The sequence below is a fragment of the Vollenhovia emeryi genome, unplaced genomic scaffold, assembly GCF_000949405.1.
Source record: "Vollenhovia emeryi isolate VEMERY1.0 unplaced genomic scaffold, V.emery_V1.0 DF939122.1, whole genome shotgun sequence".
Lineage (NCBI taxonomy): Eukaryota > Metazoa > Arthropoda > Insecta > Hymenoptera > Formicidae > Vollenhovia > Vollenhovia emeryi.
The window spans coordinates 2,228,379-2,299,791 of NW_011967244.1; the positions used below are offsets into that span (position 1 = coordinate 2,228,379).

The 71,413-nt window shown below is 43.3% G+C and overlaps 5 protein-coding genes and 1 long non-coding RNA gene across 7 annotated transcripts in view; 1 reads left to right on the forward strand and 5 right to left on the reverse strand.

The window, feature by feature from the left end:
• The window catches only part of LOC105569945 (5'-nucleotidase domain-containing protein 3), a 7,100-nt gene extending 6,284 nt beyond the window's left edge, over positions 1-816 (reverse strand). The window contains exon 1 of one of the 2 annotated variants that reach the window (XM_012026821.1): positions 588-816. In XM_012026821.1, coding sequence (XP_011882211.1) covers positions 588-777 — 190 coding nt within the window. In that variant the 5' untranslated portion in view covers positions 778-816. The remainder of the gene's footprint in view (positions 1-587) is intronic. The other variant, XM_012026822.1, reaches the window with a different exon arrangement.
• A 2,346-nt stretch (positions 817-3,162) lies between these two features.
• On the reverse strand, positions 3,163-19,923 carry LOC105569946. The gene is made up of 2 exons (XM_012026823.1): positions 19,449-19,923; positions 3,163-3,596 (listed from the first exon to the last, which is right to left on the reverse strand). Exons 1-2 carry the CDS (start codon positions 19,644-19,646, stop codon positions 3,393-3,395), a joined length of 402 nt encoding a protein of 133 aa, XP_011882213.1. The 5' UTR covers positions 19,647-19,923; the 3' UTR covers positions 3,163-3,392.
• Positions 19,924-30,451: 10,528 nt separating this feature from the next.
• LOC105569947 lies at positions 30,452-53,814 on the forward strand. Its single transcript, XM_012026824.1, has 6 exons — positions 30,452-30,735; positions 38,916-38,997; positions 49,477-50,252; positions 50,341-50,661; positions 51,019-51,340; positions 51,699-53,814. The coding sequence occupies exons 2-6, from the start codon at positions 38,932-38,934 to the stop codon at positions 52,107-52,109; spliced, it is 1,896 nt and encodes a 631-aa protein (XP_011882214.1). The 5' UTR covers positions 30,452-30,735; positions 38,916-38,931; the 3' UTR covers positions 52,110-53,814.
• Positions 53,815-53,827: 13 nt separating this feature from the next.
• On the reverse strand, positions 53,828-55,683 carry LOC105570101. The gene is made up of 7 exons (XM_012027065.1): positions 55,484-55,683; positions 55,284-55,395; positions 54,878-54,939; positions 54,670-54,783; positions 54,247-54,390; positions 54,077-54,163; positions 53,828-54,012 (listed from the first exon to the last, which is right to left on the reverse strand). Exons 1-7 carry the CDS (start codon positions 55,603-55,605, stop codon positions 53,853-53,855), a joined length of 801 nt encoding a protein of 266 aa, XP_011882455.1. The 5' UTR covers positions 55,606-55,683; the 3' UTR covers positions 53,828-53,852.
• Positions 55,684-56,179: 496 nt separating this feature from the next.
• On the reverse strand, positions 56,180-58,357 carry LOC105570102 (glutamic acid-rich protein-like). Its single transcript, XM_012027066.1, has 3 exons — positions 57,442-58,357; positions 56,787-56,922; positions 56,180-56,318 (listed from the first exon to the last, which is right to left on the reverse strand). The coding sequence occupies exons 1-3, from the start codon at positions 58,355-58,357 to the stop codon at positions 56,180-56,182; spliced, it is 1,191 nt and encodes a 396-aa protein (XP_011882456.1).
• A 10,891-nt stretch (positions 58,358-69,248) lies between these two features.
• The window catches only part of LOC105569948, a 14,116-nt gene continuing 11,951 nt past the window's right edge, over positions 69,249-71,413 (reverse strand). The window contains exon 3 of the long non-coding RNA XR_001009557.1: positions 69,249-69,402. This is a non-coding gene — a long non-coding RNA (uncharacterized LOC105569948). The remainder of the gene's footprint in view (positions 69,403-71,413) is intronic.

Sequence of the window (71,413 nt, forward strand, 5' to 3'; positions counted from 1 at the left end):
CTCTTTGAACATTAATTCCTAGATAAAACGCGACAGCCATGTTTTCACTTCGTATCAATTTCCTAAACAAGAAAACCGGAATCGACACCCTTCAATGAACTCGAGAACAATGGGAAAGAACTAATCGCATCCGCAAAGAGCGACATGTCGGACACGTACGTCCGAGTGCCTGGCGATCGGCTAAGACTCGGCCGGTGGCGAGTTTCCCTGATCATCGCCGCACACGTAATCGCATGCGTCCCCCGTGAAAAATTGGCGCTCGAGAGGCTTAACCGGATCCCGCCCGCGGCCCTGCGGCGGAGGACGCGTAACGGTATCGCCGCCACCGCGCTCTCGCGGGGAGGGTGATCGATCCGCGTGCCAATAATTCGCTCGGCATGCGCGGCGCAGCCAAGGTCGCGTGCGCGCGCTCGCCCCATCGATATATCGAGAATGCGCGGGGCGCGCGCATGCGCGCGCGGCGGCTCGCAGCGCGTGCGAGCGAGACGAACGTATACACAACAAACGCGACCGACGCGAGGGCGACGCGCACGCGGCACTGACGTGACACTGGCATGGCCGCGGCCATGGGGACGTTGGCCACTCACACTTGCACTTTTCGAGCATCCTCAGATAATTCTCGCGCATGTACTCGCGCGATACCTGACCGCGGCTGAGGGCGCGGTCGCCCACCGTGCGCCTGAACGTGCCATGCGGCGCGGTGGCCTCGCGGAGCCGCGCGTACACTTGGGTCTCGACGGCGCGGCGCGACGTCGCGACGAGCCTCGCGTGCAACATCACGAACGATTGGCGGGCGTGCGACGCGAGCCACCGCGGCGCCGCGTGACGATTGGCCGCGTCGCGCGGGCGGTTGATTTGAATCGGGCCGCCGCCACTGGCCATGGGGCGCCGCCGTCGCCGGCCACGAACGCGGCGGTTCGCTAGACGCGACGCGGACCGAAGCTGGCGACGAGACGCGGGCGAGGTCGGGCGATTGGTTGCGCCGCTCGCTCGATTATTTCAATCTACGTAACGCGATTGGTCGTTGCCCCTGTGTCTGGGACGCTATTGGACGGCTGGACACTCCTCGGCGTCTTCGTCGCGCCTGTGTGACATGCCATTCGATCACTTGTCTCGTTCGTGTCGTCCGCGCCATTAGCGCGGCGTCGCGTACGCCTTACGAGATCGTGCGCGATATATAGCATCGAGAGATTTATATAATAGGAGGGTTATTTGAGCGAGTTAACTGCTATTTATACTCAATGAATTTAAACGAGACATACCGTGCGCGATGACGACGTTGTTTCGAAATCGTAGCGCCTCTTACGCGGACACGGAAGCGACAATTACGAAGGTAAATATGTTCTGTGTCGGTCCGATATTCTGGTGATATTTTTGAAATAAGACAAGAACATTTGACATTTTGATTTCTCAGTCTAAACGATGTGTTTTCCATTATTATTTACAACTTCTTTCCAGCGTTAATTTTCAATTTACCGGCGATAAAAATCTTTCCTCCGAGCTAAAGAATAAATCAAGCTCTCTCTTATACCGTATTTACCGGATTATTTACAGGATGACCCAATATAAGGGAAAGCCTTGAAATCTTGAAAGATTTTCTACCGGGCGCTAACTTTGACTACGGAAAATGCAGATATTTTGAGAAGATGTAGAAATTCTTCAAGAAATTTGTTCAACATTTTGCTTTGCATCGACTGATCTCTTTCTCAAAGTTGCCTCTCGATTTTACACAATTTTATCTTGCACTTGTAAAGTGCAAGATAAAAAGATAAACAACACGATTGACAACAGCACATATCGACTGATCTCTTTCGCAAGATCGTATCTCGAGTTAACACAATTTTCGGTTTTTCCGCTTAAACGCTCACCAGAATGAGCGTTTAAGCAGAAAAACTGGAAATTGTGTAAAATCGAGATACGATCTTGTGAAAGAGATCAGTCGATATGTGCTGTTGTCAATCGCGTTTTTATCTTTTTATCTTACACTCGTAATTAAAGTAATTCTCAAAGACTCGCATCAGCCCATCTGCAATTCGCAGATTCCAGTTTCAGTGTAGAGTCTAATTAATGAAATGTTATTTACGCCATGTAATTTATGTACATGTTTATTACTTTCTATATATTATTTTAATTAATTGTTAATATTAATAATTATTAGTATTAATTACTTTATGTTAATTAATTGTTGCTACTTATTAACATTGTTGTGTGCGTGCTCCGATTTTTTAATTATTTTTCTGACACGGTACGTTAATTATAAACGGAATTACATGTAGAATTCCGACACTAGTTATACATTTAAAGCGAGTTTAAGTAATGGATTTCTAAGGCGTTCATCGTAATTTTTATCATCCATGTTTTCATTACGACAAGATATCCTACCCTTGGGAAAAGATACCTCAAAAGACTTTAAAACTCTACTCTAAAAAAATGAGAAATATGAAAAGTAAATTTGGACACTTTAAACTTTTATTTAAGGTAAATTTAAAACTTACTTGAAGAATTTAAGAAAAAACTTTAAGAATTGAGAAAAGTGTGTGATATAATTTGTGCGGTTTACTTCTTACGAGAAAGTGCTATGCCGCGCGGCCCTCTAGCGGGAACTTCGACAGGCTTGGCTATCTAAAAATTACTTTAAGTGTCCAAAATTACTCTAAAATTTCCCACGTAAACTTGTAACTTTAAGTAAACTCTTAGATTTGAAAGATTAATTTAAAAAATTTCCATTTCATTTAAAGTAAATTTTCCCAAGGGCTATCAGTTGACAATTATATCATAATAATAATGCGACCCAGTGTGAAATGATTCGTCGATCGATGTCTAAACGATGTCGATTCGACAGTCATTTCTCGCTGGGGACGGTCTATCATTCTTTTCTATAGACCCTATACGCTGCGCGCATTTCTCCGCTCGACTTAAATACTTGTTCAAATACACGCGGGAACGCTTCTCCGCTTTATCTTGGAGTCACACGAGCGAAGTCGATTTCAAGCTGCTAAAATACTCCCGCGATCCGGCGCGATTACGTGACGATTAAACGACTCTAATTAGAGCCGAACGCTCGGAACGCCCGGGCGGCCTTTAGAAAGTCGACGTGCCCGCCCATGGGATCTATATTCCGAGGCGATTGTTTCCCTCCCTACCTCCCTCCCCGTTGCTTAATATTTACCTCGTGTTAGGCCCGATAAATGGGTTAATTGCCGCACACGAGCTCCCTACCGCGGCTGCGTGATTTGAATGCGGCCGTCGCGTCGGTTCCATGAGTTTCTCCGCGTAAAGAGGTAAATAACCGCGGCGCGGCTGCAGTAAGCGCTCCCCCAAGATGCTTCCGGGGACATTCCAGGATGCTCAACACACTTGGCACCCGATTCTAATCCCGAGAGTCGCGCGATTTACGTTCCCAACCGGCGCGAGGAGGAAACTTCCGCCTCCCCCTCTTCCCCCGCGCGATTCTGCACGCCTCTGTGTTTAATAGACGGCCACGACGAAGAACCCATGTCGATGGTATGATTAACGATCGCCCGTCGTCCCGTCCGTTTTCTGCATCCGCATGCTGCATCCCTGATATTATTGGCCTTACTCTGGCTAGAGGGAACCTAGAAAAGAGGCAGGTAATTGTCCAAGATTGTAGGATGTTATCGATACGACGGACGCGCAAAGTAATTGTGAAGGAACAAGTCGTGATTACCGACTGTTTTATGTGACGAGTTCTCAGATAATGTAAGTGGAAAAGATTGGGTCACAAGAGATTTGCTAAGGAAGTTACCATTCATCAAGCTTCATAAAGTGAGAAATTTTTTTAAAAAGAAGAATACATGACTAATAAAATTCATAAGGCTCTAATGTGAAAACACAAGTACGAAGTAATAAAGGAGTAAGAGCCAAGGCGGGATGGTGTCTAGATAACTCTAATTTTAATTGAAATAAAACTTCTTGTTGATCCAACTGGCAATATAATTAAGTGTCACAATTGGCACGACCAAATATCAGGTCCTTATCAAGAAATAGGTAATTTCTTACCATCTTCAAAAATTGTGGCATGTTGGTTTGCAGTTCGGTTACTTGATAAGGACCTGATATTTGGGTCGAAACGTCGTACCAATTGTAACACCTAATTAATTATATTAATTAATTATATTGCCAGTTGGGTCAACAAGAAGTTTTATTTCAACTTTTATTCATCACTGGTGACTTTAAGTATACTCCTCTACTTAATTTTAAGTCTATTACGAAAAATAATTCCTCAGCCAGGGCTTCAACCTGGACTTCCCTCTTGCTAGGCGTCTCACCAATTCGACCGCCTAGGCATGTGATAAGAATATGGTAAAAGAATTTCGTTCCAGTGTGAACACTAACGTTAAATCAACGTCGAATCGGCGTGTTCTCACTGGGATTTCACGAGTGTATTGAAGTGGTGGCAGTCTCGCCCCGGTTTGGCCGAGGTCTTACTTTCAACTCTATCTGACAAATACGAAAAATCCGATGCACCAACGCATTCGACACGCCAGATTTCCTCCTTACTTCTTGTCTCCGGCGCGATACTAATATCGGCGCAACGTCAGCGGTTCGCGCCGCGCCGATGCGATTATGAGGAGGAAACACCGCGTCACGGAGCCAATAATCTCTCGTCGAGCAGCAGCGTCTTGCGATATCCAAAAAATGATTATTCACTGCTCCCTGATTGATGGACGTTGAAAGCTACAATTTTCCAGCGTCTCCGCGTGCAACCATTAGGCCGCCACCGGTGGCACGCGACCTCGTTGCCTTAATCTAACGTGGTTTCCGATCCCCGGTCATTGTACTCCTCTGATAATGCGCCTGATCGTGCACGTCGCGATTTTCCTACCCCCTCCCCCTCCCCGAGCGTTATCTCGAGCGATCGATTGTCTTCCCGGCGCGATGTATCTATTATCTCGCGCTGTTGCATACCGTTTTCCCACCCCGTTTAATCTCGACGTGCGTGCGCCGCCCCGCGCGATAAATAAGCAACGCGGAGGTACACAGCGATACACAACGTCACACACGGACTCCCTCACTTGTGATTTGAACAAAAAAAAATTGCTATTTAAATAAATAATTTCACGTTATTATAAGCGCGCAAATTTTGCACGCGAACGTTTCCTCTTTTTACAGAGCGGCGGGGGCGCGGGGCAGGCCCTCGGTCAAAATGACGCAGATAAAATTACGAATTTTTGCGAGCGGCTTTTCAAACTACATCGGTCGTCGAATTTGTACTTCAAATATACAATTCCGCGGGACAATCGAATTTTACATTGTAACAAAGTATACACGCGCCCGCTCCGCGCGATGCTCTCTGTAAAATTTCCCACACGTATCCGGGGGTATCCCCGAGGCGTCAAACACACACACTCCCCCTCCCCCTCCCGACTGCCTGTATATTGACAGTTTCAACGACAGAGTCAACGTTGCGCTCGTTGTTGCCGCTGAAAGCTCGTCCGTGCGGCGGTCGCCGATTTCATATCCACGAATATTGTGTCATGTTGAAGATAGTAGCCTTGACTTTCCACTCCTTTACACGGAGGGCAAGTTTTACGCTCGCAACTTTCTACGCAATTCGGCGCCTCTCACCGGCGACTCCACCCTTCCGCCGTATCGTCATTATTTCCGATTAACGGCCTGCCGCTTCCGGCATTCCTGAACCTACATCCAGAAGAAAGATTGATTTAAATGAAATAAATGAGAGATACGTTGAAATCATGTTTCTATGATGAGTAACTAAATAGGCTCGTGTTTTTGTAAAATCATAAAGGAAAAAGCCAATAATAGAACGAGCTACTAAAAGGTTAAAACTGATAGTTATTGTATATTCAACTAGGCGACTCTAAAGAAACTTTCACGTTCCTTTGAATCTGACTAAATTTTTATTCCCTTGTACTAAAGCGTTTGCTAGATTTAAAGAAATAGATATGAATTCTCTTAGAGATTCCAGTTTTACCCATGGGAAAATATACCTTAGAAAACCTTAAAATTTTACTTTAGAAAAATAAGAAATATGAAAAGTACATTTGGACACTTTAAACTTTTATTTAAGGTAAACTTGAAACTTACTTTAAGAATTTAAAAGAACACTTTAAGAATTGTGAAATGTAATATAATTTATAATACCGCGTGCGGTTTTTTTTTACGGGCAAGTGCTGTGCCGCGCGGTCCTCTAGCGGGAACTTCGACAGGCTTGGCTATCTAAAAATTAGTTTAAGTGTTCAAAATTACTCTAAAATTTCCCAAGTAAACTTTTAACTTCTTTAAGTAAACTCTTAGATTTGAAAGGTTACTTTTAAAAACTTTCATTTCGTTTAAAGTAAATTTTCCTAAGGGATAATCGAATAAAATTTTGATTAAGGTAACGAAATCATTTCTTTGAAATTAAATAAAAGTCTAGTAAAGTCAACATTCAAAGAAGATTTGTTTGATTTCGAAGAAACTCTTTCTTCTGGGTGTGTTATCTCCGCCGGTTAATTCGAAGATAACTACTCCTCGAATGCACGACGTTAATTTATCGAAAACATAGACATAGTAAATATATAATAGACTGAGCGTCCCATTGAATAAGCTGAAGCTTGTGAAGAGAGAGGGAGAGAGAGAGAAAGAGAGAGAAGATACAAGAAGACTTTCTTTCTCTGTCTTACACCATCGTAGAAGAAAAGAGTCGTGTCTGCACAATATTACACAGGCATGATTCTCCCTTGTCACGATGGTGAGACAGAGAAAGAAAGTCTTCTTAAATCTTCTCTGTCTGTCTGTTCACAAGCTTCAGCTTATTCAACAGGACGCTCAGGCCGGTATTCATAGTCGATTCTTATTTCAAAATCATCTTAAGTGTTGTCTTAAAAGGCTAATACGGTTCTGTGGATCTTAAAATATAAGAACGGACTATGAATACCGGCCTCAGTCTATATTTACTATGTCTATGATCGGAAACTTCTTAAAAGAAAATTGTATTGTCTCGAGCACGAGGGGAGAGGGGAGGGATGCTCGAGAGCTCGAACAAGATTTCTCGAGTTCGTCTCGACTTACGGAACGCCGTTGCCGATAAGTCTTTTTTTTTCGAATCGCTTGCGCGCGACGCTTGTTATATCACAGCGACGATACTATCGCCTAGACGTAACGAGTTACGCGAGCGGGATATGTTAATTAGCTGATAATCGCGGTCGCAATTTTCAACCTGCGTTAATCTGTTAACTTAATGGTTCACACTAATTTTAGTTCGTGGCCATTAAGCCAATACACTTCTTCGCGGGTCGTCGAATTTGCGGCAGTGCTCGGCGCAACGCGTTCGTTAATTAGTCGGGAAATAAACGAGCGAGAGTCACGGATAAGATTCAGCCAACTGGTTTAAAGCTAGCTCCTGCCCGCCTTTTTCTGTCTGCAAAAACGGCAGTTCTAGTTATTTGCGGGGATGACTTTTCGCAGTCGTAAATTTTTATCGAGCTCGCGAGTAAAGTGTCTCCTCCTCGAGTTACGTAATGCGGGGTCCACAATGCGAGTCTCAGAGTCGCAGTCGTAAGAATAATGGATTGTATTTGGTCAATTCAGACGAACGCGTAAGAATTGACCTATCATAATCGATTATTCTTACGACTGCGACTCTCAAACCTGCATTGTAGACTCCGCATAAGGGGTCGGATTCCAGTCTTAATCAAATAAAATTTTGGTTAAGGTAAAGAAGTAATTTCTTTGAAATTAAATGACAATCAACTATAGTAAGGTCAACATTCAAAGATACTTTGCTTGATTTCAAAGAAACTCTTTTCTGGGTGTGTTATCCCCGTCGGATAATTCGAAGATGACTACTCTTTGAATGCACGACGTTAATCTATCGGAAATTTCTCAAAAGAAAATTGTATTGCCTGAGCAGAAAGCTTATCGTGACCGTTTACGATTCTGTAGTAAGTCGGTGTCGGAAGTCAACGCACAAAGAATTGTCGTAGACGTATGTCGCCTTGCCGTGCGATGAATGCGGTATACGTTTACGACAATTCTTTGTGCGTTGACTTCCGACATCGACTTGCACCTTACTGCGGAAACATAAACACTTGCGACAATCTTTCTGCTCAGGCCCTAAGGCTGGTTCGACAATAGACGCAGCAAGTCGCAAGAAATCGATCAATCACAGCCAAATATGAGAAAAATAATCGACTGTCATTGGCCGATTTCTTGCGGCTTGCTGCGTCTATTGTCGAACCAGCCTTAAGCCCGTATCAGACTACGGATTGAGATTGAGATTGGATTGAAATTTGACCAATTATAGTAAAAGTTACTAAACTGGAGATTGGTAAACTTTACTGTGATTGGTCAAATTTCTATCTAATCCCAATCGTCTATTGTAGAACCAGCCTAAGGCCGGTTGTACATTGGTTGTAGTGTCGCAAGGGTCGTAGACTGGTTCTAATTCAACGCTGATTGGTCGAATCTATGATTTACGACGCTTGCGATGCTACGATACGATCAATGTAGAACCGGCCTAAGACGGGGACGACGATGTGTCGCTGGAGATGTCGATATTCCCTTAAACATCTACGTTAGACTCCGAGCCTGCAATTTCAAGAGAAAGAAAAGAACGACGAAGGAACGCAACTGTTTCATTCACGCGCATAATGTAATTGGAACGTTCAGCAGGAAAACGATGTTTTTAAGATTTTCTCATGAATGCGCGAATCACGTGTGCGCTTCCTGCGTAAACCAAGCCGCGTTTCCCATCACACGGATGACTTCCTGGCTCGGTTTTTTTTTCCTTATCGCGCCCACCTCTCAGCGCCTCTTATAGTTTTCTAACAATCGCTCGTATTTGTCTTCCCGTGCACAAAGGTTAATTGCAATCAGAGGGACCGCGTTAACGATGTCTGGGGACTTGGTGTTCGCGAGAAGCGAGTTTCTCCGTTTGCGACAATGAAATGTAACCTGAGGCCGAGCTAATGGCGCAAAACGCGTTTAAGGCAGACAACTTTTTGATTCAACTAGCGATGATTGGAAGCAGAAACGTTTTAGCACGCGATACACATACTGTAGAGAGGGAGAGGGAGAGGGAGAGAGGGAGAGAGGGAGAGGGGGAGAGAGAGAGAGAGAGAGAGAGAGAGAGAGAGAGAGCTTTGAAAAAAAAAACATTAAAATAAAAAAGGGAAGAAATAAAAAATCCTCCATGAAAGATAAAAAGGATAAAATGCACGCTTTAAAGCACAAAATAAAATCGCGTTGCATGCGATAAAGTGTAAAGCCGTGCTCACTTCCCCGTGCTGCCCTATGACGAATATTTCAAAAATAAAAATTGTCGGTTTTTTCTCGCTTTCCGAAACTGCCTACGAAATGATCCGCAACGTCGGGCGAATTCTGTGTACAATCGTGCAACTTTTGCATGAAATTTTTAATGATCGCCCCGATGTATTCCGCAATTCTTTAACATACTGCTCCGAGTTGCGACGCTTGGGAAAATTTACTTTAAATGAAATTAAAGTTTTTAAAAGTAATCTTTCAAACCTAAGAGAGAGAGAGAGTTTACTCAAAGCAGTTAAAAGTTTACTTAAGAAATTTTAGAGTAATTTTGCACACTCAAAGTAACTTTTAGATAGCCAAGCCTGTCAAAGTTCCCGCTAGAGGGCCGCGCGGCATAACACTTTCTCGTAAGAAGAATGCCACACGCGGTTTTACAAACTATATCACATACTTTTCACAATTCTTGAAGTTTTCTTTTAAATTCTTCAAGTAAGTTTTATCTTAAATAAAAGTTTGAAGTGTCCAAATTTATAATACTTTTCATATTTTTTATTTTTCTAAAGCTTTTAAGGCTTTCTAAGGTATATTTTTCCAAGGGTCCAGCGACAGAATCTGTCTCGGCCCGGGATGGCGATCGTTCGAGCGATAGATCGTTTTTCGGTCCCGAGCTCGTCTCCGCAGAGCGGGGTGACGGGAATTGCTCTAGGGGGTTCAATTAATATCTCTCTTCTACGGTCTAACGCGAACGCGCCGTACTCGCTCGCGCTCGCGTGTGTGCGTGCGCGGCGAGCGTGCGCGCGCAAACGGCAAAGGTGGCGAAGAACGCAGATCGCTAAAGGCGCTGTTCCGGTGACCTACTCCGCGATTATCACTCACTACGGCCGATCGTCGATGCAAGTGCGTGAGCGTTAACTAGCGTTGCCAGCTACACCGCGCGCTTCATGAGAAAAGGAGGACGCCGCACGCGGGGACGTAATCGCATAAATGTCGTCACGAGCCGTCTCGTTTCTCGAGCCCTTTCCCGCCGCGGTGCCGGCGCAGGTGCATTGAACCGACGTCTCTGCCCGGATCGCGATTCGCTTCTATGACCTCAGCACCGAATTACCGCGACTCCGTGTCACGGGCTGCGATTAATTTCTTCGCGCCGACGCGTGACATACATACGCGTGTCGTCGCGGCAATTAAAATGAAGCGAATAATCCGAGTCCCGCGATAGGATTAATTTTGCATTACCTAATGAAATCTTTCGAAAGTGGCAATTTACCTCGACTACCGTCGAGATGAGAACTTCCTCTGGTTATTAATACCTCATTCCGAGTACCATATGACGCAACAAATTGAATTGACCGCAGTCTGAAATTTTTTGATCCAACTTACCTAAGAAAGTTTTAACACGATTGTCATGAAAGTATATAATTTCTTGAAAGACAAAATATACAATTTTGTGTTGCATAAAATAATTTTTTTAGAGTCGCGTTGATATTTTTCCATCTTCTGAATGGAAAATATGCAAATTTGTCGAATTGTGTGCGAAACGTGGCGCATTTAATCGATGCGATAAAAAAAGATATTTTCTCTCGTCATACCCTTTGCCTCTCGTTATTAAGTGACGTTAGGTATAGAATTTCTCGAGAGATAAATTATACAATTTCGCATAAAATTTTGTTTTCGAGTCGCGCTGATATCTTTTCAACTTCCAGGTGGAAAATATGCAAATTTGTCGAATTGTGTGCGAATCGTGCACTGTAAAAAAGTATGTAAAATTACAACATAATAAGTGTAGCGATTACACTATTAATAACGAAAATATATAAATGTATGTATAATACTTTAAAAAAAATTTTTAAACTCTTTGTTATGTAAATACTTGTTTATACATGATGAAAAATTACAAAAAATTGTAAAATTTACACAATCAAAAGCAAGCAGTTTATTTATTGTATAAGGTAATAATTTTACTTACAAGGAGTAAATTTACTGACGTATATGCACCTTTAATAGATGGTCCCAATATTATCCACTATAATAATTGTAATTTTACATGTAATGTTTTTACAGTGTGGCGCGTTTAATCGATACGTTGAAAAAAGATATTTTCTCTCGTCATACCCTTTGTCTCTCGTTATTAAGTGATATGAAGCATATAATTTCTCGAAAGATAAAATAAACAATTTCGCTGCATAAAATACTTTTTTTCGAGTCGCGCTGATATCTTTCCAACTTCTGGATGGAAAATATGGAAATTTGTCGAATTGTGGTGCGAATCGTGACGCGTTTAATCGATGCGTTGAAAATAGATATTTTCTCTCGTCGTATCTTTTGCCACTCGTTATTAAGCGAATGATAAATCTGGATCGCCGGCTCGATAAGAGATATTGCCGATTTCTGGCAAGTGTCCGCGGAGAAAGTACGGCCAATCGAACGATGCTGAGATCGATCTGGGCGGCGAGGCGTGACCGATTCGCGAATCGAATAAATTCCTTGATCGTAAAACGCTCTTTGCTCGTTTATCCTATCGTTCGCGCATTTACCGTAACTATAGATTTTCTGGTTTTTTTTTCACCGCAGCTGCTACAAAGTATACGCGATATCTCTCTTAAGCGCGACTGTTATTTACGCAACTGTTAACGAGCCTCGAAACTTCGGAGGTTGTCAAACGTTAAAATATTAAAATATTAGCTAACGAGTTAAAAGCTCATGAATTAGCCGGCGCGATGCGAGTGTCACGATTGAATGTATGATAATGAAATAACAAAAAAAATTGTTAAATAAATACGACACACTTTTGTCGAATATTCGGCAAATGAGGGCATTGTTTGGAGCCTGCTTAACATATATTTCCAAGTTGTTTGCACAATCGTGGCCCGGCGACTTTCTTATCGTGACGTCATACATTTATCGCGACTCTGGTTTGTGAGGAATTGAGCCTTCCAACAGTGTTTTGTTACCTGTTCCCTTGTGCGCGCCACCCTTGCAGGTTACGTTATCTTGCATAGTTTAAAGCACGTGGTGCAGGTTTGACGTCGCCCGAGACAGGCGCACGCGGCATGATTGATCTCAACGGAGGCGCAGATAGCGGGGAGACAACTCAGTACAATGATTCCTTAACGTTACTTGCACGCGGCAAAATACGGCGAGAAAATAGCACGGTATTTATCACCCAAACAAACTTGCAAACAAAGCAGGCAAGGCAACCTGCAATTAACCATCTCCGGCGAGCAGCAGGGGAAGCAGGCAACGGTAGAAGCACGCACAATAGACTGCAAGGAAGCTGCCCTTCCTGCCCAAGTGGAAATTCTTGTTATGCATTGCGCTAACTGATCTTACTTCATTTCTCAAATAATGCGCCAACTTTATGCTGCGCAAACTCCTTTTCCGAAAATTCCCCTTGTGCCGAACGTGAGGCAGCGTCGGGAATTGGAAAAGACTTTTGCAAAACAATCTCGTAAAAAGGATCAAACGTTTTCTGAAAACGTACAAGTAAACGATATGGTATTCTGTCGTTTGAGGACGTCGCGAGCGTGTAATTCGGGTGTGATGGCTATGCTAACACGCGGGCGGCGTGGAATTCTCTACGAATGTTTGCCAGGTTGAAAAACAACCTTGACCCACTCGTGTAAATGCGTGTATTCGATCGTTATATCTGAAAATAGTATTTTACGATCAACTCGCTCTCGAGCGAACAATTCATTTTTGCACGTTCAAGCCACAACCGGCACAATAGAAACGCATCGTTGCACCGTGCTGACGTAAGAGATTTGGTCATAGATCTTATTGACTGAGGCGCTCGTCGCGTTTTTGTCTTACGCGACAATGGCTAGATGGTTGCGAAAGCCCGGTTGTTAAAATAAATATACGCAATAGGGAATAATTTACAAATTATGAATTGCATACCTTAATTTTTTACTATGAACAATCGTAACGCAATTACTTATAGCATTTCTACTTACAATATTTCATTGTTCCGATTCGATATCGAAAGAGTCAGCTTCGTACATTTAACAGATTTAATATTTAATTCTCGATTACAGAACAGAAATAAAAAATCTCCTTAATTGCATTGCCATTGTTTCATCATTCTTGAGTTAGATTCTTTGGGCGAAATTAAAAGTTAAGGGGTTCTTCCACTTTAACGGCCCAAAAACTATGCTTATCTTTAACTTTTTTTTTCACAGTAAATACATCGTACGATGAAATAAATCTTTTTGGGATTTATTAGGGCATTCTTAAATAACTCAAAAAATTTTGTCACAACTTAAACAATTTTTTAATTAAGCGTTTTCTACACCGTTCGAATGGCGTGTCAAAACTTTTTAAAACTTTTTTCAAACTGGCACCATTTTGTTAATTTTTAAATAAAAATTCTTAATTGAGGTTCGGGACATAGCGACATTCATATAATTTAAGAATCTTTTTGATTTTTGTTTCAGGTAAGCCTGAATGATAAAAGTCATCAACGCAGCGGACTTGCGTCTTTTTTGACACGCCGTAGAAAACGCTTAATTAAAAAAATCGTTTAAATTATGACAAAAAATTTTTTGGTGTTATTTAAGAGCGCCCTAATAATTCCCAAAAATATTAATTTTATTGTATGGTGTATTTACTGTGAAAAAAACTTGTTAAAGATAAGCATAGTTTTTGGGCCATTAAAGTGGAATGACCCCTTAAACAAAAATGAAATTCTGGAGCGCGACTGGCGCGAATAAAATTACTGTGGGACCGCGAGAAGTATTGTTGAATTTACGTACGTTTTGCGCAGGGTATTAAAGCAACTAACGAAATACCTCCGATTACACGGGCGCGTTATTTATGCGGCTCATCGCCGTGGCGCGGTGCTATAATAAATAATTTCGATAAAAGGGCTCCGTTTATCACGCAAATTCAATGGCAGCGCTTGCCCCGGCTCATGACCGCGGCTCCAATTTGTTTCAATTAAAATCGTAATAGAATACATTATCACCCCTGCGCCGAGCATAAATTCTCCCGTATAATCCGAGATATTCGAAAATATTTCTTTCGATTACGCGCGCGCACGCGCCCCACTGCAAAGGTGGCGAAAATCGCTCTCGCGATATTTTCGATATGGGCTACGACGTTTAATTTAACCGGAAGGAAAATATTCGTTAAAGCGGAGACCCCGAGGTCGAAATTAAGCGGAAGCTTTTTGACATAAAGTTAAAATGCTCGCGCTCATTTACACGCAAGAGGCGCGAGGTTCACAATGAGGAGCCACTCTGTAATCGAGGCTCGGTTGAAATTTCCGCCAAGGGAAAGTCGGCTGGACGTTCGTCAAAGAATACGCTCCTGCTACTGATTTCCACCTTTTCTGGGCCACCCTGCGGAGAATATCGAGACGGTGGAACTCTGTCGATGATCCGCATACCACACCGCCGGATGATCGCGGCGACTTACGTACCGTGCGTACACGCACGCACGCACGCACGCACAAGCGGTGTGTAGGCCGGAGAAGGAACAAGACACTACAAAGTGGCGTGCCACGGGAGTATGGACCTTGCGAGCGGTCAAAGTCGTGGCCTACTTCACTTCCTGGCTTCAAGAAACTTTCTCCTCGTGCCGCTCGTGCGTTCACGCGAGAACCGAGAGCGGCGGGGCTCTCGATCGGATACCGTCGTCCGATTCCCTGCGCTTCTTGTGTCTCTTAGGGTTTAGGCGAGGGGTAAATCGCTGACTAAAATCATGTACATACACCAATGCCTACTAATGCCCCGTGGGCATTGCTTTATCTTGTCTTATTTCATCTTATTTAGCTTGACGATGACTCGTTTGTCTACGAAATTTTGTCTTGTTTTCTTATTTGGTTCGTCAATTTATTCTTTGACTTTTACTAGATGGCTAATTAATAATTTTAATCTCTTATATTTTGTTCATTTGCAGTATTGTTACTTGAAAAGGACCTGGAGTAAGGTCGAAACGTTGTAACGAATTTAATAAAATTTGCCAGTTGGGTTGACAATAAGCTCACTGTTTTATTTCTTATCTACCTTGTTTTATCTTATTTTATTTTTATAATAGCAAGGCCCAATACCCAAACTAATGTACCCGAAAAATGCCTAGTAATGTCCAGTAATGCCGCATATCTGTACACCACAATGCCCTCAGCGGTCTACCACTCGGGTTTAGGACAAGGTCCTAAGGACGACCGTCGGTGGTCGCATTTATTTGCGGCTAAATATGATCGTGACCAGGGGCGATTAAAGCTTAGATGGTCGCGTTTAATGCTTTATGTAAAAATTAATATATTATGCGAAAGTATGTTGATTCGTTAATAGCGGTAAGATGAGTTCGAGATGTAGACTGTAGACACTGCCACGTGTAATTAGGTCATATGTAATTAATTTACACCCTTTGTACTTTGTGAGTTAATTAATTTCTTTATGAGAGGAAGGTGTACGCATGAGTCTTAGTTTAACTTTATTATTTGCAGGAAAATATATCTCTTGTTTATTACACGTTACACCCATTTTAATTATGCATTTTATTTTATGTGTACTTTTAATGTAGCGTTTTCTAGCAAATTTGATCCACGATGCTGAAAATGTAATCTCGACTCTTGTTTTTGGAAAATGGATCAAGTCGATACTTCCTAAATTATATTATTTTTAACCCGTACGTTTATACATGACATTTAATATCCGCATGAACACTGTTATTTTCGCTTTCCGGGCGATTTAAACGAAATCTTTTATTCTCGATATCCCTGGCGCTCTCTTTCGCAAAATCGGAATTGTCTCATCCAGTTGATACAGAAATAAATTTGAGGTCTGGTAAATCGAATCTACGACGTACTGGGACGGATAATCTCGACTTTTGTTTCTGGAAAATGGATCAAGTCAATACTCCATAATTTAATTCGGTCGAATCGGACGACGATCCGTGACCGCCCGGTGGAATCTGATAGCCCGCTGCTAAAAACGATCTGGTTTCGTCCTGATTTTTGTTGATCGGCCAACGTACAACTAAAAGTATTATTCGGAACGTTCCATTGGCCGAGTATCCGCCGTGCATCCGAGTATGGGCCACGATCCATAAACCATGTGTACGAAGCGTGCACCACTCGCTCGCGCCAGGCTCGATAATCCGCGGGCGACCGGCTCTTGCGCGCGACCGGCAGTAAAATATCCCCGCGAGTGCCGGGGAGAACACCCGAAGGAATTGGTGTCGTAAAGGTATCCTCGGCACTCTTGGCGCATTATCGCCAATTCTCGAGGGACTCGGAGGCCGACGAGTTTCACCGATTATCTCGCGTAACCCTCGCGCTCGCCGTCGATCGCGCGATATCGTCTCGATGTCCGATTTGATGCGTCCGTTAGTTCACCTCGGGAAATTACAGCCGACTGCCGGCCGACGGGTTTCGGGCTCCCGATTGTAACCCGTTCAGGGCCAGAGAACGCCGCCGATCGCTATGTTCTGATTGCTTGAGGAATCAGAGCGTCCTCTTCGTGCTGGTCGGGCTGATTCGGATTTCGCAAGTCACCGTGATCTACACGGTGTACCGGCGGCAACAATATACTGGTAATTAGCTACCGTCGTACGAGATGCCTATCTCGTACCCGTTTGTCTCGTTGAGGAAAGTTTGATGACGCGAATTAATATGCCCCTTTCGTTCCACCTAGCATAGTGCGCTCGCCGTTTAGCGAAATTATCATACCGTTTCCTCGGCAAACTTTATGTGCAATTTTAACATCGTGTTTACACACAATCGCCTTTAAGATAAGAATTGACGATACAATAATAGAAAATCAAAGCTGAGATTAATCATGCGATGATGAAATAAAGATCAATTAATTCTCGTTACCAATATACGCACAATTGGCGAATATAAGAGGCGAGAGGTACGATTATCGCGAGCGTGTATAAGCGCGCGCTAATGTGCATGAAGGGAATTTGCGAGCGAGCGATTATGGGCCGCTCAAATTGATGGATATACGCAGGATGAAACGAATCTAACCGTCGGCGAGCGAGCATTCTGTTTGCGAACGTCGGGTGAACGTCAATCGATTCAGGATGCACTTCGCAAAAGCTGCGGGAGTGCTAGATGCGATTCTCCCCGCAGTATCGATGCGGCTCGAATTCCATTGCGAGAAAAGCCAACTGCAATGCCATTGTTGGCGAATGTACCGGCTCGATCGCATTACGGAACTTGGAGTGCAAAAAGAGAGGGCCGCGGCACTTTTGCAGCGGTTGTAAGGCCAATCCGGGGAAATAAAGTGGCGCAAAAATTAAGTGACCGCAGATTATAGGACGAAAGAGGCGATAACGTTGTGTAATTCCTTCGGAGGTCGGCGGTCCAATTCGTAATAAAGAGAATGTACTTTTTTCGTTAAACAAGAAATCGGATTTCGTAAGGGGAATACGCGATATGAGAGAAGACAAATCGTAACAGGCTTTATAAAGGTGAGTAAAGTATATCGGTTCCTTTTAACCTCGATCCTTTTTCTTTTTCCGGCGATAAAACTGGGCACTTTAAGTTGCGTTCGTATTGCGCGTATTGTACGTTCCCTAAATCGTTTTCTTTAATATTTGGAACCATTTTTCTCACGACCCACCCTAACGCGCTGCAAACTTTACAAGCGATTTAGCTTCTTCGCTGCAATAATAAAATTTTGTACCGTAATATAACGTTAACATTTTCAAGGGGGAAGGGCGTTTTGTGTTTCAAACGACAAGTTTCCTTGAAGATCGCAGCAGCGATGCGTGAGCGATGCGTGAGCGATGCGTAGAAAAAGGAGATGCGGGACGCTTAAGTGCGCTTAATTTTTGCACCATATTGGCGATTCATAAGCTCGTTCCCGTATAATGCTCGGGAGAAAATACTGGTAATCATTGTAGCATAATGACAGTCGTAACGGCGTAATGCTAAGAGTTTATCCGCCGTCACGGGAGGAATATAATTATCGCCGTAAGAGTTTCACTGGGTTGTAAACTGAGTAACGCGAGCAGAGATATCCTCGACCAGGCCGGCGGATCTTTCTCGAGATCTGCGAAAGACTCAGACTCGGGGTTGCGGGAATTTACAGAAGGGTGTTTCGAGATAAGTAATTGAATCGTGTATTGCCGAAACACCCTAAATCACTTTTTGACACTTTTGAGTTTTGACGCACACATTGCAATTTAGGTCAACTTGCATCGTTTAGTGAAACACCTCAAGTTCCTATACTCCATAGTGTTGTTTGCGTATTTTAAATATGACACATCTGATATTCTAAAGGCTTCTGAATGCATAAATGGACTCATGTGTACATTTACTAATCTACGTTTACCCATGTCACCAAAAAATACAAAAGTATCCAATTATCAGAGCAACAAGCATACACTAATAGACTACCGTTGCTGGAAGCTAAAATCGAAAATTTCAAGCTGCTTTTAAGGTAAGTGCCAGAAGAACATCAATTTCTATATTAGGACATAATTAAATATCATGGAACTAAGCAGCCTAGAAAGAATAAGTATTATTTTTCTAATATTTTGTGTTCCCATAATTTGTCTTTTTTTAAATAAACGTTAATTGCTAAATCTGGTTGTTTATTTTAGCAAGCCCCTAAGTCAATATTTTCAAAATTAATTTTTACAAAGTTACCAACATTATGTTACTTGCTTTCCTACATGTAAAATAAAATGTGTCATTGTCAACTAAGTGCAGCACTCATTTTCTAAAAATATTGCTGCAAACAGACGTGAAAGTTTTTTCATCTCCTGAAAATTTTCAAAAAGGGACTTAGGGTGTTTCAGCAATACACGATTTAATTATGTTTGACGTACTCCCTTTCATTTTACCTAATTTATGTACACTTGTGACATTAAAATAAAAATGCAGGACACTATCAGCGTTGTACATACATTGTTATTTACCCGATGCCTCGACAAGAAGTCACACGTTGCAGCGCGGTACGTTAAAACTGCAATCGATTATTCTGTGACATAAACGACAACGGCAAGATTAATAGTCCGCTTCCTGCGAGCGCAGGTCTGTAATAAGATGACAGCGCGAGATGACTGCCTGGCAACTATTCCTTTGCACTGTAATCTGAAGCGCGGTAAGTATAACGCGACTGAAAAGGCAGAAGAATTTAATAATCCCGACGCAATCTTCACTCGTTCTCGAGTATTTCCTCTTATAAAGGAGCGAGCTCCACTTAATGTGATCCTGAATGAAAGGCGTCGAAGAGGAAGGAGCGTATCGCGTCTGTTATCCTATTTACCTGTACAATCTCGACCATTCCGGATGCGTAGGATGCAGCCGGTGAAAGTGAGTCCAGGGGCGTACCCGTTGTCGGAGAAATTCGATTTGCTTGACGAGAAGATAGAGCGACGACGCGGTGCTTCTTCACCTTGCGAGAAAAGTAACATAATTGTCGACCGGTAAACGTTTTAAAGACGATGCTCAGTCGGATGAGCATTCGTCCTGGAAGGTCCCAGGTGCGAATACTGGTCTACTCCTAGCCCGTTATTTTCCTCGCCGGAAATTAAAGCCAGCACCACACTATGCGCGATTTGTGATTCGTATAATCGTGAATAATGTGGAGGAAAAATTCGCCGTTCGCAATGATTTTTTTACTAATATTAAAACTTGACCAACTGTAGACTTATGATACACGTCCTGTAAAAACAGGTAAAGGTTAAAAGTTGTCCAAGTTAACACGAACGAAACGACAAATAAATTACGGATGATAAATTGCGAATCACGAATAGTGTGGTAAGTAATAACGAATGTCCAACGAATTTCTGCGAATCAGGAATCACAAATTAGTGTGACGCTGGGTTAATAAGTGGCGCGTCTTAGTGCCTACTTCCCCGAAGATGCACCCCTATTTATTACTATGGATCGGTTTAATGGAAACCCATGCCGGGCTATTTCTAGCAAAAATTACCAGGAGGAGGATTTGATCAAAATCTGATGAACCCCAAAACTTTTGTTCCAAGCATTTTTTCGCAAAATGTATCGTTCCGAAAATAATTCGCCGTAACAATTCCCATCCCTAGGGGTCGAGGGATGATTTCTATCCCTAAATTGCGCAATTAGCCGAAACAAAAAAATACGTGTTCCAATATTTTTTGGTGTTCAATAAGTGTGTCAAGTTTCAGTCAAATTGGTGAGTAATAGTTGGGTAGTGTTACTTGTTAGTGTCTACTTCCCCGAAGATGCCATGGATCTTCCCCGAAGATACCATGGCTTCCCATTTATTACCATGGATCGGCCCAATGGAAACCCATGCCGGGCCATTTCTAACGACAATTACGAGGAGGAGGATTTGATCAAAATCCAGATTGGTCACGTCATTTACAGCGTTTCTCGTTATGGAGCGTGAACCCGGATGCTTTGGTTCTCGAGAACGCTGCACAGCTTATCGATTGCATCACTTCGTAGCCGCGTGACGTAAATTTCGATTACCTCGAAGGCCCGCGTCGCGGGACTTTCGAGAAATAATTTCGTAACCGTAACTTTCATTGACGTCATTCTATATCCGGACATCCGGCGGTCGTCGCGTGTCGCCGAGACGCGCGAGAGGCGAAGCGATAAAAGTGAAAAGTGAAAGCAGGCGGTAGCTCTGCTTATAGATATTGTCATGCGAGAGGCGCGGTATGAGAATAGCGACGAATTATCGTCCCTTTCACCCGTTCGTGTGCGCGGATTAAAAATACGTACCGAAAGTATTATAACGCGCCGTTTTATACTTTCGTGAACGGGTTACTTCACCGACACGCGCGATTTCTCCGTGACAAGTACGCCGTGAGACGATCGCGGGTACGTTTCTCGAAGGAACGAGAAATAAAGGGCGCTTCGCTAATTAAGCTCCGGAAAGAATGGGACGGCCCGTGAAAGGATTAAACTTGGTTTTGCGATAAATTCCGATGAGAAGCGACACGACCTGGATTTAAATCTCCCTGTTTCTTGCCGCCGACCTTTACGGCGAACGGCAAGCTGGTGATGCAGGAATGCGAGGAGAAATATTCACCGAGTGGAAATGGGGTTGCGACGGTGAATCATTGTCACGCAAATGCGTGACGGTAGGCGGTCGGCCGGTACAGAAAATTGACGCGCGTGGGTGGTGAAAGTGAGCGTGTCCGACTGGTTTAACGACGTCGTCATCGCGCCGATGTTAGAAAAGCGAAAATGGAGCGCTTTTTAGTGACGTCAACGTAATCGGGCAATGAGTCGGTTTTTCCATTTCTGATCGTCGATGAATAACGCGACGCCTTCCCTCCGAGAGAAAGTGTGCGCGGTTTTTAGTACGCGCGAGCTAGTTCAATGATTGAACAATTGCCGATGACGATTAATTTTCTTTGGCGGTTTTTGCATCGAATTGCTACCTCCAGTCTCGCAATTTTTTGCAAGCCTTGTGCCCGTCGAGACGAAAAAAGATCAATTAAGTTCGTCCGAAACCATCGCTACAAAAAACAAAGGAGAAGTTTCTATCAGTCGAAAATATCTGGATCGCGTGTCAGTTATTTAAAATGAAATCCGGGTTCGGCGCGCGCAATTACGCGAAGAAAGGGTTTTCGATGAACGCGAATTAACGGGATGACACGAGGAAACGTGGCGGTATTGTGCAACCTGCGAGAATTACAATTCACGGCGCGATAAGAGTGCCTCTAACATTTCACCGGCTCGCCGTGAGATGCATACGCTACGGCCAGGCATAGATACCTACTTTGCTAAATACCATCCTTCGCCGTGGATTCGTGGACTGAGCGACGGTCTGGGTTCACTAATCCCGGGTTAGCGGCTCGCTATCCCTTTTTAAATTGCAGACCTACATGCAACCGTGCCGCGGAGAGACGGAGAAAATTTAGTTAAACGGCGTTAGAGCGATACTAGCGCATCCGGTCCTTGGTCGTATTACCGCGTGAATGCTGCGTGAAATGGTACCATTCCGCGGGGATGGCTAATTTTAGTGAAAAGTAGTTTAAGCCGAAGCGAAAGAGAGCAGCTGCTCTCGCGAGCCTCGCGCCTCCGCTATTTTACGAGACGACGTCCACTTCTTCTGGTGAATTTTTTTCGTACCATCGCGCTATCAAGCGCGCGAGTAAAGCCGGTTTATTTTACGACTGGCCGAGGCAACGGCGTGTCTACGTGTGTTTTCGGTTATAATATCGCGAGATACGATTTGGGGCAAGATTAAATTTTTATGGTAGATCCCAGGGTGGTAAAATGACTGACGGAACGTCATAATAAATGCTCTCGGATTACCATGTTTCCATATTTATGAGCCGCTTTTTTTTGACAACTGCTAGGACGTGGCTAATTGGATGTAATTTTTTTGACACGACGCGCGGCTTCGACCGCTGGGAGGCAAATTTTTGCCGAGTCCTGCAACGGCTCCTCTACTTTCGCGATCATTTCGCGATTGCACGTTACCGCGCGCAGCGACGTGAATACCGGTGGTACGAGACTACTTTCTACCGTTCGAAGAGGAGCTTAACGCGAGTACGATCGCGCGTCAAGGGATCTCGTGTATATCAGAATTTACATATGACACGCGCGTGCGTGTGCGTGAGCCTAGGCGTCAGGTAGCGTGCACGTGCACGCCAGGCTATGTTACAACGTTAAACTTCTCATCGCCGGGCCGATTAGCATATAGACACACTGACACACTAAGATCCCGAATCTACGGATCGCCCTAGAAATTCTGATCCTCCTTCGAGCCATGAATATTAGAAATTAAAAACGAGCGACTGTTGACAGTGTCTTATTAGCATTTATTCGCCGCTTCTACGATATTAACTGAGTGTTAAGAGAACGAAAATTTCCTTTCTTTCCTGCAACACAGCGGGATGAGACAAGCTCGATTAAAACGCTCCAAAAAAGAAGCTGGAAACTTTCTTTCAGCTCGCGCGAATCTCGGTGTATCTCGCTTCTTTTATCGTTTGTAAAGTTTATCGCACCGAAACGCAGAAGCGTCTCTCTCGGGATCTTTCTGTAATCCCTGTGCGAACTTCGCGGTATTCTATTCCGATGGTGTTGCAAACTTTGTGTGCTCGCGACTCATTCGTTCTTTAGACAACAATTGACCCATTAATTTCTTACCACTAGTAGCGACAAAGTATAATAAAAATTAGTCGTTTCAATTTGTATAGGGAGAAGATTTAATAATCTTTTTATACTTTCATGCATATCATTTTTATACGTTAAAATAAATGACTGATTAACCTTTAGAGGAGCAGTTCTTTTCCATGTATTTCATTTATAATTTTCATGCATGAGTTAAAGTGTTGAGCCAACGGCACACGATACTATTTTTCCTACTGGATCGCTTACGAGAATCAATAAGGATGTAGAGTCTTAGATCAGGTGATTTAAGGCTAAATTCGGATTGGCTGCCGTAAGCGATCCAGTAGGAAAAATAGTATCGTGCTCCGTTGAGCGACCCTCGTTGAGTCTTCCTATCCCCTAAAGCTTAAGAAAAATAGTAAAGGACTGAAACAAAATTTGATGCAGATAAATTTTCAATTTTGGTTAACGTTGTTTCCACAAAACCAACAATTTCCCTTATGTCTCAAGCAATAGTGAAGACAGCCAGTAAATTATTTATTCTTAAACGCGAGTACGAAGTTCACGAAGTTCGAGTGTCAGAATTTCTTCAAAATACCTGCCGATAACTCTTACGTGACCCCTCAATAGGTCGCACAGTTTGCGCGCCGTTATTCTGCTCGATTGAATTTCGTCAAGGTCTTGTTCCACGATTTATCCTCGTTCTACAATAGGTGGAATAAAGCGCGTCAGGTGCACCGCGTCTCGCGATCGCACGTTGCCGTAACACGCGTCTTGAGCGCCGGGCGCGACGAAGATTTATCCCGCACTCGTCGTAATTACCGGCCGGTTCCTTTCGTCAAGGTTTGGCGAATGCACTCTACGCCGCGTGTTCCTGTTCCCTCGCGTTACCCTGCGTCGTGCCCGGGCGGTGAAAGAAACGACGGAAGAAAGTCAGCGATTCAGTGACCCAAAATTACGGGCGCGTATAGGTAGACACCGCGAATCGGCACGCTCGGCTGGTGTTTGTAATAAACGCCCACGAAGCGATTGTCTTCGGGGAATCGTCGAGAGATCTCCTCTCGCTCGCGGATAATCGGCCGTGACCAGATGCGCCGCGTCGATCGACGTGTGTACCTACTTCGAACGATCTCTCCGCGGGTCTCGCTACACCGAGAGCCCGAAACGTTCGCCGGCCGCGTGAATCTTTCCACGTGGGAAGATATTTATCGATGTCTTCCGAATGGACCGCCGCTTACTCTCTGTGTCTTTACGCCAGGCAATTTCTGCAATTACCCGTACTGTACAGAATGTCCTGGAACCATCCCAAACTAGTCCAGGACGCTCCCGAGTTCCCTGGTCATTCCACGGTACATCCAGGATGATTCTAGGTCTGGGGTTCGATCAGGAATCTTTTCCTCCAGCGTGAAGTGAAAACTGGAAAAGTTCATTGACGAATATTGAACTTGTTAATGAAAATTTTCACTTTCCACGAGTTCACGCCAGAGGAAAAGATTCATGATCGAGCCCCTGCATCACTTCCCAGCGAGAAGTGACTCGTCGATCGATGTCGAAAAGACGTCGATTCGACATCAATTTTAAGGCGTCGATATCGATACGACATCGTTTCTACATCGATAGACGAATTATTTCTCACTGGGTTATCACGTCTTATGCTAATAGTCATTAATGTCAACGCTCGCGTCATTTTGTTCCCAGTTTGCATATAAGATCCCGAGAGGGGGACGCTTCCGCGTTTCGGAACGCGCGATAAGCTCTACGAGATTTTCGCAGATTTGGGCACAAACTGCGGGAAAGTTTCTAACTTGTTTTTTAAGAGCGTCTTTTTAATCGGTCTCGACTTGTTGTCGACCTTGAGATCATAAATCTCCAGCACGTACCACTTTTTTGGTCGAGATTTCTAGATGGACCACGTGGCATGTTCGCGTCGATATGTGGGTTAATCCGTTTTTTGCATAATATCGAGCGATAATTAATCGGACTGTTACATCTATTACAAGTTTTCTTAATATCTGTAAAGTATCAGCGAAGCGATATAAAGCGATGAATGAACATTATTTTTCATCTTGTGAAGACAAACAGCTTTCAAAAAATACTTTGCACTAAAGTTAATGTTATGTCTTACTAACAAACATGGTGAACCAATGGCTGTTAAGAAATATACAAATTTTTCAAGTACGTCCTTTATCTGTTCTGATGGAACATAACTATTGTTCTTCATTAGACTTCCATTAGATAAGGATAATTCATGAATGTCTGTTGCTTTAGCCGATATTTCATTTTGAGGTAGAATATAACAGCAAAAAGTCTCTCCACATTTTACACCGATTTGCAAACTCTTAGCATTTCTAAATCCTGAAGTTTTAATGTCAAAAATACAACCTTTTGCCCGCCGCGAGTCGCGATCGCTCGCGTCGCCGACGTCGCATCACGTCGCGTCGCGTCGCGTCGCGTCGCGCTGATGCAGCGACAATTCGTGATGTTAATCTCGTGGGCGCGGTACGTGAAGAGGCCTCGCAGCCTCGTGATCACGAAAGTGTGTCACGACTAAATCTTCCGTTCGACTTAGCCGGACGACGACGGGCGCGCGATCGAGCGGCAACGCGATCGAAATCGTCGTGGTCTGCCCCCCGTCCTTTCGATACCTCGACGAATTCCTACGTTTCGGTGGCTACCGAACGAGAAATCGGTCAGACCTGCATACCTCCGCGCACCTACCCGTGGCGCCTCGAGAGGCGTCAATCTACTCGTTACACCAGTTCGCCGGAGATTCTTCAATTTCCGGCGGTGCGTCGACGAAGCGTTGAAGAAGCCGCGAGAACGTTTCTTCGTTCAACTCTGTAGTTCTCCAAACTCTGAAAGACGTGATTTGTCGATGATACGACAGCGTGTGTTGTTTAAATGAAAGTCTAACGACTTTACCACGACTGTACCAAGCGTCCAGGATAGCGTTAGCTTACAAGTAACACCACCCAAGTGTTACGCGCCGATTTTTTTGAAACTACGCACACTTGCACAACTTCGAAAAATGTTTTACCCCTATTTGCGCTCATGAAGCATTTTAAGGATAGAAACTACCCTCGAAATATTGACCTTTTCAATTCCATGTACAGCAATTCTATAGGCCATGTACGTTATCTCGAACAATTTTTGCGCCAGAATAGTATTTCTATGGAGTTTTCAGAATCGTTGATTACGAATTTGATGTCAAAATTATATATACTATATAGTATTCTGGTGCAAGAACTGTTCGAGATAACGTATACGGCCTATAGAATTGATGTACATAGAAATGAAAAGGTCAATATTTCGAGGGTAATTCCTTAAAATGCTTTATGAGGGCAAATAAAAAAAATAGGGGCCAAATATTTTTCGAAGTTGCACAAGTGTGCAAAGTTTCAAAAAGATCGGCGTGTAACACTTGGGGTATAGTGTCGCTTGTAAGAAGAAAGAGAAGCGCGAAGATCGTAAGCTCGGGGATTCCTCGCTCGCGTTCCGCGCAATGTGCGCGCGTAATGCATCGGCCGATATGGATAATAAATATAGCCCTCGAGCGTCGGGCGAGAGATGAGGGAGATACCAGACTCAGAGGGGCGCAAACGTGCATCGGTCGCGCGCACGTCTCGTAAGTCCGCGTATCCGTATTCCGCGTTCCGCAGTAATCCGAAGACGAGTTTCAGCCGCGCGGAGTATCCGAGAGATTAGAGCTTTAATCGCGAGAGTCTAATTGCTCTCTCCCCGAGGCTACGGTAACTGTTCCAGACTGGTACGTTGTGTGCCAAGAATACCGGATCTTCGTACACGCACACTTGGTGCGCGCCGCTCGGGAGAAAGTCCTCCTCCCGAACGTGCGATATCCACGTTACCGTTTTGCAAAAGGACCGTTTTCCAACTCGCGCCACCCGCGTCCCGGGCGACGGGCCGGCCGTTACGCGTCGGATACGACAGGTAATGACATTCACGAAGTTGGATTTGCATTGCTAGTTGACGTATCCACTTAAGCTCCATCGGTGGGAGCACCGTGACCGAAATAAACGTAAAATACTTTGATAAAGCACGGCCGCTCCGTCGCTAGACAACCAGGATATATCTCTCGCGTGCGTTCTAATACGCTGGTTCGCGAGATATCGCGATATATCTATCCGCCGTGTACGTCGATCAAAATGTCCCGGGGAATTATTTTCGCGACACGGGGCAATTACCGAGCTGATACTTTTCCCCGGACGGCGAAACTGCGGGACCGTTTACAACACACGACTGCTTTCAATTACGCATTTTAATATAGGCTCCCAAAGCGGCGCACACTCTGAAAAATATCGTAAAGATATGACGATGCTTATGAATATAAACTCAAGTAAATATGTTCATTAATTGACGTCCAATATTGGTGCCGCACGTGTTCAGCTTCCCATACGGGCTGTTCTTTTCCTTGCAGATTATTGATTTTTGGGCTTGGCCCATTTCTGTTCCCGAGGTCTGCAGTTAACAACCGCAATTCTGTTGCTCCTTTTTTCCCGGCCGACAAAAGCTTGTGCCATTTTGCCTTGATATCAGTTCAGCTGCCGTGAAGGAATGTATAGAGTGTCCCAGAAACTTTTGTTACGGGAATAGTACAAGTTAATGAAAAGTTAGAAATTAATAGAACGCGCTCCTATCGCAGCTTGACGAGAGAGTTTATTGCTCTTGAAAAATTGGAATTGGGACGCTGGTGAGTGGGGCTCGTGGCTTCTTTGAATTTAACAAGGCTCAGTTCGGAAATACAGTCCACTTTCTATCACCTGTTTGACTTTTAATTCTCGATCCGAAAGAAACTCTCTTTAATGCGTGTTGAATTTGCAATTAGGGACAAACGACGCCGAAATGTACGCCATGTGTCTTTAGTGCCCCTCGGTTGAGAGGATATCCAACGGGTCCGGGACACCCGATGTAAAAGGCAGGCAGGACGAAATTTATATTTGTTACCGTGATCTTTCCTTTCTTTGGTCAAGCTCTCGCAATGAGTCTCTACTTATGTAGGTATCTAGACAACAAAGCAAGATCCGTGTGAAAGCCGCGCGGCGCTCTCCTGAATGGTCGCTGACGTCAGAGCGCGAGGAAAAATTGCGCAATTTCACCATTCCGGCCGACGCGGAATTTGTTCGCGCAGCTTTCTTCCGGAATTGGATCTGCTCGAGGAGACGGAACAAGGGAGCGGGGGACAGAGAGAGAGAGAGAGAGACAAATATATATATAGAAAAGGATAGGAGAAGAGAGAAAGAGAGGACGAGGGTGGAATGTCAATGATTCGTTTCGCAAAACACGCGGTGCATTGTCCTGCCTCTGGCGATGCCTATAAGGCTTTCAATTAACATACATTAGTCCATTGTTTGGTCAATAACGTCGGTACGCTAATACATCAATTAGCATAATTGCTGCTGTGAGAGAAAGACAAGGAATCCACGATACTCCATTCATAATTGTTAGGATCTTCGAAAGCTTGAAATAACGATCTTATTGAAGAAGATGTAACGAGTCCCATCGCGAGATACGTGTCGAGAAAGCTATGCGCCGTCTTATTGACTTGTACGAGGCTGGCGATAACGTTAAGTTTTGCCGTAAAGATAAATATCGTAATATCGAATCATGCTAATCTCGTCGATCGGCGATGGTAAATGTTTTATGCCGGCGAGGTATTTAGATATCATCTTGTTGCTGCTAAACGACGCCTCTCCGCTTTCAGCGCCGAGTAAATTGGAGAGTTTCCTTGACCCGAATAATCAGGACTCGCGTAGCTGTGCTTAACTTACTATTATAACAGCCCGTTACACACACGTAATTCGTCCCTCGCTCGTGCGCGAGCACGTGAGCGAGTTGCGCCTACGGACGACCGAGAGAAGAAACTAGACACTTAATAATACTGCAATACATGTTGACCTTCACCTAGGTGCCTGCGCGACGATCGTTACCGGCGAGTGTTACTTTCCTTCCGGTGTCCGTCTCTCGGAAATATTTCTCGGATTCTCGGCCTGGTTCGTTGCCCCCGAGTCCTCTACCATCTTTACAGGCGCGAGATGAAACCTCCTAAACTCTGTTCTTTAATCCCACGCCGAAGGATAAGAGTCAGTTTGAAACTTTACTTTACCCCGAGTTAACTCTTACCCTAAATTTCATAGTTAGTTTGAGGAGAGAAGAGGAGGGATCCGCGCAACTTCTCTTCGAGATGTCTCAATCTTGATTTCATTTCCACAGCGATTGAAGCAAAGCAGCGAGGATCGTTAAAGGACTTGAAATGTTAAAGTGTGGATCGTCGATTCAAGTTTTTTTTTTCCATAAACAGCGATAAATCAACGATTCTCCAGTTATAATTTCCCAAAATCGAGATTTAACCATTTAGTAACCACTGAAACAAACGTCGGAAAACGTCGGACAACCTTCTTATGAATCAGGGACTTGGTGTACTCATTAATACACTGTATTTCTCCTTCCGCACAGAATGAAGTTCTTCTTCTTCCTATTAGGCTTAAAGCCTGTTTTATCCAGTTCGTCCTGGTACTTTGAGCATTTGGTTTTACTTCGTCTTCGGTAGGTTGCTAACCTTGCCCTTCCATCTGGAATGACTATACCCCTGAAGGGGTATGTGTGGCAAGATACTCTCGGTGGTTGCCACTTCCCTTCGGGAGATTCCGAAAAAAAAAATGAATGAAATTGACGCTGTAAAACTGTACGCAACGATGTTTCGATAAGTGTTACAATAATCTCGGAGAAGTGCAAGTACAAATAAAAGCGCCGCGTTCTTGAGGCCACTGCCGTGGCCCTGAACGTGGGCAGCCGAGGACTTTCGCTGGCATCCGGCCTGCGCTCGACTTCCGCCGTCGCGCCGATGCAACCGAGATAGAATGGGTCGCACCGAACTCCAGGCTCGTGATTCAGCCTCGGCCGCGTTTCAACCACGGCCGACGCGCGGTGGTGATTAAGAAAAAAGAAAGCGACGGAGTGACGCACGTAAAGGGTTTCCCACCTCGTGCTCGCGTCCCGAACGAGCCGGATTGGACAGTCTATTCTTTCGTTTCCTCTTCGTAAAAGTAACGACGGCGACGACACGTAGAATTTCGATTTTTCCACCAGGCGGACGAGCACGTCGGAGCGGCCGAGGTGGTTTTTGGTGAAAGCCCGACGACTCCGAGAGGGGAGAGTATATAGGCCGCGTGTCGTTTCAGGCGTGCTCACAACTAACGCACTCGCCAAAGTCGCCGGTGTCTTTCGAACGAGTCGAATAATCTGATGATCGAATAACACCGGGTACACAATATCCCTTTCTCCGGCGCTCCGCGTAAAAGAAAAGGAAATAGATCTATCAGTTCCTCTCGAGCGTTTCGGCCGGTCCCAACGTGGGAGAGCCGTCAGCGAAGAAGAGGAACGCGCTCGAGGACACGCGGCAGGAACAAGTCACAAGTGCCAAGTGTGTGTGCCAATAGGATTATATCGAACTGCCCGCTGCATCACGAAGAGGAAAAGAGGTTTGTGGCCATTTGATACGTGCTAGTCGATATGTGATCAGTGACGCGACTGTCTGATAAACTGTGGTGCGATATGCGTACGTTTCGTTGGACCCAACGATTGCTACGCCCTTTTCTGGCGGTGAAAGTAAGGCCGGTACACGATGGCAGATGAGACAGTGCTCATCGAACAGATGTTTCCTATCGTAATCGCTGAAAACTAGCCGCGATGCCTTTCTCGATGTTGCAATTTTTTTTCCATTTGCGAAAACGGAAGTAAAAGTCGGCATAGTGTTTATTAAATAATTAGCTTCGCGCCGGTGCCCCTTGAAGATTATATCTTCCTCGGATCTTGGAATTTGCTCTCGCGAGCTTAATTATTTAATTTCATCGAGGTGTCTTTGGCGTGGTCGCTGTTGGTGAATGCGCCTCGCCGAAAATTCCTCCCCGACATCCGCGAAACCGCAGCGAACGTCGGCTTCTCTTTGTCGCTGGAGAGAAGAGCGCCGGTAAACGCTTCCTCTTTGACTGCCTCTCTTTCTCTCCCTCTTCTCATCTTCCCCACTCGCGCGCGGTCTCGCGCGAGCACACGTCGAAAAGGCAAAAGGGTATGTGGGGTAGCGAGTCAGTGTGTCAGCGCGTTCTGGCGTCTCTCCTCGCGGAGAGGCGCGTCCTTCCTTCTCCGGCTCTATGTCAGGAATAAGGCCGCGCGTAGGTAGAGGGAGACCATCTGCTATGCGCGACGCGGCGGTTCGTAAAGAGGCGAGAGAAGACGAGACCGCGGCGTCTAAACTCCTCGTTGGGAAACGTCACGCTCGAAGACATCCGCAACGTGTTCGCGCTCGAACGAAATCGATACACACTCGATTAATCCGACAATGAGTAATGAAGCCGGCGGTTAGGCGGTTAGGTAGAAATGTTCATCGCGACGAAGCTGTCGCGACTAAATAAAATTGATTAGCCGCGGGGAAGAGGGAAAGAATCGGGCGATAATTTTCGAAGGATGGCACACGAGGCGATTGAACTTTATCCTCTGATCCCCTTAGCCGTGCAGCAGTCCGTTATGCTTTCTACCAGGTTTCCATAAGTTCCTTTTGTCGCGGCATGATTTTCCGCTTTTCTGGGCGCGATTATGCGATCGCGGCGGGGCTCGTTAGCCGTTGAAATTCAACGCATCGTAATAGTTCCTACGCTCTTAGAAAGACCACCGAGTGCAATTTCGTGCGCTCAGCAGAACGAATCTAGAAATCGCTCGTCGGCCAACGGCCAGCCGTGGGGTAAGAGACACCTCCGCGAATTTTGGCGAACTCTGTTCGAATCTGGCGACGCTTATCTCGAGCGAGAGAAAGACTTAATGCACTGCGAACATTGCGATTGTACTACAACTGTTACAAGGATGGAGTCTATGAATAAAGCTATCGCTCATAATCTATAATATAAATTGTTTTTTTATAACGTAAGAAAATCTGTGTCAGGATTATGTTCGGTTGGCAAAGTTAAATTAATATGCCCTCAATTATGAACGAAACTCTGACACAGATATTTTTTAATTATGTAAAACAACGATTCCTTTATAATTTCGTACGTGATTACATTTTTTATCGTTTTCGAAGACAAGTGATAAAATATATAATTGATCGGATCTAGTGACACCGATCTCGAGAGCGAGAGAAAGAATTGACGTAACATGAGAATTTCAATTATATTAAAATTATTATACCGATTGAGTTGATAAAGTTATCATGTATAAATTAATTTAATTGCCAATTATTATCAATGATTATGAGCATAATTCTAACGCGGATATCTTTAAGTAAAAAAAAATTCTTTTATAATTTCCTAATTTCACGTAATTATACTTTTGATCCTTTTCGAAGGCAAGTGAAATAACTGGCGTTATTCTCAAGTAAGTCAACGTGAATTGTAATTGACTTGTTTGGCAGAGATTGCCATCGCAGCAGTTAGTATGCTACTCGAGTTTAATCATAGTAATGAAGAATTAAATGGCGAGCGTGCATCGCTTTCCCGGCTTCGCCCCGGAGATTCGAAGGAATGATTCGCGAATTATGATGCGTGCAAAAAGAATCTAGCACCGCTATAAATATCTCGATCGCGCGGTTGCGGTTTATCGCGCCGAGCCTTCCCATTCGAGTCACTTTCACGGGAACGCTGAATTTGGCGCACGGCAGTCTCATGGTGTTCCATGTCGCGTCACATTCTTATAGGGTTTCACCTGGCGTGTGTATCTCGCGTATAACGGTACCGCTGTTACGTCACGAGCGCACACCTGTCACGCATGTGGCGAACAAAGGGTTGCACCACACAGCCCGGTAAAATAATAACGCGGAAGGAGGGACCGGCGGGATATCTGATTTCCGTAACGAGAAAATTTGCTCGCTGTAAGACGAGTTTTCTTCGTCGCGGAGAGATACCTACGAGACGAGCACTGCCGTTTTCGACATTTTACTTTTCGCATGTGGGCAAATTAAGCGTCTACGCGCTTAGACCGCGATTCGATCGACCGATTCTATTCTTCTATCATTGAAATTTCCTAGAACGTTCTGTCTTAATATTATGATATCGAGAAGTGATTTGAGACTACGAAATTTTGGCCCTATGTTGAACCGTTAATTCTATTATTTAGTAGGACCTAAAACAATAAAAGAGGTCGAACTGCAAGTACAAAATTTACTCCTTAAAAACTAATAGTGTCGGAAATTTCTATTATACTTTTGCCTTTTTATCATTAAAGTAGGTCCTTTTAAGTAGGAACTAAAGTAAAATTTTAGAATTAAAGATTCAAGGGACGAGTAAAAAAATATAATGTCATCAAAGTAGGTTATTGCTGATCTATGTAGGTGTAAATTATCCTTAGAAGTGTCAAAATAGTACCAAAATGTCGACTCGGGTACGTTTAGAAAGTTATTGAAAATTGGGAGAATCAATTAAAACTGAGGATACGAAAGGAACGAATCGTATAACATTTTGTCAAACGCGCGTGCAGATTAACGATGATTCTGTTATGCAAGAGTGCGGTATTATTGTCGCACACCAATTTGACTCCGCATTAAGTATGCAAACCGCAAAACGCGCGATGTTTGCGGAAGTCTTTTTCTTCACTCGGCTAGACGTGATTATGTAATCAGTTTTCTGATTAGTAAAAGGAAATCAACAGTAATTATGCGTCGCTGATAAGAAACGAGGCCGTGCTTCACCTGATCGCTTTCTCGTGCTTTTCGTGTTATTTCGCGTACATTTATATAACTTATCGCGTCTTTGTCTTTTTGCTCTTTCCGTCACTGTCCTCGTGTCCTCATATTTTGTGATGAAAACTCATTATACGTAATCAGATATAAACGACATGTACATATATACATATTTAACCGCGTAACATGGTATTACCGTTGACATGGTATTACTAGTTCAACCAAAAATGAAAAAAACAGTGTTCCCGACTTACTATGATACTGTGCTGCGCGATATACTTTGCTTATCAATTCTCTGCTTATTAACTCACGAGGAATTGCTTTCTAAAATAAAAAATCTGTTCAGATCTGGATTCCACATCGGCAAACCCCGCCGGCTCTTCGTCGCGTACTTGAAAACAGGATTCTCTTACTGGCGTGCTTACTCGTACATCTTAGATTCCACGTACAAATGTCGTCCTTTCTCTCTCTCTCTCTCTTTCTCCTCCTCTTTCTTTTGAATATCGGACATTGCGTTTGGCTATTCCTCGGACTGTCAGATTGTACGGTTTCTCGAGAGTCACGGGCGCTTATGTCTGTATGCATATGTAAATGCCGGAGTATACGTAAATACCGGATTTTATAGCGCGCGTAAGTAGGCAGTCCTCTCCTTTTCTCTGTGTGAAGATCCTCGTCACACCGGGAGATTTGGGTCTCCGGAACGAGATTCTCTGCTTGTTTGGAATAGATTCTCTCGTCTCGCCTCGACTTACGATTTTCGATAGGACACCACGCCGCCGGTGATTAATTTTCGAGGCCGCTTTCTCTTAATAGCCCGCCTTTCTATCGATATACCTTTCGGGGACATCAGCGAGTTTGTCCGAATTTTCGTTTCGTTGCTCACGTGCATTGTACGCGACGTCCATGACAATCGCGCCCGACTTTCTTCTGATATAATATTAGAAATCTAATATACATGAGACTCATACACGTGAAAAATATGAAATCTTATCCTTTTAAAACGGCTGCCTTGATTATTGACGAAAAACACTTCTTCTAAAAACTTTGGATACAAACAATTTCTTTTGACGAAAAAGTATATATTATGCATAAATATCCTCTTTTAATAAATAGATGATTTAGGATCAAGATTACAAAATTAACATTTTGATTATAGGAGAGAATACGTTCTTAAAAAATCTTTAATATTACAGTTGCTTTTAACAATCAAACCTGTGAAATATTAACATTATTTTATTATGGATGACATGAATAAATGTAATATTTGTTATTACTAGAAACAATAATTTTATCATGAGAAAGCAGTATAAACAATAATTCTAAATGAAATTTTCCTTGTCAAATTGTTGTTAAATTAATTATTTAGGGTTAAGACTTGCAAAACTACATCTGTAATCACATAAATATCCGGGCTGGTCCGGTGGACTCTGAAATGTCGCGTCTCTGATTGAACTTTTCAGTCGAGGAAATTCGGGTAGAAGAATATAATTGGTTAATCGAATTTGGCTTGAATCGTGTGCGACGTAAGGAACCCGACGGGGCAACTATTGCCCGCAAACGGACGATGTAGATTTAGCGGGGCAACGACTAAACTTGTACGAGCCCGTGATAACACGGCGGACGAGTCGTCCAGACCAAATGGTCGAAGAAGCAAAGCGACGCTTCACAGCGACTGGCCGGAGACCGTCTGTGAATTCTGTTTTTTTTTCTCCTCGAACGTTTCGTGGCGAGTCCCGTCGACACTTTTCACGGAGCTTTTAATACGGCGTATTCGGCACGGTTATTTATGGCGCCAATCGAACGCATAAGGGAGTGCGCTCTGACGGAGATAAAAGGCTAACCGGATGTTGAAAAGGGGGGAGAGAATAATCGGGGGGAAAAAATTCGATGAGTGAAGGTAGTCCGCCAAGTCTCCCTCTCAGATAAAAAAACCAAGAGAGGAAACGTCCCTCCCACCGAGCAATTTTCGAACCCCGGTTTAATTTTTCGAAAAAAAGCTGTGAAGCGTAATTTAACTTCGGAGCTTTAGTTCTTCGAAAAGAGCCTGTGTAACATAATCTAACATCAGATAACGTCATTAGATTCCGCCTGCCAAAATTCGACTTGTCATAACGTCTCGCATTCGGAGTTGCGCCAATATCAAGGGAACTTTTCGACAAAGTCAAATTATTCGAACGAATCTGCGTTCTCACTCGTCGCGTTACTATTTGTCTTTTTAATTTGACACGATATTCGATAAATCGTGATGTTGCAGAGTATAAAGTGCTTTTTCGCGGAGACCCCGAATAATCTCCGAAAATACCGAAACGGGATAAAAATGCACGAGGAGATCTGTTTACCGGAAATACTCGCGCCGCACCGTAATCTTCGCGCTCGGGAAATCAAACGTCGGGAAATAGAGGGAAAAAAAGCAAGAGAAGCGTACGCGAAAGAGAACGCGTTCACTCGCACTTTCGCGTATTATCTACCGTATCGTTATCCCTCGGCTACCATAAGCCATTTCCGGATGGACGAGTTAGCACCCATGCGGGTGAGAAATCCAGGTCAGACCCATGCTGTCGGTTAGCTTTCGAGTTTCGTTCTTATCGGTCGTGGCATTACGCAAATGTAGACGGACGCGGTGCTCTCGCGAGGATTTCGAGAAATGAAAACGAAAGCGCGGAACAATGCGAGCGAACGAGCGCGAGTCCGCGGGACGAGCGCACACGCCCGATGTGTATTGACAAGTAATCGATCATTTGTCGAACGAGCCTTCGCTCGATCATTTATCGAACGGTATCGCATCCTTCGATTTCTCTTTTTTTTAAGACGAGACGCGTACCATTGCGTAAATCGCGCGAATCGAGACGAGCCAGGTCTTGACTAGGGAAAATCCGTTTCTGAAGAAGTCGCGACAAACGCGGCGCAAGTCGCTTCCGTATTCCGCGCGAGTATTACTTGAAATCTTGTGCATTGCTCGCGCGGCCCTTTACTGCCGACGCCGGGATATATGACGGCGGTCCGGAAGACGATTCGCGAAATTGGACTTAGGAAAGATCAGCAATCGTTCGTGTGTCGTGACTCAATTCTCAAACGAGTAAGCGTCCCGGTTTCAACGGGGGACTCGTGCGATTTCCTCCGTGCGATTTTTTGAAATTGGAGCCAGAGCTCGCGAGGAGCCAGTTCGTAGTGCGGCGTACACCGCTTCTGGTTTCCATTCGGGATCTCGCGACGTGCGCCGCGATACCGTGTTATTCGAGTCACGAGTCAGGTATCCCAGACGAGCAGCTTCGTCTTCTTCTCTCCATCTCCTCCCGATTTCCCCGTCTCCCGTCGCGACAACGACAACGACGGTTTGCGCCCCGAAAAGTTCCACTGTCTAGGGGAAAAAATTGGATGAAGAAATTCTCGGATCTCCTACACTGCGATGCCGATGGCTCCCTGCGCCGGTCGTTTGCGTCACGCGAATTTGACGGTCCCCGCGAGCGGACGCTCCAAAACTTCACGCGTAATCTTCGCGGTTTTCGCGTTCCGATTATGGCTTACATATGGAAGCGAGCTGCATGCAAAACTTGTTATTGCGAGATTCGAAGTGGTGTAGCGTTGCAGCGAACATCACTTACGTCACTTTCTCGTCACGGCATTTCTAATTTTAACCTTTTCATCGAAAATCTTTTTTTCGGTTTTTAAAATGAAAACTTGAGTCGAGACGCGGATATCACGTCCCGCGCGTGTCTTTCACCTGTGCCGCGAGGTCCCTGCCGCTCTTGGGAGAGAGAAGGAGGGAGGAACGCGAGCGAAAAAAAGAGTAGGAACGATCGGGCGCAATGGTGGGAGCAATGCCGTCGACGCCGGGCCTGTTTGGGCCGTACGTCGTGCTCATGAGGGAGGGCGAGAGGGGCGACGGGGACGAGCGCGATCGAGATCTTCAGTAGGTCACTGGGACGTGGCTCGTGGCCGAGACGAGTGTGGCTCGCACCTTCAGTCGATCCCCGTCGGCCAGGAAAATCACCTCTGGGCCCGTCGAATCCTTGCGGTCGCACACGAGAGCACGACGGTAAAAAGTAAAAGAAAGCGGGAAGAAAAATAAGAAAGGACTCGGAGGGAAGCGAAAAGGCGCGCGGCAGGCCCGATGAGGACCAACTGACGCGAGTTGTTGGAGCCTTCCCGGTTGCGGTCGGTGCACTCGTGGGTTCGTTAAGGGGGAAAAGCAGGTGGTTTTCGCGGGGGGATCGTCCGAGTGATCGCGGGTTTCTTCGGCTAGAACGAGGCGCCCAGGAACCGGAAGGACACGCAACGAGGTGCATCGATTAATGTCCTTCTTCCGCAACACTGGTCCCGAGTGCGTTCCGCATTCCGAAGGGAGCTGTCGTAGTCGCGCGACGTGCATCCGCGTACGTTCGCGAGAGATATTACCCCGACGAGTCGACCCGAGTATTGTTGCACTTGCAAATCCGTTGTCGCGAATGCCAGGATTATGGGATTTTCAATTTTGGATTTCAGCAGACGGACGACGTAAACGTCTCGTGAGATCAAATTAGTTGCTCCTCCTTGCCGTCGGATATTGTGATTACCCAATACTTTGAGAGATTGTAAAGTCTATGATGTGTATGGTGTACTCTCCACGCGGTGTTGCGCGAGTGTAAACTTTGTTTTTAGGCTGAAATAAATTCACCTCTGAAGTTCCGTGTTCCGAGATGTGGGTTAAATATCTATTGCGCAACGTTTTTCGTGCAACAGTTGACAAGTACATGTGCCACTCGCGTGCGACCGGCGATAAAATGCTTTGATCGTGACGCTCTTGCGTTTTTAATCAACAACTTATTTAACCGACATTGCCCATTATGTGTCTCTTGAGTTCATCCATTTTATTTTAACAAATAACGTCGTACCACTGCGAACTCATGTTATCGACGAGTAAACACGAAAAATGTATCCTCTTTGGCTCGATAGATTACACGAGGCTCACGATAATGTAGTTATCAGTTTTTCAGGTTTTCTTTCTTTTTCTTACAGAGAGGACACGCACATAATGGAGAGGACGTGGCGGAATATACGGAAGACGGCCTTTCTCTTATCGCTGCCTTTACTATTGGCCGTGAGTGACGTTACCTTCTCAAAAATTAATCATAGAATTAAATCGCTTTCTTGTAAATTAACAACAATTGTAAATAAGTTGGGCAACATCTTTATAAACCCTACGAAAGTTTCGGCATTTCGACACTCTCTTAGCGCTTATTCTTTCTCTCAGCTTATAAAAAGAAGATAATAAAAAGCTTTTCGAATCTTTAACAGTTGTTAATCAATCATTTACTCACCTTTAATTTCTTCATTTAACCACATTTACTTAATCTCCCCTTTTCTTAATAAGCGAGTAGACACGATAGAGCCCGATATCGACGTATCGCGAATCTATCCCGCAAATAAATCGCACGAATCAATCTCGCGAGAGCACACTGTCAATTTTCTAACTCCGCGAGAGGCCGATCGCCGCATTCCCGTTTACGTGCATCGTGCGATACGCCCGTCCGTAATGCCCCACGGTAGATTTGCATGCCACGGCGATCGACATTGTAATTTCACTGCGCAATAATTCTCAGTTGAACAACGAAGATTACTACTCGCGGTTAGAGCGTATTCTCTCTCTTCTCCAAAGTGACAGACAGGTCGTTAATACGGTAACCGTTATGCCGCGCCGCGCAAAATGGGTGAAGTTATTTACGCACCTGCAGTGTGTACATTGTATCTTTATCTTTTTGTGACATTCGGTGAATTACATACGTTTAGAAATAGAATTACGCGACGCGGTGCCCGGCGTCCCATAATTATTGCCTGCAACACGTCGGCACATCGCTCTCGAAATCGATTAAATCTGTCACGCTGACGCATATACGTCACAGATAATATTAATAATGAATTTTGCCGATAGCAACAATTACGGCAGTTTCCATGGCGACGGCTAATTTTTTCCCCGTATAATCGACTCTTCTTGGAGATATTTATCGAGCTCGCAGGGCGTTCTTCTTTTTATCGAAAACTTTGCTCGGACCCGCTGCTCACCAAGCGTCCTCGAATCTCTTATCGTCTCCATGTTAAAGGACGTTATCGTCCCGCGCACAGAAATTCGCTGATTCGCGAGGGATCTCGCGAGAAATACGGAGACACTTGAGACGGTCGACACTTTGTCGACCGTTAAAAAAAAACTCATGTAACCGTTAAAAAATTCATCCGGTCCCCGGCAAAAAGTGATACTTCATTGATGTTCGGCGTATCTCTGGGACCGCTATGCGACGTGTGCACGTGCCGCTGGCCGAGAATCAACACGACGTTAAGTTAATGCTTAAGAGGAATCACCGTAGCCGCGGGCTCTGCCTGTGCCACATATATAGCCGCGACGCCGTTGCCCCTTCCGAGGCAAAAGTCTGAATGAAGCGACTTGACCGCGTCGTATAATCGGTAAATACGGATACGCTCGCGGGGACGTTCGTTAACGAATGCTGACGATCGTCTGGTGATTGTTTTTGCCTATGTGGGAATTCGATCCACCGCGTGGGAATTGAATTAACGACTTTGCAGAGAGCCCTTGTCAACGATAGGGCAATTGCTTCGTGCGATCGTACCCGTAGTGATTATACACATCGTGTTCATATTTTCACGTGGATCGCGATTTGTTAAAAGGGCAGTACAGACGAGAAAGAATAACGCGAGAAGACGGAGAAATTAGTTCTTTAGAGTGCTCTATTAATATTCTTAAGTTCTTGTTGCGTCTTGCGGTTTTCATTTTTATGGAACTTCTTCTTTACGCGTTGCTCCCGAAGAGATTGATTTTGCGGAACGTATTAACATTGTATCGCTTTGATAGTTTAATCAATACGTGCTAAATGCGACATATATTTAATGTTTAAAACGAAGCTAAAAGAAATCTCTGCACTCGTTTTATTTCGTGGCCACGGAGATCAAATCTCTCGTGCTCGTTTCGTTCACTTGTGTTATTTACCCGCATTATATGCAGCCGTTCCCGACAACGAGACACCGTAAAGAGGGACGAGATGTGTTGAGCGTAACGACGATTTAACATAATAACTGATGGGAGAAAAGACGGTGAGAAACCAAATGAGAGTCGCGTCGCGAGAAACTAGCGCGTACGGCCGTCCAATTTGTAATTGGGTTCGATATTTCGAGATTTATCGAAGAAACGAGCAAACGGAGACGCGCGGTGAGCCGCGTCGGGCGCACCGCGGGTGTGTGCGCACGCTATAATTTACGTGTTTCCTTTCGCGCAGCAGCGTGACAGCGGAATACGGCGATATAATAACGCCGAATGTGCGGCCGCCGCGCCGGACGGCGGAAGATAAAGTAGGAGGAAATGCGCGCATCCACATTTACGCCTCGTGTACCTGTTATACCCCTGCCGTGCGTGTTCCTCTGTGTGCACGCTACACACTCTAACCGCTGACTACATAGCCGAGCCGTCGAACCGAAGATAGTAGGTCACTGCGCCGGACGCAATGCCCTCTTTCAACTATACTCTCTAGACGGTACTCTCTCTTCTTCTGTTTCCCGCTATCTTCACTTCTTCTTCTTCTTCCTCTCTCTTCATCGTTCATCAGCTACCTGCCTCGTCCTCCCACCTCTCTCCTCTTCTCACGCTTTTTCTTTTACCTCCATCATCTCCCTCGTCTCTCTCGTTCCTTCTGCCACTATTTATTTCCCTCTCTTTCTTCATTCCGAATAATGCGGTGTTGTGGGTAACAAGTTTTATATCGTTCGCATCAAACGATCGGTAACATTGCTAGCTTTCTTGAATACTTGCCAAGGGTATTCGAAAAATCTCGTGTGGCTGCTTCGATTCGAATCCGTTTGCGTTACGTGTATTGCATATTCAGTTCGAACGCATCGAATTCTATGGTTTAAATCTTTTATCTACTTGTCAATTATTAACTCGTAAAGTGGATTTGAAGTACATACAAACGCGACGATCTATTCATAATTCTCCCTAATTAATTAGTCAAATTTTTTATATTGAAAAATAGACAAATCTTAATATTGATTAAAAAAATTTTTAGACCTTTATTACCGAAACGTTTATATTTTTTTCTGCCCCAAAACTAATTTTATTAATGATTAACGCATAATCGATTTCATTAGTTTCGAACGAAAGTGATTCTTTCTATCGCTGTGAGTCGGGCGACAAACCCTTTACAGTTTCGATGGGATTTTAAAAATCAATCTTCAAAGACACCGTCACTTTCACTATGAAGGACCTTCGAACAAGGCCGCGGAATTTTCTACGTCCCAGAATGAAACTAATGCATCTCTTTATCTCCATATTCTACAGTCCGCGCGACGGGTCTTTTAATAACGCTGTAAATCTGGTTTCTCAAGGTTCTTATTTTCTCTAATGCTGTGTGCAATATAAGATAGAAAGCAATTCAAAACAGATGTGCTGAATCATATTGCCAGGTGTAGAAACTAATATGAGATTGGCGTACAATTATAGCTGCGTTATTTCCAAAGAAGATGAATAGAAGCGAATGAAAATCGCATATTTATAATCCTTATTTATTTTACTAACTTTAATTATTTCATTTATTTACGACGTTTTTTATATTTTCTAAATACGAGAATGCGGGAGTGTAACACGGGAGTATGACGAAACTATATAGATGAAAGATATGTGGTTGAAAAATAATGGAATAAAAATAATAGGGATAAGTGATTGCTCCGCCTTTTAAGCAGCTAATATGCATGATTTAGCATTGAAAGTTTTCTTAGACGTTGTCAAACCGCCGTTGTCACAAGCCGTAATAAACGGGAATGAAGCATTCCCTGTATTTGCGATTCTTAACAGCGTGCAATCTTGTACGACCGCAGAGCTTCTCATTGCACTTGTTCCGGCAGCCAGCTTAGCAATCTTGCAATTTGAAATCGTTACTTGCCATGTCGTTTCAACCTAACCATCGATGACGATTCTGCAATCGCGAGATACCGCTTCGCATTGTACTTAATAATTTTCATTGCATGCGCTCAACGAGATAATACTATTAGCTTCGCGACGAAAGATTCTCCGCAGATACTGTAATATACACCATTTTCGTTTTATAGAAATATTGTAAACTATACGAGATAAAGCTTTGATCTCTTCTTCGTTTTCTCTGTTCATGAGACACATATTTTTTTATTTATCTAGCACGTTTGTGGTGTGATAAAGTTCTAGATTTGTAAATCTACATCCTAACTGTTATATATTATAACATTTCTTTGCTTTCTACTTAAGTATAGAATACGCTTTTTATGATGCTATAACTAATGATTGTAAATAACAGACGTCCGCTGGGTCTCTTAAAATCCTATCATTAACTTTACTACATTAATATTACTGTTGATTTCTCTTTTCTGTCTTATAATCGCTGAACGATCGTACTTCAAAGACTTCAATGGCGATACTTAAATTATGAAGCAATAGTTTTTAGTTGAAAACAAATTTTAATTGCACGCTAATTTGCCTATCAAAATTAATTTTTTTTAACTCCTACTTCCCTCGTATGACCATTTGATTGCTTTTTTTTCATGTCAGCAACGCAGAATTCTGCGATTTATTGTTGTTTGTATCTGGGAATTGAACAAATGTTAAAACTAAATATTTATTGAGCCTAGATAAAGGCACCAAAAGAATTGCAATAAATAGCGCAATTTTAATTGGGTCATATTGAAAAAGTAGCAGCTGAAAACAGAAAAAGCCGCGTTCGCATTGTACTGTGAATTATTCGTCAAAATTGCACTTAAAAATTTGCGTTTTAATACAATTATACGCCGGCCTTTAATTAACAATTATATCACCGTCTTCGGGCGGAAAGGAGTTATTATTTTTTATCGTCGACGTATGCAAAAATTTGAGAATATTGTATAAATAAATCTGTTCCACGATTATTTAATCACGATACTTTCTTGTCACGGCAAGGCCCGCGAGAACTTCCTATCAATCTACCGTGGCGCGTTATCCCACGGAGTTGCGTAGGATTACGTTGAATCAGCATCTACGGAGTAAAATTTTAATCATGCGAAGAGGAGTCATCGACACGCGAATGAACGTTGCGGGGATTAAGCGTGGATAAAAGTTAGCGCCGGAGTTGCGTGATTGCTCGTCACCGTCGTCGAATTCGCCGCGCGGCCCCGTGACGTTCCGCGCACTTGATGTATCGCCGTTTCATAGTGCCGGCCGCACACAGCGCCGGTGTTCCTCTTTAATTAAAATCCCGGCCGACGAGTTTTATTCCGCGAAAGTGCACGCCCGCCGCGGTTCTCAGCCTGGTTCGCACGCGCGCTTTTGTGCGCCATGTATTGCCGCGGCATTAATCGCCTGCTCTTAATTAGATCGCGCGATTCATCATCGTTTTCCCGCGCTCGCGATACCTCGAAAAAAACGTTGACGATTTAGGTTTCAGGATTACCTAAAGCGGCTAATCTGTAAGTTAAATCTGCGTGGAGCGTTGGAATGCAATTTACTTGGCACTATGCAGGCCTTTCGTTTCCGTGAAGCACCGTTACTGTAAAAATTAATCAGATAAGAAGCGCACAGTCGGCAACGTTGTTGTCTTCGATCTCTAAAATTGATCTTTTCGCGTGCCGATTGTCCAAGTTTTCTTCGACTCCCCTCGTCGAAAGTAAATTCTCGATTTAACACAAGAGAAACAATCCGCGGAAATAATTCACAGTCTACCGATTTATAAATCGACAACTGTAAATGCAGGTAATATTAGCACCTTGAACTAGAGCGATCAATGTCTTTCATTTTACTTGTATAAAGATAAGTGTTCCATATATATCATATTCTATCTTCTACCTCTCTAAGCCACTGGCGCGGTCGTTCCAGTTTTATATTATCGTTCACGCATCACTGCTATATTACATATATAATTATTTATTAAATATTCAATTTTTGGTGCTAATTCGTAACTAAGTCACGGTTAACGGGAATTACTGATTGGCGAAGTTGCGCTTAGAGCGCAATTAGATCTCGCCTTGCAAATGCGCAATCGAGACGAATCGTTACGTGGCCAGATGAAAACGCGGTTATATCATTTTGCGAGACGCGAGTCGACGCCGCGGAATTTTTCGCGATTGCCTCGCGACTTGAATGCCCGACGCCGAGCGTTCCGCATAATAGCCTTATCGAAACGTATGCGACATGTCGGTACCGCCGTCCACGTTGACTGACCCGGCCTACTTTTTCGCCACCATATACAGGCGAAGAGACATCGCTCGTGTTACGACTCGGAAGTTTCTCCCCGTGAAAATTTGTTATCTTACTTTTGATACCGGGCCGTGTCGAAAGCACACCACGTGGACCCGCAGAATCGCTATGCTTTCTAAACGAGAGAAAATCACCCAAGTTGCCAGTACCGCGTACCGCCCGTGGATCGGATTCTTTTCGTAATTAGGATGTCTTCTGGCAGAAATGAGTCATTTTGATTGTGCCCTGCATCGTGCACCGATCGCATCTTTTGCTTGTGTCTCTTTAAAATGTTATGTACCTGTTACTCTCCTATCCGTACGTTATCAGTCAATCAAGAAAATGTTAAAATCAATTACTATAATATCATCTTGAGATACGCGATAATGCAGATTAATAAGACGTGTGAAATTGATGGCCGAATTTAAAAAACGGGCATCTAACATTTTTGTCTTGAAAGTTGACAGCCGGGCGCTTTCGTGCATGCAACGTGAAGGAGATAAAAATACCGTCAGCGTAAAATATCGGACACCGGTATCCGCCGTAGCACTCAACCTATTAAACGGCACAGCCAATGGCGCTATTGCGCAAAATGCGCGCGATTAAAGCGGAACCTCTGGAATTGGCGCGAACGGACGCGAGTCGTCGCATCCGTGACAATTAAGACGCTCGTTCTGCACACGCGATTCGGTGAAAGTATGCTGTCCAATTGCGAACAATTTGTCGTCTGGCGGATGACAATGGAAAAGTGAAATCATTCTCATGTCTTCTGCTGCGACAACGGCATGTCCTTCGACCGTGGCGCGTCGCGTTTAAGAAAAAGCAACATAAATTTCAACCAATTCGAATTGCCTGTGAAATTATATAAAATTACGATATTCGAATTATGGTGTTTGCACGAAGAACGTGAAGTATCTGAATCGCTCTTTTTCATCCCTCACTCAATTTCATTTTAATTTTTGCAATAAGACAAAACTGGAAATTTTTATTCATTAAGATATCGTAGCATTTAATATGTGAAGCTCTTTTTATACATTGCGGTGGTACTGTTCCTCTATTTTAAATAGGTTGTTTTAAACTTACATAAACCGAGAAGCGAAGAATACTTCTTCTCAAGATTAACGATTTATCGTGAAAACTGGGTTTCGCATTAAGGTTAACGATTTCTTGTGAAAGGTATTTTTCGGTAAATTCTAGGATCGTCGCGTCTCGCGAAATTTGCAATTGTATTTCTAAACCTATTTATATACTTGAGCAGATTAATAGAACACAAGAAAGCGTAGTAAAATGAAAAATAGAATAAAATTTTGATAAAGTAAGAATAACGCGGGAGATAGCAAGTAGACGTATACGCTGCGAGATTCACGGACTAATTGGCTCGCCCCGACCTATGCATGATTAAGGTACGTGCTGGAAATTCGGCGGACCGGCAGAATGAGAAAGAGAGAGAGAAAACCGCTAAGTTAACTTCGTGCGATCGTAGCGGACCGTGATTTTGATTACACGCACCGGCCGCTTCCGCGCCGTACTTTTCTATCCAGAAAGTCCGTGAACCTGATCAAGGTACAGGTGCAAGTAGAACAAGAAAGCGGACAGGTATACGTACGCCATCGACCTGCCCAGCTTACAACCTCGCGCGCTGCGGTGATCGTGAATCGCCACTGTCATCCGGCTGTCGCGACCGCTACCATCGCGACGTAATGCCTCCCGCTCATTTCTCTCCCCTTATTATCACACGGAAAAACCGGCTAAGGCAAAAATAACTAAAATTAAAATGTTGCTGTATAAATAGTAGGGGCATCTACATTGTTTTGTGTCGCAACATTCACTAAGTTTACTGCACAAAACGCATATAGTTGTCTCCACTACTTATCATACCAATGTGAGTATGACAACCACAGATATAGCTGTCCCAAATATTACTATTTATTGGGGTTGTTCCAACCCTAATCAGACATTGTGGTAAATATATCGTCGGTCTCTCCGTGCAGCGTTCTCCAAATTATACAGTACGCGCGGGGATAACTGCCTCGATTTTTCAAGGAAGTCACGGTCGTTTCATCGAGTGTAAAAGATAAAAGGGCTATCTCTCCATTTCAAGATCAGACGCCTTGAACAATTTTATAGCGATTCTTTCAGGTCATAACAATATATTGCCTCGGAGCATAATTGTAGGAACTATATCTATAAATGTCCCCATTTCGATAATTATCGAATACCACCGATGGCTTACGATTTCCAAGAAACGAGCAGGATATTTGACAAAACCATTAATATTAATTAATTTATGTAAAATTCATAATTCATTATTATTATAACCTATCAATATGTAAATTAATCAATTAATTTATGTTAATGAATTAATGTATACACACAAATCAATGATCAATCACCGGTTGTTTAGAAATTAACGATCGTTGATAAGACTTATGCGCTCTAGTTTCCGACCACGTATGCGTAAACGCGAACGTTTGGCTTCCGTAATTACCTCATAATGGAAATTGCTGCAATTGGCATACGACGAGGTCTAGTTTTAACACAGTTGTCTCTCCGAATATACTGCACTTCCCGCACGGCTCTATCTTTTCCTATTTTTACACAATGAAATGCGATACCTTGTTAGCGCGCCCCTATATCTGAGATACCTGTTTACGAATTTACAGTCATTGTCTTTTCGTCATTACATTAATTGTACGTTTACTCAATCGTTAACGCGCATGAGATTCGTGCCACGGAATCAAATGCACTCGATGTTAACGTAGGTATTAAGTTAATGACGAAGCAATGTGTTTAGAGTTGCGTGTCAAATTGGGGAAAGCATGGAAGAATACGATAGATGCGCTGCTACGAGTATAAATCGTATTTAGAACGATCTCCCGGCGGAAGTGAAGACATTGGTCTCGGTACGCAGATTCCCGTAATTACCCCCCTGCAATTCTGCCAAATCAGAATACAAAATTGCCCGAGGGAGTCGGCCGGCTCGTCGCCCGACCTTCCGAACGTGAGCCTGTATTCGATTCGACGAATGTTCCTTTGGCTAACAGTACACGCGTTTTCGGTCACGTTTTTTTCGTCAGCATATTTTCAAGCATTATTAATGTACGGTATCTGTGCCGGCACAAAGGCATCTACAACGATTCACATTTCGCAAGGGACTAAAACTCATACGTTGATTATAGCATGCCGTTAGAAAAGAGATCATTTTTGCTAAACAAGTTGGAAGAATTAATATGGATAAATCAAAATAACACGCGCGCGCACACAAAGTATTGGCGAAAACGTCGTAAAATGAACTTAAAATATTTCAAATTGTACAATCTGTTCTCTTTTGACATATTTCACTTAATCTAATTTATAATTTAAATGTGAGTTTAAGTGTTCAACTTATAAGTTAAAAGTCTCGCTAGAATTTATCTTTACGCGTATTTGCCTATCCCGAAAGGAAATAAATGGTTCGTAAAAGAGAAAGGGGAAAGAAGAATGTAGCGAAGAGTCTATTTGTTCTCGTGCATCTTCTCGTCTTCGATGCAGTAGCGAACCTCAAGGGTGTAGAATTCGAAAGTGCTTTTCTCAAGGATACGGCCCGAGATTTTACGGAACTTCGAGTGTCGTAAATCGTGTTCGATTGGCGTTGTGTGAAAGGTCGCAACGATCGATGACATTCGTGGAAATTTTAATACAGCCTCGCTTCCATCGGGACGAAGAGTGTGACGACGAGAGGGTGGCCGCAAAGAGAAACGTGCTCGCGTCATTTGTAAATCCAGAAAGGCCAAAGCGTGTCCGGTAGAAGTATGTCGCTTGCGAGGCGTCGTCGAAAGAAACGAGTCGAGATGGACGGAGAAGACATTGAGGAAGACAGCGAATCGTTGCTTTTTGTCACGTTCACGCGTTGCGCGGCTCGGTTAAAACTTTAGTGGGATCCCCGTTATAAGAACCGCATGACTGTTTCGAAACGCGCGTACGTGCAAGGTCTCGGAAAGGGCACGTGTTTCATGTAAATCGCCGGCACCCTTGTTGCAATGCAGCCGAAGAGTCTTGAAACTTGCGACACATCGCATTCACGTTACTCTGTTCGTATACTTAACGCGCAAATTGAAAAAGTTTCGTTCAAACAATCATGCCTGTATCCTAATGTAAAGTTTGCCAAGAAAATAAATGCGATCGTTTTCGCATTTATAATTAATCGCTCCCGCACATTAATTCTTATATCCAGCTTCTTGTCTGTATTTACGTCGCTTGCATTCATACCTTGGATTTCTATTCTGAATTTTAAACGTGTATCGATCGTACGCGTGATAAATCTTTTCCTTTGAATCTGTTTTCGAGACACGCTTCTGTTATCAGGGTGTACGGAGTGAAGCACCGTTGGTTGACAGCAGCGCGTTGCCTTTGGAACACAGATCTGTCTATGGAGCTCCGGCTCAGTACGGGCCACCGGCCGCCAACGAGGAGAATTGGCCGTTGGCGTCACCCGACACCCCGCAGATCAAGCACCTGCAGGTGCAGTGCGAGAAGACACACATGCGGGTGAACATTGAATTCGATCGACCGTTCTACGGTATGATCTTCAGCAAGGGCTTCTACTCGGATCCGCACTGCGTCCATCTGAAACCCGGCACCGGCCATTTGAGCGCGACCTTCGAAATTTTCCTCAACTCGTGCGGCATGAGCTCGTCGGCGAATCACAACGTGGCTGCCTACGGCGCCCCGACGCCGTCCGGCAGCTACGTGGAAAATACAATCATCGTGCAATACGATCCGTACGTGCAGGAGGTGTGGGACCAGGCGAGGAAGCTGCGTTGTACTTGGTACGACTTCTACGAGAAGGCGGTCACCTTCAGGCCATTCCAGGTCGACATGCTGCACGCCGTCACCGCCAACTTCCTCGGCGACAACTTGCAGTGTTGGATGCAGATACAGGTCGGCAGAGGTCCCTGGGCCAGCGAGGTGTCCGGCATCGTCAAGATCGGTCAGACCATGACGATGGTGCTGGCTATCAAGGACGACGAGAATAAGTTCGACATGCTGGTGAGGAATTGCGTCGCTCACGACGGCAAGAGGGCGCCAATTCAGTTGGTCGATCAATATGGTTGCGTGGTCAGGCCGAAGATAATGTCCAGGTGAGTTCCAGCGTTATTTCATGTCGCTGGTGATCGATTACACGTTCTTCCCAATGAAGAAGGCTACAAAGTCACGTTTCTTCCGCAGGTTCCAAAAGATCAAGAACTTCGGGCCGAGCGCGTCGGTCGTTAGCTTCGCCTACTTCCAGGCCTTCAAGTTCCCTGACAGCATGAACGTCCACTTCCAGTGCGTGATTCAAGTCTGCCGGTACAATTGTCCCGAGCCCAAGTGTGGACATCCTGGTCTCGAGTACGGCGCACCTGTCGGTGGTGGCATTACTCACGAATACGGCGCACCGGTCTCGCAAGGTCTTTCTTCGGAGTACGGTGCCCCGCCTGTGCCCGAATATGGCGTACCGCCGGCTTATCCTGATCCGCGACATCCCAGCGGACCGGCCGGAGCGTACAGGTGAGAAAACGAACGAGCGCTAACATATAATTAGCGAAGAAAAATTTTCTATAAAGTCTGTTACAATCTTGACACTTGTTTCACGCTAAAGAAAGTCTGCTGGATTCCATTCAGATTTTTTGCTGAGAGATTATAATATTTCTCTGAAGAGGATATTTTTTTTATCTTACTTAAAGATATATATATATATAATTCAAGATATTCTCAGGATTTGCTTTACTTCCATGCATGTTTCATGGAGATATTTTCTGGATATCTTGTACGAGGCTAATTGACTCATTATAAAATTGAGATTGTTTAGTAGCAGAGACATAAATTGTTGCAAAACAGAAAATATAAATTAATTTCTGGCCGCAGCGAGCCGAATCCGGACGTGGTTCCGGCGCCACAAGCGCAGACCTCGTCCTCCTCGCCCAGCTCGACGCCGGGTGACGCTACGGCCAGCAGCTCATCCCAAAGTCCCCAGGATAATATCCACCTCCCGCCGCCTCCTTTGCCCGGCCATTCGGCGGCGTACCAGACTGTAAAGCGAAAAGGAACGGCTGGCACGGAGGAGCTTGAGGGTAATCTGGCTATCCTCGGAGGTCGACCGAGATCGGTCGAAGGTTTCCCGGCTGAGCTCAGAGGCGCTAGGAGGCGGAGGCACGACGAGCCGCACGAGCTCGAAGACGATGATAGCGTAAGTGTTCTAAACAGTTCCCTGCTTGTCGATCGACGTCGTTTCGACAAATCATTTCTCACTGGGTTTCTTTATTTTCACATCTTTATCGGTACGCGTTAAAAATAAGAATGACGAGGGATATTAATAGAGTGTCTACATTTTTTTGAGAGATGCTTTAAAGAATGTACGATACCATTTCTTGCCGAGACTCGAGATATTTGCCGAGCTATCGACGTAAGCCGTCAACTTTCTCAATTTACGACGAGCGATGTAGCTCGTCGCGAATACATTATCAATGACGCGTTCCACGGTACCGTTCAGTATCCTACTATGACGCGAATTCTCCGGTGTTACAACGGTTACCCTCGATTTTCAGAATATCTATCATACGGTGACCCTGTTCTCCACCCACGTGTACAAACGAGCGGCGCAGGAGATGACGGACGTCAACACCTCGAGGGTCATCCAGGTGGTCGCGCCGGGCGACGTCAACTTCGCGCTCGGCACAAACAACTCCAGCAACGACACCACCGTGGTCATACAGAACTCCAGCGCGTCCTCCGACCCGGAGACGATCTGCATGAGCCTGCCAGGCTTCGTGGGCGGCTTGGTGATGCTGCTGCTGGTCGTCGTCGTGGCCTCCCTCGTCGCGGCCTTCCTCTTCGTCAGGGTGCGCGCCGTGGACCGCAAGAACGCCGCGATAGGCGGCAACAGCTTCGTTCATCCGGTGTACGCGACCGAGAATTGCAGCGTGCCGAACCCGGAGTTCGTCAAAGTCGCCAACTGAAGAGGCGTGTACGGTGCGCAAAATCAAAAAGACTCGCCGCAGAAGAGAAGGTAGAGATCCCCCCTCCGGAGGATCGTCGACCTCGACGACGGGCGAAATGCTTCGGGACCGACGCTATCTCATTCGAAACGAAACTCGTGACACGACCACACGTCGGAGATTCTCCTCGTCGAAAGTCGCGCAACCACGTTTCTCTCCTCTCTCTCTCTCTCTTTCTCTCACCTCTTTCATCGTGCTAGCCGGTAGCTTCGTGTCTAGTCTAGTCGCGTCAATCCGCGCTCGTCGAATCGAGAGAGACAACGACTAGAGATCGATATCGATTGAGAGGGCGCGAATTCGTTCCAATGACGAAGGACGAGGGGGATCTTCGAGTAGAGCGTGTAAATAAGAGGCCCGGAAGACACGAGCGAGTGGCGAGGAAGTGGCGAAACGGAGGGGAGAGGAAGGTAAACGGGGGGGAAAAGGAGCCACTGACGCGTGTTCCACCGATCGTCCACCGGTCGGAATCAGCTTTTTTTTTCTACCAAATCATCGCGATCGATGGAGCGCGCGCCACAGTGATGAATATCGCGAGTCGATCTCCGTTGACGCTTCGTGATCACCGCGGCAATCGTTACCGCGTAGCAATCAACGTAATTTCCACGTCACGACGATTACTCGGCGGTCCGGCCGACGACAGCTCGGTATCAGGGAGCGAGAGATCGATCGCGCAATCGCCAGAGTAGTCTCTAAGGAGGGCATTGTAAATAAGCCGCGCAGGTAGTCAGACGGCCCTTCGGGACCCGCTTCAGGTCTCGCGTCTCTCCGATCACCGTGTGTACGCGCTATTATTTATACACGCATCGTATACTTGAACGAGTGTTTCTTCTCATCGCCTTCGTTGTACCTCATCGCGTTTCCGCCGTGCCCTATCGCGCTGGCGACCTCCGCGGAGAACCGCGGAGCGCGAGCTCGCGTCGCGACGCTCGACGTCATACGCCGACGTCGACGGCGGTGCTCGGTGGTACCGTTATTTCGCGTTCTTAAGTCTCAAGCGGTTCACCGAGCGTTCCCGGTAAACATGTTTGTCCCGAAATTGGGCTGCGGAGTCGTCTAAACGCGACCGCTCGTCCTCTGAAAGTTTAATTTAGGGCGGGAAATCGACCGTGGGACGAGGAGCCCTCGCTAAGCCGCTTAAGATGCAACGAGAAGACTCTATTTATTATATCTCCCTCTCTATCCCCTTTTCTAACTCTGCATCCTGATCGACCTAACTTAATTTATTGATCAAAATTGTACGACTTATTACCCTTTCTCTACTTCGCTTAGTACTTAGGATATCCGTCGAGGAATATTCCCGGAATTTGGGAATATGTTTTACGTATGTGTTTTAAGCACACACACACACACACACACACACACACATGCATTAATACATGCATACATACAGAAACGTTCACACAGATCGACACATACATGTACACGCGAAACGTATGAAATTACACATGCAATGCGCGAAATGTGTTGTATACGTTATTATACCAGCGCGAAAAATGTATCCACAAAACATCCGTTACAATTAATTGTTTGAGAATTATTTTAATTACATGATCATTTTTATTTATATAAATCTGCGCGTTCCGCTTTTTCTTGACCATTCTTCCCACGTTTGAAACAGTAAGTGAAAAGTATCAAAGTTCCAGAGTACTTTGTATTTGTCTCTTCAACCGCGGAGCTCAAGATATCCAACACACATTTTCGACTTTAACGGGAGGCGCGGCTGGTCTCGGAAAAAGGTTTGTATTTAGCGATCATAGCTTTACGCTCTTTCGCGAATCTCTTTACTTTCCGATACTCCTTAGCTAAATCGTACAGACTGTCTTCGGATTCCAATTTCTTGGAAAATTTCTCTTGGAATCTGCATCTGCGCGACGAACGAGTAATTGTTGCGTCTAGTGTTCAGTTTGAAAATTGTGTTATAGGTTTACCTCAGCATATCGATTTTCCAGTCACTCGCTTCCACCGAATAAGATGCTATTTCTTTATTAAAATTCAGGACTGTACCTAATTCTATCCTATAAAAGCAATATTAGCAGATGCAATCAACTTACACAGGTGCAAGATTATAAAATTTTTCATATTGAGACAATCGCGAAACCTGACGCTCTTATTTCCAGCAGAAAATCGTAAACTGATATTCCTTCGATCGACGATTCGCAGGCCGAGAAATTTATTTAATTTTATGCAAATCACTTTTATGTGACTAATGTCTTCTTTAGGCAGCTTTTGATTGTCGTTTGCTCTAAAGACATTAATGAATTAATTGCAATTTTCTACAGAGCGACGGGTATATTTTATATGTAATTCCCTGATTCGTTAATTTTCAAAGCGTACGATAATAATATTATATAATTTGTAAAACGTTATTTTAAAGGGAGCAATCTATCAAAGAGAGAGATGCGTTTAACAAAATGTACGGTTGCCGTAATTCATTCCCAGCGTGAGTATTTCTAGACGATATGTGGCGTAATTAGAATGCTTTGTTTGGATAGAATTCGCTCTACTTTTTTGCTTGACATACTTGTTCCCGACCTCTTCTTGTCGTTCCTCGACAACAGGTTTCTGCACTTCGGCGACCTTCTTTTCCTTATTTCTCGAGCTGGACGGTGATATCGGTGTCTTAACATTTCCGGAACTGCGAAGCCAATCAAACGTAATCGGAACGTGATGTGAACATTGTTGCTCCATATATGTACGTACATACATAAATCTCTGAAAGCACGTCTCACCTTTCCACCGATTTACTAGTCGGAGGGAAATATTCCATTCGTAGCCGATCGGTTAGATTTTCCTGCGTTTTTAAGAAAATAATCGCTCATTTCGTGCAATTTAACAGTAGTAATTTCAATTACCAAATCTTGCACAAATAATGTATCGATAATCGACTTATATTCCGCGTTGTTCTCTTTATGAGCAATTTTTTAAACCGTTAGAATAAATTTGTTATTCCAATTACAAATTTTAGTGATAACGTGAAAGTTCCTTTTACATATTTTCAATCCGTGATCCGCAATTTGACGGAGAAGTTAAAGTAGATGAAAGGTTTTAGCACCGTTCGCTTATTCATGATTGATCGAAAATCTATACTGAAGAAAGTGGGAAAAACTCCGATAAACATCGTTCGCGCGCACACACCGTGTACACAGTCTCGAGTATCGACTCCCTCGGATTCGCGTTCCAAGTCCAAACGAGGGGCAGACCGGCGGGATTGTCCGTAAAAATTCCACCGATCTGGTTGTAGGACAGCCTGTAGAAGTAATTGGAGTCCTGAATTGGCGAGCGAGAGAGCTACCTCGACAGTAATTAAACATTCTTTGTAAATTCTTTTTCCGAACCTCGCCGCGCCGTCCATGTCGAAAACGACGCCGTATCCCATGGTGTCGAATATCGCCAAGATCTGAGACTCCCTCCCGATCGCCAATGCATCTTTGCCTCCTGGCGTGAACACAGTACACATATCGTCTTGAAATCGATAGCAGCGATTTTTTTAAAACCCATACGAAAGCCGGTCCGAGACCGATTGGTATTTACGAATGCGATCGTCGCGAATCGAAACGCCTTGGCCAACGGATTGCCAAAGTTAATAAATCTTGAACGATATTACGACTGGAGTATCTAATTATCTCTTTCCGTCTTTAACTTTTCGATAGACAACGATAAATTCGTAACTTAGCTGTATTTCGTGTTGCGTATATATGTACAGGATATTCCAGAATTACCAATTAGTTAAATAATAGATGAAAAAGGATGACAGTTGTGTCTTAATATTGAAACTGAGAATTTGTATAATATTAAAAATAAAAAATGTTCATTCTAATAAAATCTGGACTTCAGTTATTTTAATAATTTAACAATAATGTAATTTGAAGCACTTAATTATTACGTAATTAATATGCAAATTAAGTCAGGATAGTGGACGACTCATTCCATTTACTTTAAAAGACAATTGACAAACCTGTCAAGGGATCTACAGTTGTGAAAACATCCGGTAGTAATGGAATACTCTGTATAAATCGCATTATGTAAATAACTCAATTACATTTCCGGTTTTCTGGTCTGTAGACTCTAATAGCCAATACGCCGTTGGGATAAAACAACTCGCCAGAGCCATCGGGATGGAATCTCGAAAATAGCGTTAATCCATCGTCGTAATATTCCGTACCTCTGTGCCTGTATTTTTTGAACCTAATGTTCAAACAAATTACTGCATCGTTTACCGATTAATTGCACAATATCACGTGGCTCGCGCTACAGCAGATTAAAATGCATGCTTGTTTGTGATGCCGTCCCATTAACTTCGTTCGTCGGCCTAATTGTTTACTCGTTAGTAACTAATCAAGTGCGAAGTTGGCTGTGTAACATAATTTATTTAGCCCGCTATTTAGCCTGCTATTTAACCCGTTTATTTCTAAACTGCTTTAATTTGGTATTAGCGCGCGACTAATTTGGCTGATGAACGGTACTTGTTATCGCTTAAACAGGTAAATTAGATTAATCTGTCTTTCATAAATTTGGCATTAAAATATCGTGCTACCGTAATCTTACGAGTTATCTTGAGCTAGGCTTGTTACCATTTGAAGCATATTATTCGTATATTTTACGCCTGTATATCAGTTTGCGCATCTGGATATCACCTACCAATCTAGACCGGGCTTCGCCGGTCGGGCTTCATATCGCACGATCTTCCTCATGATTTTGGTAAGTGGCAATCGGGTCCAACCGAGCTCCACAAAGTGCGCGTTCGATAATTGGTATTCGATCGGGTTTGAAGGGTCTATACGAAACGGAACAGGAATCTTCCTATAGTATCTCTCTCTCTCTCTTTCTCTCTGATAACGAGAATCGATCGTGTTGCATTGTTCCGCGATACGCGATGATAACGCGATTCGCAGTGGTATTAGAGACGAGTGCTGGAAGCGATCTCAATTAACTGCAAGCCAACGTTCGCGTTTTATCAACGGCATTATGTATAAAATCGTATCGAATTCGATACGTTGTCCGCGCAACAAATTTTCTATGTCTCACTGAGCACAATAGAATTTTCTTTATCGTAAATATACAATGAAAAAAGTATGCAACAAGACTGATTAAACAAGACCGTGTCCTCATGAACGCTATATTGAATAGCACGTTCAACTTTATGTCGTCAAAGTGTTTTTAAAAAAGATTTTAATAACGTCGGTCGTCGATGACCACCGAGGCAGGCGACGTGTTAGCTTTGTGTTTGGACCGAGAGATATATTTCCCATAATTTGTGCAGCGTTGTTTTTCGGACGAGAATATATGTACTTACTAGCTGTCCGTTTCCTCGTTTCTTCGGGATCGTTTCCTTCGTCGGTTGACGCACCTTTGCGCTTTCCGTCGCTCGCAGGAAGTTTTCCCTCTTCATTAACGACGGAGCGTCCCATTTCCGCGTCACCAACCGAATCCGTCGTTCTCTTACTTCCAGACTCCTTATTCTTACTTAGAAACGCCGTATCTGCCTGCTCGTCCTTATCCCTCTCTTCTTTCGTCTTATCTCTACGAGCAACTGGATTTTCCACGTTTTCGTGGCGACCATGCTCATCCTCGAGCTCATGCTCGCGCCTTTTGGCCGGTTTCCTCGATATCTCTATCGTAACGTTCCTCTTCTCAACTCGATCCGATCGGTCGATCTTCTCTGCGCTGTTATCCGACAATCGCGTCTCGCGTTCTTCCCCGCGACGTTGTTGATAAGGATTCTTGCCGGGATTTCCGCGCTCGCCGCTTTTCTCCTTCTTCTCTTCCTCCTCCACCGCCATCGCGTCCTCCGTATCTCTGCCTCCTCTTCTTTTTTCAGCCGCAATCTGCGATCTGTTCGTTTCTTCTTGCACATCACGTTGAGCCGTGCGGCGATCTTGCTGGTTCTTATCTTCGACCTCGCCGAGTTCGCGCTGATGCGGATTATTGTCACGTTTCTCGCGTATTCTTTCAGCCACCGTGTCGGTATTTCTTGTAACGTCGTCGCTACGTGCACCACCTGCCGACGTTTCTGTTTTTCCGCGCCGAAGTGAACGAATGCCATTCGCTTCCGATAGATCTTCGTCAATGAATCCGTCACGGCGATTAGTTTCGACGCTTGATCCGATCGGACGTCCGATTCTTTTCGAGTCACACTCTCCTGAAGCGTCTGGAACGTTACGTTGACGCTTGTCGAATGCTTTCGTCGAAGCATTCCGATTTGTCTTCATGCGGGAGCCAATGTAGTTTTTGTAACAATTCTCGAATATCGCGCGCGTGTCATCCTGACTCGTGGTAATTAATCGTAACCCCGTATTGTTGCAATCGTGGATCCCTAGAAAGCTCTCTTTTCGCGAAGCGCTCTTATTGCAATAATTAACTTCGTGTTTAACATCAGTAAAAACGGCGGAATTCAACTTCGATATGTCCTGCGAGAAGAAAATTAATCAAAATCGCGCGAGTAAATCCGTCTATAAAACATGCGGTTTAATTGAAATTACATGCGACGTGTGTAACGCAAGCCATTCCTTCGATAGTCGATCAAGATATCGGGCTTCGACGCAACAATATTTTCTCTAGAATAATACGGAAGTGAATATCGTTCTTGCCTCTGAGGAGGACGCGCAAAACTATTAAATCTTTTGTATCTCGTATTATGTTAATAACTGGTATTTCATACCGCGTATTGCCGAGTTTCATCATTGATAATGCTGTCGCAGAATTTGCAGATTTTTAAATGGAACCGTGTTTCACATGGTTTTTCTCCCCATTCGCGAATAAAATTACTCACGAGATTTAGGAGAGTCTTTGTCTGACTATGCGTCGGCGGTCCTGCAATATTACAAGATATTTTATGCAATGCGAAAAGCATCGTGCGAAAAATGCTATCTCTCGTGAATTAGCGAAGTAGCAATAAAAATAACTAAAGGGATAGTTGCTTGCATAAGTCGTAGCGTTTATATGATTTGTGAGGTAGCGAAATAATTTTATCCAACGTAATATTGCGTTGGCAAGATTTATTCAGCGTATAAAATTGGTACTTGCTAAATTATTTAAATCCGGAAGAATGCACGAGGTATTTATGTTACATTTATGGGCCATAGAAAGTAACTTTTAAATAAATAAATGTTAATTTTTTCTCTTTCTAATTTTATAAATTTATCCCTGAAGAAGTTAAGATTGTTAATTATAAATGTATAGTCTTATATTTAATTATAAAATACAATTTTTATATTTAAAAAAATTGCAAAATTGATGAATAAAATTAATGCATTTGGAAATCAAGTATCACAGATTTTGTTTATGTTAATAATAAATTTGGGAGATTGTGTTCTTTATATAGAATAAAAATCTATTTTCTGTACGGGCAATTATATACTTGATGAGTTTTACTCGTATAATATTTCATTTGAATACTTGTAAGCATTTGGTCGTAGCGCACCATATTCGCCACCGCTTCTTTTATTATCACAGATAATATCTGAAGTTTCTTGGTTGCACGGTAAGTCGGCTAATTTAAATAAAACGGATTCAACCTGAGCTGAATAATTTTTTGTCGACGATGGTTTCACAAACCACTTTATTATAGTCTCAACCTGGAAAAAAAATTGTATACAATTGCGCTTTAGTAGCAGAGACTTCTATTTCAGTTTATTCCTTTATTTCATTTACTTTTTGTTTACTGCATTTACAGTGTTATATATTTTGGAATATTCCTTGATTCAGAATAATATACAAAAAGTAATTGCAAATAAATCTGACTGTTTAATTCCTCCTTTGGATCAATCTTTAAACGTCCAATGATATTATTTTATTCTATTGTTAGTTTCATAAATTATTTATAAATTTTTAATGCTCCTTACGATATTTTTTGGTATAATAGTAAAGAAAATAATATGGAGTATAGCATTAAATTTCGAATAAGGCGTATTGTGTACGCTTTTTCGATTAAAATGTGCAGAGAATAAAAATTGTTTATCCGATAAATTTGTAAAAATCGTTCGGCATACATTTCACTATACAGTTTAAAAACATTAACCAGCGTTAGTACTGTCGATAAATGTTTATTCACTAAATGTTATTTAATTTAGTTTAATATTTTTGATATTTTTCGAAATGCTCGCTTCTGGTGTTTTAGTTAAACGTATCAGTTATCGAATTGCATGTTTTAATATCATACTGATCAGGTTAACGTTTTGATATTGTCAATCGTATTGTATCGCTTGAGAATAGTTTTGATATTTGCACGATAACAATCATTTCGTGTTTAAGTATACTTTAAACGCGAAAATTGATTTTCGATGTCAGCTATTGCGTAAATTGGAAAATGTTTTATCGTATCATATTCGTATATGTTACATCGGTCACAATGCGTAAGTGGGCACACGGATAATTTAATTATCTTTGCATTTCGTCTTCAAAATGATTTTATAATTTTCGCTTTCGCGATTCGGGTTTTATTATTTTTGATAAAATCAATGCATCCTGCATTAAGAGGAAATTACTAAACTGAGGTGTATAAATTTGATAAAACGAATGAGAAATGTACGACTAAAGAAAAAGTACAGTTATGCAAATGTACTTCCAAAAATTTACTGCAAGAGAAAAAGAGAAAATATATAGATTTTACACGAAGGTTACGAAAGAGATATATTACTTTAGTTACATACAGTTTCAAAATTGGTGCTAAAAGGAATAACTAATGTAAAATATTTTACAGGGAGAAAAAGTTACTGCGTTATTGTGCAAATTAATCCTTAATGTCACATTCCTTCCGGCGCTTGAAGACGTTGACGTTCGGTAAGCTTCGGTGCAACAAATCGTCTCACACGTAAGCTTGAATTTTATATGAGGTCAGCTAGAATTTCGCGCAATTTCGTGGGTGATTACGGGCTTCATGGCGAATCTTTCTGGCGAATCAGTCTGCCGTTACACCATTTGTTTCGCCGATACCAATCTTGGTCGTAAATCGTCTCCTCGTGACACTTTTTATCGATAAAGCGAGCCTCCGACAGGCGACAACTGACATTCGTTACGCGAAGTGAGATAACCGCGTTTGTTTCAATTCTCGCGATAACCCGCAGCCGCCTTTATGTTTACAATGTCATTTGCAACGCCAATAAAGTATACAGGCTATTATAAATAAACACGAAAATATAGCTAATGGCACTTGTACTACACAACCAAGTGTGATATTAATACATTTATACGAGCTCCTTTCGTTTAATCGAATTATTAATTGAATCTTAATTATTATTTAATTGAATTGAAGCTTATTCTTAGATGCCAGATACGTGGAATATACGTGTATTTTATCGTGCATATAAAGTACTGATTAGCGCGAGTGGGAAGCTCTTTTTATCAATCACCTTGATTGCTGAGAAGAATAAGAGAATAGGGTGCAAATATTCGCGTTGGTGTGTCTGAAAGTTTTTTTATGACGCCAGATATAATTTATCGGCCACTCCAAACGGGTCCCCGTACTTTTATATGCGAGCGCGCTCCTACGAAACTGCAATATTCATTTGAATACGACCGAAAAAGGGAAGAGAAACGGCGAGAGAAATAGCGTTGCTGAAATCAACATATCCTACGCGCTTTCGTGCCCAGTTTCGAGCGTGTAAAATAAAAGTTTATATGGAAGCGCATTATGTGCGTGCGCGCGATTGCTTACGAGGAAGAACGCAATAGAGACTTCATACATGTTGCAAATTGTAATAAAAATTACTGATAATATCCTAAAATGGTGGCGTAACAACGGACGAAAATGAAATGTTAAAGCATAGTTTCAGTTACGAATTAATTTTCTCGAGTATGACGAAGCAGTTGCGTTCGTGCCCACTCGAAAGTATCACACATCCACTTTTCTATCAATTAATTAAATAATTAAATCATTGGAAAAATTCCTTCGTCATGCATCTACTCACCGCAAAAGCAGTTATACAAAGAAAATGTAATTAATAACGCGTACATTAATAACGCAGCTTATGTATTTTAACGCGAGTCACGAGAACGTTTACGTGAATAATGATAGTCGTTCATGTAACGGTCGGTATACCCGACCGTCGATTATCCTGGTATTTACGAAGTTTTATACGGATCAAATTTCCACATTTGAATGACATAAATTCCGGGAATACGAAATCGCTATCGTAGTATAAGAATAATCGTATACTATAAACGATCTCGCGCACGGCGCTGTTACAGAACGGGAGAGGTTCACGTAGAATTTTTACGAGCTTCCAGAACCATCGCAATGGTCTTCCGTCCCACGGGGGTCGTACATGTGCCGGCGCATATATACTCTAGATTAATATAATATCGCGAGGCGCAATGTTAATATCGTCACGTGAGTGCAGCGGCGGCGGTATGCGTCATATGAGGAGGAGCCTTCTTGCCCTTTGCAATAACCGTGAGAGGTAACGAAGCGCGCGTACTCCAACACGCGGTATGTGTGGAATAGCTTTCTACAACAATAGAGAAATTTAAATGCCGCATTTTCCCGGCGGCTTTAAAGGCCGTCTGCGCCGCGCGCTCGAGGAAAGAGTCTGAATTTCGGCGCTACCGTGTCGCGCGAGCGTCCGAGAATGTTTCAAGGACTCGTGGGTGTCAATGAGCAGCCTTGAATGGCACCTAAGTTGGCAAATTCGCGATAAATACTTCGTGAAGGCACTCGAGTCAGATCTTTACAGCCCTGATATGTTCAATGGGAATCCTGGGGCGCTGTTACGTAAATTCCAGAATTTTAGATATTTAATTCTATACCTATTAAATTACTTCGGTATAGTCACACACGTGCGATAATTTTCAGCAAATCTCACGCCACTTTAAAGATTCAGTGTTTCACGTTACGAATTTTTTTGTGATTTTCGGTACGCTGAATATTTTGCATTATTCAACAATTATTAATAAAAATACAATGAGCGGGGGCTTGACAATAATTTAATTGAAATTACGTGGGAGAAGGCTATGCGTTTGTATTAACAATGGTCCGCTGAATACATCTGCATGTGCCGCGGATGTCAACGGGCTGGCAGTTTTATAGGATTGAATACGCAGTTGCATAAAAATTACAGGCTTGATGGACTTCAATCGTATTGATGCTCGCAAATATTACAGAATTACGAGCGAGAGTTAAATATCCGTTCGGGCGTTTTATCCATTTGCACATTTCAGACTTAACTCACTCGCTTAAATTAGCCTCCATGTTTTTAATTGGACAACTGTACAAAACATCTCAAAATTACTATCTATAGCTAAAAGATAAATCAAGAAATATCTTTCGTCTCTCATGAATGTAGGACGTATTCAATATGCATTGTCTTCCAATTATAATTGAGTTGAGATAATTTTGCGACATTTTTATCCAGGCTGATGCGACCCGAGGGTCTATTATAGCGTTGACACGATGTTTAAATAATTCAAAGTATTGCGTAATGCGTGCGCGCAGGATGGATGGATAATCGATAGAGTTACCTATATCGGGGGTTGGATAAGTTTACGTTAGCCCTCGCGTCGCGACAGTTGCGTGCAGTTCTCTAATTGCGTACGAATCTGATTTTCATCAAATATCGACATTGATGGGTTTGCGCGATTGATGGGTATATACAGAATTAATGAGCGTGAATCGCGCTGTCGAGCGATGTGTATTACACATTAGAGAAATTATCGGAGCAACGTGATTAATTTTACGGTCCCGAATAATGAGGCGTTATCTATACAAGAATTGTTAATATTTTCTGATGAGCGCAATCGCGAATAAATGTATTCTATCTAGGAGTTGTAAAATTGGGTTTTCATCTAAAGGAACAACAATAATTGATACGGTTGCGGAACATTTGATTTCACGGAAAATAAAATAATAAAAAATTAGGAAGAATAACAGAAGAGTATAAAATCAAAACGTGATAAGAGATATAGAATCAATTAAACCGTGGAAATTAATGTGCACAATTAACCGCGGACATTAATGAGAGAGTATTTTAATATTTTTTCCTAACTAACAAAGTATGTCGCACTGGCGGCAGCGAGGGCGATTCGCTTAAAAATTCTTGCATAAGCATTAAGTGCCTTATTGCGTTACTCCCGGGGAGAGAGTTAGAGAGAGAGAGAGTCCAGCTTGTGGTCCACGTATTTTTTCCTCCCATTTTTCACGGTTTTTTCTTATCTATCTCAACTCAATTAACGCAGCTCTTCTTTTCAAAGCGCGCGGAAATTACAAAGCGCGCCTCACCGTCGCTTTATCACCCATTCGCAATTATTTTTGCGAGAGAACTGGCACGGCCGGCTCTCGTCACGATGCCGAAGGGACATAATTCCCCGAGGCGCTCGTCCGAGTTCCTCAATTAACGCATCCACGCTGCTTACTTTACCTCAAATACGACGCCGGGCGGAGGGAGTCGTTAGCGCGGTTTTCTTGCGGCGGGGCGCAATATCTCGGCCGCGATCAAAGGGAACGAATTTCATGTAATTACCGGCGAATACGCGTTTCCGTGGAAGACGAGTCGCTGCAGGATGGTACGCGGATGAATTTATCGCCGAACTTATCGCTATGATTCTTTTCAGGACCGTTCTCACCCATCAACGCTGGTCTCTTCCGGTACCTCGCTTACCGCTCGATGTGCTTTTCTCCCCCCCCCTCTCTCTTTCTCTCTCCGTCTTTCTCTCAAAGCTTTCACCAATTAAGGTGACGCTCGCGCGGGAAATGACTTCCTGGTGGCCGATGTGTAAAAGACCCGACGGATTACGCGGCCCGAGGGTGCTCACTCGGTCGTTCTGAAATTCAGTACGAGTCCTTTGATCCTGTTTCTCCTCCCCTCCTCTTGATTGCAGGTGTCTGCGGCCGGAGGGGCATTTAAAAATATTCACCGCAATTCGGAATAATGGGAATGACGCACTACGTGCTATCATTGTGAAGAAATATTCTGTTAGTTTTGAATCGGTTTGTTAATATTCTATATTTGTGTTTATTATAAACGGGCAATTTGTTAGATAATTTCGGAAATTATACAGTTTGCCGCGCATGAGTGCGGAACTTTTCGCAAAAAGGTAGAGTACTTTTATGTTCATAATAATTTAATAAATCTCAAGTAAATTCTGTACACCGTCAAAAATATTCGATTAAATCTAATCGGATAATCCAATTACACAATAACAAACGAACATATCCAATTAAATTGTACATCCGATGAAAAATATGATCGGTAACTGCATTTCATTCGGATAAATTTCATTAAATGTATCCATAATTTAATCGGAAAATGTAATCAGAAAAATTAACCATCGGAAACATTATTTAATTGGTTTATCCGATGAACATTTTTCTCAGTGTCATCATTACCGATTGTTACGCTTTCTCGTAAAGTCTGAATATGCGATAACTTGGAGACTAAAGGCGAAGATATTATTAAAAAGAAACCTATTATATCGCACACGTTATACACGTACTATATTTTATGCCTCTCAGACTTGATTGTCGATTTTTGTGTGCATTTAAAAATATTCGCCGCCATTCGGAATAATGGGAATGACGCACTACGTGTTATCATTGTGAAGAAATATTCTGTTCGTTTTGAACCGAAACATTAGTGTTCTATATTTGCGATCATTAGAGCGGGGCATTTTGTTAGATAATTTCGGAAATTATACAGTTTGCCGTGCGTAAGTGCGGAACTTTTCGCAAAAAGGTAGAGTGCTTTTATGTTCATAATAATTCAATACATCTCAAGTCATCATTACCGATTGTTACGCTTTCTCGTAAAGTCTGAATATGCGATAACTTGGGGACTAAGGGTGAAGACATAATTTGAGAAAACCTTTTATATCGCACACGTTATACACGTATTTTATGCCTCTGAGACTTGATTGTCGATTTTTGTGTATCGATAAAGATTTACAGTTTGCGTACATAAAATGCGTCCGCCGAAGACGACTTGGACGAAGTAAAATAAAGCAGCTAATAGGGAGAACTCGTGTCGTAAAATCATGCTCGTCCGGATTCTTATACGCGAGTCAATAACGTTCCAATAAAAACCGCCCATAAAAGTTTATTCCGATGCCAGTATATAGCTCTCGATATTTTTCGTTATTAGTACTTTAGTGATAGAAGCGTCTCCGCGATATTATCATATATTTGGCTTTCCTTCCTTAAAGGAATCGGGAGTAAATCCTGCATAAATCGTGTATATTTGAAAACGGAATGTATTTCAATAATAAAACTTTCATCACAATTCTGAAATATCGTTGAAAGCTCGGAATGCATAGGTTTATATCAGTTTGTAAAAGATAATAATTAATAATCATTAATAATCAAAGATCTTACGTTTTAAAATGTACATTTCGAAACATTATCTATGCATCTAAATATAGAGGAAAGTCCTATACTACGAGATAGGATTCTAAAGTGAGATAGCAGGTTTTCAACGTTCAAGTTCAATCGCAAATCTTTTTGGCAACGATTACACGATCCAACAATGAATTTTCACTAAACAGATTTCACTCCAAGGGCAATAAATTAATAGTGGAACCAACAGCAGAAACTCCGCTATCTCGTATTAGGGGCCTATCGCATAATAGGGGACTTCCCTCGACTATTTGTTTGGAGATAATGTTTATTTTTTTCGATTTATCTAACGAAAAATTGTCTCTTCTTTAGAAACTGATTTAAAGAGCAATTTTTATTTTAGAGCGCGAACCTGTTAAGGAATTAATTTGTATTTTCAATTAAAGCGATAGTTTGTAATCGTTGCCCGTATTGCGGCGTAGATAAACATAAAATTTAATCGTTGGCTGATGTTCCTCGTTCGTGAATTTTGGATAACTGTTACAGTCAGCGGATACGTTGCTAAGTTCACACGATCCGTTCACGAGCTACTTTCGCGAAACGAGCTTGCAGCAGGTGAGTTTGAGTTTCCTGCGAGAGAACTCCAGGGCCCTCGTCACGATCGATTCGAATTTCCACGGTAAGTGCATTTATCCGCGTTTATTCTGCGCTAAAATGACATGTTTGCGACACGTTTACAAGCTATTGATTCGCGAGCCACCGTGGCACTTCCTCGCGATTTTGCGTAAATTGTTACGTAAATTTCAGCTATTCCTGGATCACAGCTATTGCCGTAATTGAGGGATAAGTAATATTGCTAACGTTCGACTACGTCCATGATAAGACACTCGTGAGGCCGCGATTGCAAGAGTTATGTGATGCGAATGTCAACGTGCGTTTCGGAAGAAACGAGTCCCATCCCCGTATCGCTCGGCGATAGTTCGCGAGGGGTTCGAAAACGCGTCGGAACGTTTCTAATATCCTGTCTGTCGGCGGGAGATGAGGTGAAAGGGCATCGAGGATCAGCGCGGGACGCGATCGCGAATAGATTTGGCGAACGCCCTCGGCGATCCCCCGAGGGGCGGGGGTGTAGAGCGCAGGGGTGATATTCTGTTCCCGACGAGCTGGCCCGGACAGTTACGAATATTAGATTAAACGCCGCTCGATCCCCTGTCATTAGCAGGATGCTCTAATCAAAGTCGATCCAAAGTTCGGTACCGTTCGACGTGGGTGGTGCGCGTCTTATTAAAGCAGAGACAACCCCCCGGCACTTCCCGTCCTATAGACTACCCGCCGGCTTATCCGCGTCGTTACTCGCCCGCGGGGGCGCCCCCGCATTAAGGGATCATAGACGATGAGGCGCGTTAAGTGTAGTTCGCCGAGGTGCTGTAAGTGAATCATGCCCGTGTAACGCGCGCGGTGATCGACGTCGATGCTGGGTCCCCGTTTCGGGAGTGCGGTCGTGCATTGCAATTTGCACTTAGCCGTCTCGATTCTGGTGCACGCGCGAGATACAACTTCATCTATGGGATTAATTGAGAGGAGTCGTTTCGCCGTAACAGCCGCCTCGCGTGACGCGAAAATTGGATCGCGTTAAGCGCCGTGCGTTAAGACAGGCGGTAATCGGCGATTTTTGCATGTTACGTTGCGTGTTCTCCTCGCGAGTTAATTTGAGGTAATGATGAATTATCCTCATTTTGTGTCTTTTGTTTCATTATTATTATTTTTTTGGTAATTGTACGATGTTTAAAAGTATCTGCATGCAAATTTACATGATTTTTCGCACGAGTGCCGTGCTGCAAAGCACGAAAAGATAGCGGCATGGCGCTCCACTCGTTTTTTTACGATCGTTAAATATCGAGCGTTTACTTTATTATTTATTGGCTTTGCGCGAGCGGACGAGGAAAGTGTCGCATTAAAGCTCGCAATAATGAGAAACGTCGCGCTTTAACAGAACACGGAAGGTTCCTCCACTCGTTTCGCGTCGTAGTGCATAATCGTTATCGTCTCATTATACGATACGATTTTCCACCGGCGCGGCGCCGCCGGTCCAGACGCGGTGTTCCTCGAAAATGCGCCAGGAATGGCGCGTTCCAAACGTCCCATTCACGCTCCATTTCTCGTATACATTCATGGCCCGTTAATCTTTAACTGCAGGTACGTTAAGCGTACGTGAGTTCATGCTAATTTTATCACTCGCGGATACGAGAAAGAAAGAGGGAACGGGAGAGAAGTAGACGGAACGGATCTGTTCATGATCTTCTTATTATATCGATAATTAATAAGACAATTCATTTGCTACTATTATTGTTGCTTAATGTAGACGAAAAATTTGTTGCAATAAAATCTGCGCCTAACAATAAGAATTAATAATTATTAGTATCAAAAAGTATTCATGATTATATTCGAGCTTTATATTTGATATAACGCGAGTTTTGTACAGATCCATTACGTTAATTTAAAACAAAAGGTAACTTTCTACTCACCGATACGATGCGCAACAGCGGAGTTGTAGTTTACGCCGTTGATCTGTAAAATATACAAAGACATGTTATTATAGAATAATTATTTAAAATCGAAATTATTACACTGAATATTTCATATTTTCTTCAAATAGATATTTAATCAAATAACTACAAAGTACTCGAAAAGATCTCTTTCTTTTAAATATAAATTTACGAGATTTCAACGTACATTTTTTGCGTGTGACTCAAATCATTTGAATAAATAAAACAAGAGAGTAGATATTAATTTTGCAAGTAGCGAATAACAGATGTCTAAAATAAAACACTCACCTCATGGTTGCTCCGCCGTTGCCCGATGCCTCCCAAGCCTCCTCCTCCTCTCAGGTGTCCTTATTGCACTCGTACAACACTCGCGAAACTGATTAATTACGATCGCACGAAACTTCACGTAACACTCCCGTACGCGACGCGAACATCGGAATCCGAGCATCTGTACACAAAGAAATAGAAATTATTAGTCCGCAAGGAAACGATATTTTACAGTGTTTACTGTCAATCAATCTAATCTTTATGCGTAATGAGTTACACGAGCGAAACATTACGATAAATCGCTATTAATTGTAACAATTAACTGAGGTAATTTTCGATCATATCACATTTCGAGAACGACGCGCGATAAACGACTGCCTTTGCTTCCTGCCTGTACAAGCTGCGAAGTACGATGAAACGATTTACAACAGACAGCGCAAATACCAAAGCCATGCAGCAACAAATTTCTCTGTCTTCCCGAAATTGATAAACAGATTACACTACAATCGACAATTCAAAGCGCGATGCGTAAACGAGATGTAATCGCGACAAAGTACCACGTTACACTATTTTAGACGAGTTAGGCCTGTATTCTGAATCTTCTTTTATCGATAAAAGAGGATTCAGAATTCGGGCCATTGTCTCGTGAAATATCTATTGATATAAAGTCGTCGCGCCTCGCATGCAAATCGTTTCTCATTACAAGTTGTAGGAACTTAATAATTGATCGACGAACGTTACTTGTTATTAATAAACGTGTACAAATTCATAGCGTTTTATCCCGAAACTCATAGCGATCGCGTCTCGGAAACTGATAACGGAAAAATAATACGACGCACGGAGCGATTCTCGACACTACATGCCGGCCCGAGGCTCGGCGAGCGAATGATGACGCGGTGACCTTCGCGTAAACAACGGCACGCGTAACGTCGCGTGATAACCGCACGGGGAGCAAAACAAAAACGAACGCTGAAAATTCGTTATCCTGTCCACGAAATATGAAATAAAGTTGAAAATTCGATCTTTAGATCTTTTCTGTCTTTAGCATCTTTAGATAAATTCAAGACGGTCTTGAATATAAGATCTGACTAGATGAATACCGGTCTATATCTATTATTTGAAATTACTTTGTCCAGTGATTGTTACTAAACATTTTGCGTATCTTTCCGCGGATTCATTAGTTATTGCTTAACGATTGACTCCGTTCAATCGAGAAGATGTTTGAAACGCATATCGTTGTTATTTAAATTGCTGCGATATTTTATCTTTACAGGCATTTGCTTGATTAAATAAATAATATTCAAATGAATATCGAAGAATTTAATTGATGATGATTAAATTAAAAATAAATTATATTAAAAATGGAATAGCATAGCGTGCAAACTGATGAATACATTCGATTATTTCTCCCTTTACGTTTTTAGTATTGTCATCTGTCGATTAAAACAATAAAAAGATTATAACATTTTATATTAAAAAATATATAAATTTTAAAATATAGCTGCCGTTTATAATCGCTGCTGAAGAAGCACTTAAATATACGGCACGATATTGGATTTATGACACAAGGATTTGAAGTTTTCAAAGATTTAAGAGTTCGTATAATTCTAAAGAATAAGTCACGATCTGAAAGTGTCGGAACAGCAATTTTTGTAAAACTTTTCGATATGTTTGCTTCGTGAAACGGAAGTTTAAGCCCTTGAAAGAGTTAGTTTCTCCTATCGGATACGATGAGAAAACTCACGGAAAATTCCGGGTAACCCAGATGAGCGTTGATACATGCGAGTTTGGCGAGTTTATACATTTTTCAATGCGTCCAGCCGCACTGACAACTATCAACGGTGGATTCCTGTCCGATTTCTACGGGAACACACCGAAGTTACCACGGTTCAATGGGACAAAGAGATACCATGGTACTATTGGCGCTGCCGGCTCGATCGATATTTACTGAGACATACATAACTCGATAGAATACACGAATGAACGTAGTGCGCAATCCGTGTGATAACTCGCAGCTTTGGGCATAGCTGGATCAAAACATTCAATAGATTCTACGCTGAACAGAAACGCGACAAATTTATCGCCGAATAATTTCCCGGTACACAAAGAAACACATCATTTATGTAATTAATAATACGTACATTGCAAGTGAGAACAAAAGACGCAGATGCTAATTCTCATCGTAGATTTAG

What these genes read in the sequence shown, in the direction of transcription:
- LOC105569946 (XM_012026823.1), bottom strand. Translation starts at nt 19,646, where the DNA reads ATGCTCATCCGACTGAGCATCGTCTTTAAAACGTTTACCGGTCGACAA. An exon ending in GAATGGTCGAGATTGTACAG is followed by an intron (nt 3,597 to 19,448) that starts GTAAATAGGATA and finishes CCTCTTTTCTAG; the next exon opens with GTTCCCTCTAGCCAGAGTAA.
- LOC105569947 (XM_012026824.1), top strand. Translation starts at nt 38,932, where the DNA reads ATGGAGAGGACGTGGCGGAATATACGGAAGACGGCCTTTCTCTTATCG. An exon ending in AGGCCGAAGATAATGTCCAG is followed by an intron (nt 50,253 to 50,340) that starts GTGAGTTCCAGC and finishes TTTCTTCCGCAG; the next exon opens with GTTCCAAAAGATCAAGAACT. An exon ending in GGACCGGCCGGAGCGTACAG is followed by an intron (nt 50,662 to 51,018) that starts GTGAGAAAACGA and finishes TTCTGGCCGCAG; the next exon opens with CGAGCCGAATCCGGACGTGG.
- LOC105570101 (XM_012027065.1), bottom strand. Translation starts at nt 55,605, where the DNA reads ATGTGTACTGTGTTCACGCCAGGAGGCAAAGATGCATTGGCGATCGGG. An exon ending in TACTCGAGACTGTGTACACG is followed by an intron (nt 54,940 to 55,283) that starts GTGTGTGCGCGC and finishes TTAAAAACGCAG; the next exon opens with GAAAATCTAACCGATCGGCT. An exon ending in CAAGAAGAGGTCGGGAACAA is followed by an intron (nt 54,391 to 54,669) that starts GTATGTCAAGCA and finishes TAATGTCTTTAG; the next exon opens with AGCAAACGACAATCAAAAGC.
- LOC105570102 (XM_012027066.1), bottom strand. Translation starts at nt 58,357, where the DNA reads ATGAAGACAAATCGGAATGCTTCGACGAAAGCATTCGACAAGCGTCAA. An exon ending in AACGAGGAAACGGACAGCTA is followed by an intron (nt 56,923 to 57,441) that starts GTAAGTACATAT and finishes CGTTTCGTATAG; the next exon opens with ACCCTTCAAACCCGATCGAA. An exon ending in GCGAAGCCCGGTCTAGATTG is followed by an intron (nt 56,319 to 56,786) that starts GTAGGTGATATC and finishes CAAAAAATACAG; the next exon opens with GCACAGAGGTACGGAATATT.